Source organism: Delphinapterus leucas, chromosome 1 (assembly GCF_059928025.1).
Source record: "Delphinapterus leucas isolate spDelLeu-1000000601 "Yukka" chromosome 1, BTC_Dleu_Yukka2, whole genome shotgun sequence".
Taxonomy (NCBI): domain Eukaryota; kingdom Metazoa; phylum Chordata; class Mammalia; order Artiodactyla; family Monodontidae; genus Delphinapterus; species Delphinapterus leucas.
The window spans coordinates 98,476,477-98,548,565 of NC_143129.1; positions in this window are offsets into that span (position 1 = coordinate 98,476,477).

The window sequence follows — 72,089 nt, forward strand, 5'->3', positions numbered from 1 at the left end:
TTAAAGTGTCAGTGGCAGAGAGGGAAGCTGTGGAAGTTTCTGACAGGCCTTTATATGTGAATCTCAGTGCAGGCCTTTAGGATTGTGGGCCAAAGTCCTGCCATCCTCTACAGATAACTACTCCTTTTGAGAAACAGCTCTTGGCCTGCTAGTGGCCTTAGCAGAGACTGAACACTTAACCATGGGTCAGCACATGCAACCTGAGCTGCCCATCTGACCAACAACCCATAATGTTGGAAGCACATAGCAACACTTCATCATCAAATATTAATATGAGTAGTATATATGTGAGCAGTCCTTAGCAGGCTCTGAAGACACATATATGTTATAGGAAGAAGTGGCCCAGATACCCATGGTTGCCACTCCCGCTACACTGCCTTCTCTCTCTCAACCTGCACCTATGGCCCTACAATCAGTTGGAAGAGGAAGAGAAGACTCAGGTCTGGTCTATACATGGTTCTGTATGACATGCATGCACCTGAAAGTGGGCAACTGTAGCACTATACGGCCCCTCTCTGGGCCATCCCCGAAGGACAGTGGTGAAGGGAAACTCTCCCAGGCAGCAGAATTTAGAGAAGTGCGCCTGGTTGTTCACCCTTCTTGGAAGCTGAAATGACCAGACATGCAATTATACGGTGATTCATGAGCTGTGGCCAAAGAGAAACTGTGTGATAGTAAGTGTATGCTGTTTTAAGTCTCTAAGCTTAAGTTAATTTGTTAGACCATATAGATAACTAACACTTTAGGGACGGTAGGTAAGGAGTTCCTGTTAAATGTATGTTGAATCATCTTTGCCTGTCTTCAGTAACTTTGTATTTTCTTTTTAATTAAAAACGTTTTAAAAACATATTATATTTCTCTTAAATCAACATCCATGGTATTTATTTGCTATTAAATATATTCTAGCTTGGTGTCTATTTCTGAAATAATTTTGTTATTTTAACCTTAATATTTTCTACCTTCTAACAGTTCTCTCAAAAATCTTTTATATTCTCCAAATAACCTCACTGAATTTTTCTAAATCTGATTTATACTTTTTGATTTTTCACAGCTTCTATAATTTGATACATCATTTTTATCATGCTTGAAAACATTAGGGTAAAGTTCTCATTTGTTTTTGAGCATCTCATTTTGGCATATATTTACTGTCTGAATGGATATTAATCTGTATTTCATTTTTTAATAATAGCTTTATAGCATTTAATATTAGTTATGTTCTGTTGCTAAGGTTTCTAAGAGGGGTTTCTCTGTAGTTCTAAAATAGGAGGTGGGCCAAAACAGCTTTTTCTAATTTCAAAAGTCTAGATCTCTCTCTTCTCCTGTTTCTCAAAGTGTCTCTGAGTCCACTGTCTCCCCCTCTTCACCTGGATTTTCTCTTTCCAATGCTCCTATTACCTCAATCTGGGTTCTACTTCTAGAAATTTCTTTTCAGTGTTGGTCTTTGTCCTGGAAAGGATCTTTGGTTTGTTAGTTTGGAGAGTTTGTAGGGCCCAGACAACTCCAATCTTTCTGTGGTTCTCTGCTCATCTGCATCTTCTCTCACCAGTAGATCACTGCCCAAATTTGCTGCCATGCCCAGATTAGCCTGCCAAGACTTACTGTGGGTATCTGTTGGGGATAGTACAGTTTTGTGACTTTTAAGACTATTGGAACTTCCTTTGCCTTCCTTTTCCTTGGCTTCTTCCTGCATAGTTGCTGATTACAAGCTACACATGTGGTTGTCATTTTGTCCACCAAGTCCTAATTTTGGGTTTATGATCATATGTTGCTGATAAATACTTTGTGTGTGTGTGAGGAGTTATGTCTGAGTGTGTTTCATTTTTCTCTCTTAGTTTTCCTATCTGTAACACATTTTCTATAACAAATTTTCATAAACTTGGTGACTTAACACAACAGAATTTTATTCTATTACTGTTCTGGAGGTCAGAAATCTGAAACTGATGTGTCATCAGGGCTGGGCTCCCTTCAGACTTTGGAGGAGATTCTATTCCTTGCTTTCTCCAGCTTCTTCTGGTGTCTGCATTCCTTGGCTTGTGACCACTCACTAGTGCCATTTTATAGGATCTTCTAAATTATCAATTATTTGAGAATACATATCATGTGTTATCATATTTACTATTTGTTTCAGGCATAATGCTTGAACACAGTAATCACTCAGGAAATAGTGTTTAATAGATAACGTAAAACTGTATGAGTATAATAATAGCCAAGTGTTTATAGCAGGGTTCCCAGTCGGTCGGCACGCACAGCAGGAGGTGAGTGGCAGGTGGGCGAGTGAGCAAAGCTTCATCTGCGGCTCCCCATCGCTCCCAGTAACGCCTGAACCATACCCCCTGCCCCACCCCATCCGTGGAAAAATTGTCTTCCACAAAACTGGTCCCTGGTGCCAAAAAGGTTGGGTACCACTGTTCTATAGTACATCAAATACATACTAGAACCCCAGGAATTTCTAAATGCAGACAGGATTCCTTATGTTTATGGCACGTTGTTTCTTTAAGGATTCCTTATGTCTACAGCACATTGTTTCTTTCACTAACATAATTTCCCAAGTCCCTGACCCAAGTCTTAATAGGAATATCAATCAATATAGTCCATATATCCCAACTATTGTGGGTGGAAGGAATTAGAGTACCTGTCATGCATAAGAGCAGACCTATGGCAAGATCCTAGGAACTTCCTTATCTACTTCTCTAGGGAGATAGAGTGATCTTAAATGTGTCATGAAAAGAGAGCTGCTCACACTCTTCCCCCAATTACTACACCCTATCACAATAATCCTGATTCCTCCATGCTCACATCTGAACCATATCCCAAGCTTTTCACCCAGATTATGATGGTGCTTTTAAAACTTAAAAAAAATTATATTGTATATTGCTAGTACAGCCTCAATAAATTTGATATATTAGTCTCAGATCTTCAGGTTGCAGTTAAAAGATCTATTGTTATATATACTTAACTTTTCCTTTGTCCGCCTGTCTTACAAATAAATGGGAAAGGAGACCCACAGGAGGTTCTTCTTATGTGAATATGTCACAAAACTCACTTGGGTTAGAGGCTATGCTTCTTAAATTTATGTTGCACAGATATTTTCCATGATATACTTCTTTATTTGAAAATCCCCTGCCAAGATGGCTAGGAAAATATCCTGCAAAGAAGAGCACTGTATGTTAAGTACCTAGTAATTATGGCAAAAATAATCATGCATTGCTTATACTGAGTCTTCATAATCTTTATTTCCTTTTTTTTTCTCTCTGTGTTTCATCTGTGATCCAGGTTACAGGTCAGGGCAATATTAACAGAATAAAAGTAACTAACTGTTATATTGAATACATACAATCCCCTTTGTCTCAATAAATGTTTTACACTATATTATCAAATTCAATTCAATTAATTCAATATTTATGAAAGTCCATTGTGCTGGTACTGTACGAGACACTAGATATGCAGAGAATTAGAAGACATGACACCCACTCTCCAGGAACTTTAAGTATTTGACTCATTACCTCAATTGCTTGTACATATGTCTAATTTACTAGGGGAGGAAATGAAAATAAATGAAAAACATAATATGACCCCTTCCTGAGAACTATATTTTGTTAACATGAAGTTGTTAAATGCAGAAAATTAGAAACTATTTCAGAAACTATACTAGTTTCCCATTCCTATTCACTACATATTTCTAAATGAATGGAGAATTAAGAAGGTAGAAAATTGTTAGAAAATTCAAACTGTGTTGACTGCAATGACATTTTCAAATGCACTAGTTATCGCTAAGTTTTTTCAAAAGGACATAAAATTTAATATCAATTATCATTTCTCAATAAGCAAAATAAGAATTTTTTGGAGCCTAATAATGAAGATATATAACTCTGATTACTGATAACACATTTTATTCTTTATTTGAGTTTAGGAAGAAAACATGTCTTATATTTTAGCTGAAAGTTTGCCAGTTAGAAGTAATAATCATTATTATAAGAGTAATGGTAGTAAACCAATCACTTGAAAAATAAGGAAAGTTAGAAGAGTTAAGTGAAGATGAAGTGTTAGTAACTCAGACAGAAAAGATTTTTAATGTCCCTGTAGAGATGAAGCAGTTTCAGTATATTATATGACTCTGAATCATCCAGATTTTGAAACTAGATTTTGACAATAATGGTTTTATATAAAATATAGATGTAGGAAATCAAGTTTGGCAAAAAAAAATCCCATAATGTCTCCCTGTATAATAGGTTTATTCCAATTTTGGGAAATACAAAATACTTTTCAATATTATCTCAGACACTGGTAGGGAAATAATTCCAGCTATTCTCTGTATAAGAAGTAATGTCATCTGAAGCTAAATGTCCTTTAGGATTTACATGAAACAGAGTTGTAAAAGGTATATTTAAAAAAATTATTACACTTACTAGTTGAACATTTAAAGAATGGTTTATTTGCTGAAAAAAGATCATTAGTTTTTATCATTCCATAAGTAGGTTATCAATATTTAAATAGTAAAATGAAATTAAGAAGCTCTGTTCATTTCTATTAGGTGACTGTAAGGTTTTCTTGAAATACTTTATTCATATTTTATCTCATTTACTTAAATCTACCCTAAAGTTACAATTCTAATACTGGTGACAAACCCCATAATTTAATCAATTGTAAAGAGCTTTTATTAATTATCCATTGTCAATAAAAGCACAGACCTTGGAGTCAGACCCATTCTGAAACCAATTCTGATTTTAATAGGCATCTATTTTAATATTGTTTTTGGAATGCTTCCATACTCCTACTCATAGAACTTTCTTCAGGGAGAATTATTTTTTCCAGCTCCAACTACAGAGCTACTGTCGAGATTACTAATTGGTAGCTATTGCATCTCTGGACACATCAGTAGGTGTTTGATCTGACTAGGGTCAGCCAGAATTCTTCTCCAGTCCTTTCAAGTTTAAACTAAAGGAAAAAGAATTCATACTCCCTGATGGCAGAGACCGAAAAATGTGAGCCTAGAAGTTATTTGTGTTCATGATTCCTGCCTGGTTGAAAAACTCAGCACAGTAGAATAAAACCAAAACACAAAGCAAACTAGAAAGGAAGAAATAAAAAAAAGAGTCCTATTGGAATTGCACTGGCTGAGGTAATCTATATTCTTGCCCTTCCCACAGTTGATTATGTGAGCTAATAATTGTTTGTTTTATTTTGGTTTTATTCATTTATTCATTATTAACATTTTCTTTTTTGCTTTGTGTTTTTTCATTCTAAACTGGTTAAAGTTTAGTTTATTTCTCTTGCAAAAAGTGCTGCCTATTACAACTTCATATCACATGTGACTTGAGAAAAAAACTCCCTCACTTGTAAAATTATTGTAATATTTCAGTCAGTAAAGTTGTTTCAGTTTGAAGTAACAAAAAATCTGAGTTAAAGTGTATTAAATAATTTTGAGTATTGGATCACTGAAAATTTCAAAGTAGGGCTGCACCAAGCGATAATCCAGCAGCTCAGTGATATCACCTAAACTACATTTCCTCCTTCTTTCTTCTCTGCTCTTTGTAGGATCAGTTTATGTGAAAATAGCTCCCCTCATGTTTGCTGGAGTAATAATCTCTTGTGTTCACAAAAGCAGAAAAAAAAATGCATCTTTGAATTTCCTGGAAAAACCCTGAAAGTCTCTGATTGAAATAGTTTAGATCAGAGTAGCTGAAAGTTCACATACCATAACCAGTATGCAAACTCTTAGTTATCAGTCCACAATGAGATAAATACAAAAACTCGTAGCAAGTATTTAGAAAAGAATGTACAGTAAGTCCCCTACACATGAACCAGTTCCATTCCAAAAGCGCATTCATTAAGTCCAATTTGTTCATTAAGTCCAACAAAGTTAGCCTAGATACCCAACTAACACAATTGGCTATATAGTATTGTACTGTAATAGGTTTGTAATACTTTTCACACAAATAATACATAAAAAACAAACAAAAACAAAAAAATAAAGAAAACATTTTTAATCTTACAGTACGGTACCTTGAAAAGTACAGTAGTCCAGTACAACAGCTGGCATACAGGGGCTGACACTGAGTGAAAAGGCAAGAAAAGTTACTGACTGGAGGAGGGAGAGGAGGTGGGAGACGGTAGAGCTGAAGGATCATCAGCAATAGGAGACGGAGGGCAAGATGCAATTTCACTCATGCCTGACACTGATGGCACAGGTTCTTTTTCCTTGCTGGATTCTATTCTATCTGCCCTCTTAAAAAAACGATCCAGTGATGTCTGGATAGTAGCTCTTTTTTTTTCATCATAGATGACACCGTAGCACTGGACTGCATTCTGAACAGCTGCTGCAACCTTCATGTACCATTCTACGTTCAGGTCCTGTGCCTCAAAAACTAACAGTGCCTCCTCAAATAAAGAAAAGTCCCTTGCCATTTCCTGAGTCATGAATCTCTTCAGTTCTTCAGTTACTTCTTCTTCCTCTTGTCTTTGTCCTTTCTCTGGGCCTCCAATTCCATCAGGTCTTCATTAGTAAGCTCCTTGTGTTGCACAGCAAGGAGTTCAATGAAGTTGTCCTCTTGCAGATCTAGCTCCAGCTTCTCACTGAGGGTCACTAAGTTGCTGAAGACCTCTCGGTACTTCTCATTCACCTTCTCAAATCCATGAAAATAGTAAACAAGCTGTGGGCAAAGGTTCTTCCAAACCCCATTCATGGTGACAGCGGTAACCTCACGTCAAGCAAAGTCAATGTTTTTTATGGTCTTGTAGATGTTATAGTCCTTCCAAAATTGTCGCAAGGTTGTTCCTGATTTGCCACTTGCCTTAACTGCCTGACAAAAAGTGTAATGTAAATAATATTTCTTAGAAGTCGCTATAACTCCCTGGTCCATAGGTTGAATGAGCAATGTAGTATTTGGTGGCAGATGCACTACTTTGACATTGGAATGAAAATCGTCCGTGAATGGGGGGTGGCCTGGAGCATTGTCAAGCAGCAAAAGAATGCTGAATGGGATGTCCTTCTCCAAGCAATATTTCTCTACCTCCGGGATAAAGTGCTGGAAAATCCAGTCCTGGAAAATGGTCTGTGTAACCCAGGCCTTGGGGTTACTCTTCCACACAATAGGAAGAGAGACCTTGGCTATGTTTTTAAAGGCTCTTGGGTTCTCTGAATGATAAACTAAGAGAGGCTTCAGCTTCATATCACCAGAAGCATTGCCACCAAACAACAGAGTTAGCCTATCCTTTGCTGCTTTATAGCCTGGCATCAACTTTTCCTCCTTACTGATATAACTTCAGTCTGGCATCCTCTTCCAGTACAGTCCTGTCTCATCCACATTAAAAACCTGCTTGGGTAAATATGCGCCTTCATCAATAATTTCTTGAAGCATTTCAGGAAATTCCCAGGCAGCTACCATATCTGCACTCACTTACTTTTATGTTGTGAAGGTTGTCTCTAGCCTTGAACTGGTGAAACCTCCATGGCTGGCATTAGAAGATACGCCCTCTGATTCTTCGCTGTGTTTCTTCTTCAAGTCTTCATAAAGGCTTTTAGCTTTCTCTTGAATCAGCATTAAGCTGAGCAGGACTCAACGCTGATGCTGATCCTACATCCACACACTGAGAAGTTTCTCCATCTCATCCATCACTTTTCCACGCTTCTTTGATATTATTGTCGACATCATCGGCACAGCAGACTTCACATGTTCCATGATATTGTCCTTGTTCTTTAGAATCATGCTGATGGTTGAACAATTCATGAACAATGGTTGACAAGCGATGTCTACCATCTTTTTGCCTCACTCCACTCTCTCAATTATTTTGACTTTTGTTTACATTGTTATCGCTTGGCGCTTCTTAGCAGTACCAGCTACATCACCACTGCTTTTACACTTGCTTCCGGACATCCTGGGCTTGAAATAAAGATACTGTACTACTGTTCTCTACATGGTACTGTACAGTAAAGTACACAAAAGCACAACCTCTTGTAGAGGATGCATGCATGTGACAATGTATGCTAGATACATGAACTAACTTATGTGATTGGACATGCGAATGCACATTCACATCTTTGAAAGTTTGCAACTTGAAGGTTCTTATGTAGGGGACTTACTATAATCATTTAATATTGTGGAAACATAAAATTTTATGTTGAATGTAAAAAGAAATGGTTTGGGTTTATGTCTTGTATATATTTAGTTTTATAATTAATGTTTCTCATACTAAGTTACTTTGTATATATAAATATAATCCTTTTGACATAGATAGAAAAAGACAGTTAAAAAAGTATCTTCTACCACAGAGTTTTTGTTAGATCACAAACCAAGTTCAGAAAACCAAGTTTTGTGGTTCAGTGGATGGAATATGCTATTGTCTTATCCTTGATCATCTGTTCCACCTATGTGCCTTTTTTCTTGGAGGAAGTATTAAAATATTATAATTAGGGAAAGCACTTAGCCCTGACAAATTAAACCTGATTATTAGGTTACATCGATTGTTATACAGCAATGAACAACATCCTCAACGAATTGCCAAATCATCTGGTCAACGCAATAAAAGTACAAGTTGACTTCTGTTTGCTTCCAAAGTAATAGAAAGTTTCTTCAGTTATCTAAATTATCTAGATACTTTGAGATAATGTTTACTTCAATGTATGGTGAAGAATGAGATGCACCACCCAGATCACCTCTCAAGGAAGGAGTTATTGCCCAAGCTTTCAGCAGACAGACTCCTGGTCTTGGTTCCTCAGAGTCTACCTCAGCTGCAAGGAACTATCTTGCATAAGGGTACACCTTTCCAAGGCAGTCTCCATTCATGACCATTTTGATAAATAGAGATACAAAGGTTTTCATTTCAGTATAACATGGAGCCACTCTAATGGCCTTATATTGCTGTAAATTCTTCCATGGTATTGCCCAAGTCTGCATTGAATTTGCACTGATAAAGTGAACCAGAACAAAATAATGGATAGGGAATAATTTATTGATTTGGGAACTTTCTCCCAAGATACATGGTTTAAAATCCCTAAAGACTGTGCAAATTGACTATATAATGGCTCTTAGAAGCATGAAAAAGCAAAGTTAAGACTAGATGAAACTTCAGACTTGCTGTAGCAGACAATGCAAGAGGGAATAACGGTTTGATTAAGTCATTATGCTGGGATGGATATACAACGTGAGACTATAGGACTCACCAGATAATCATGCTCCATTTGACAGCCCACAGCATTCACATTCACCAAAGCTATGAAGAATGCACTGGTGAGAGAGACACTAATATGACTCAATAAGATCATGTAACTCTCCTCTGTAAGGCACTCTGAAGTTTGAGTGACTAATACAGAACTAGGCTTACTGGAAGCAACACAGATGGTAGAACCCTGAAACAATAGAGACAATAAAGGATAGAGAGCAGTGCTTTAGTGCCAAGAGCCGGGATATCACAATATCCTAACGACTGGCAAGGTCAGAGTGGCAGCCAAGGTTTTGACTCACAGATAGTTATGGAGATGGTTCTATGGTTCACAGCACATAGTGTCCCTAAGAACAAAATAAATGGTCAGTTAACAAGGGCACTCTCCAGATACTACCATCACAGGAAATAAAGAATGGCTGACTAGGTGGCTGAAGGCAGCCAACCTAATAAAAATGTTATGATCCCTTGCCCAGTTTCTGGACTTAAGTTATTTTCAGATTCAGAATCTACTGACTGAAGAGGTGGCCAAGTCTTTGAGCAGAAGTATGCAGAACTACTATGGCAAACATAACAATGAATGAATATCCCGTCTTTCCATGGAGACACCTATGGTCATTTAGGGCAAAAGGAAATTGATGTTTTGAGGCCTGTTAGGCACAGAGACTTCTAAACCATCTTTATGGCTCCCCTTCTTATAATGGCATCCTAAGCAAGGTTCAGCTTACTGTGGATCTACTAGGACCCATGAATCCACTTAGTTGTCATTTTACAATACCTAAATGTATAATTGTGATTGGCATACTTAACACTTGGCTTAACTCCCACAATGATTCCTTGGTCTGTGCAGTAAGGTCTCTCATGGTACAGAAGGCAAAATGAAGACACTGAAACTGCCACTCTGCCATGACGCTAAATAGAAAACAGTAATGCATCCTTGTCCAAATAGTATAAATTAATAAGGACCTAAAGGATGCAGAGGCAATGGTCCCCATCATATCTCCATTTAGTTTACCAGTCTGGTCCCTGCAGAAAATACATGGATCTTGGAGGGTGACTCTAGGTTATTACCAACTCAAACAAGTAGGAGCCTCAACTGCAGTGCTAGAAATGTAGTCCTTGCTAGAATAGATTATTATGGCCTTGGACATAGGGATGCAGCATTGATTTGGTAAGTGCATTATTTTTTACTATTTATTATTATCAGAAAAGAAGATTAGAAACAGTTCATATTTACATGGAATAGGTAACAATATACATTTACAATTTTGCTCCTGAGCTATATTACCTCTTCTGTCCTCTACCATTTTATAGTACTACAATATCTGGACCATTTGGATATCCCAATACAACATCACCTCGATCCACTACATTATGTTAATTAAGATGAACAATCAAGAAATATATAGCACCTTAGAGGCCCTAGTAAGACAAATGCACTTCATAGAGTAAGAAATAAACCAAATGCATATACAGGGCCTAAAACATATTTAGCGGAAGCAGACAGCATTTCTCTTCTCAAATTCCAAAGTCCTATAGATGATAAATAAACATTCTTAAATTTGAATGTAATAAAATCATATTTGAAAAATTAATTTTCAAGAGAGAATGTTTTAAAACAAAAGCTAAAGTAAATAATTTGAAATTACAATATTTGAATAATTTGTTGTTGTTCTAAACAGGAACATTAAGATTTGATCTCTTTGGTTTCCAAATGAGTCTGTATTAAAATACACAGTTTAATGACTTAGAAACTCAGACTCTTCTAACACCTAAACTTGATTGCTTGTGGTATTAATCAATGTATAAAATCAACTTCAAACTCCATATAATTAGAATCGCTTGAAGGAATACATTGTTAGAATTAAAGATCCTCCAACAAGAAAATAATTAAGCTGTTAAAATCTCTGGCAAAGGGAATTAGCATTGTGAATTATTTTAACTTTGCTGTTGCTATATGATTTAATGACAGCTTTTGTGCATGACAGAAATCATGGACCAATATTTGTAGAATATATATTTATAAAAACCTAATTATTGTCAGTTTTGATTAGCTAGGTTAATCACAGAAAACAGTACAGTCAATAACTTAAACTGAAAACAATGCTCAAATAGTTAATATGTTGCTTCCCAGAGCACTTTTTCTCTGTAGATTTAACTTCCCAGCTATGTCCTTCTACCCTTAAGGTAAATTTAAAACTAATTTATAATTTAATTCAAATGGCTTCACTATTATTCCTTCTTAAAATTCTTTATTTAGAAATATTTTCTCCATGTACTGTTACCTATCTTCAAACACATAGCACATATTACTTTCTGCCATATTTATTAAAACAAAATTTTTTTTAATATTTATGTTTAAAAATATATTCTAATAACACTGTCCTTCCATTATTCTTTTGGTAGGCAAAGACCAACAAAATCTTTCAAAATTCATACTTAAAGTAATAAGAAAGTAATTATGGTATTAAAAATTAAGAATACACTATTTTTAATTACATGTAACTATTGAGCATTTAAGTAATTCTTTTAGAAAGTAAATGCTAATGGCATTCCTTATGTATTAACATTTTTCAGAATACACTTTTAGCAATTTCTAACAGAACTGAGAGTATCAAAAGTTTTTGAAGAGAATGTTAATCACATGTTACATATTACAAAAAAGTAAATGTACATTCCAATAGCTATAGGAAGCATTTTAAAGTAATATGAATTGACTATGTCAAAACTGCTTGCATTATTTAACTTGAGGCATCTGTAATATGTGATATTTAAACTGTGAAACATTTGTTTGGAATGAGAACAAAGAGACATAATCACAAGAAACTGTCCTGAACGCATGAAATGATCTCCTTAATAAAGTTATAATTCCCTTATTAATTTCAACAAAATATAACTTTTAACAACAATAATGCCAATTTCAGTAAAACTATGACTCTCAGGCTTCTTTGTGGTGTTTAACTCTGGGTACATGACTTTTAAAATTTTCTCTCATGACTTCTGTTAACAAATGAATTACTTCTATACTTCAACAAAATTCTTTTAGAATCTTTATGTTTGGCATGATATAAATTTTGATTTTGTGTTCTATATTGTGTTCTATCTTTATATATGGGATACAAATAATTTATAAGCATTATTTCATTCCCATTTTTGGACAATTTACTATTCCTTAAAAGAAATGATATAAATTTATGCTGTTCTCAACTAGTCATTACCTGTAGTATTTAAGAGGGCAGAAGAAAAGACAACCCTACAGACTTGGAAGGAGATTTTTAGCAAAAGTTAGCTTATGGCTATCTTGTAAATATTTGTTGGAAATTCAAATTTTAAACACTTGTTGAATATTATCATTAATTACAGCAAAATAATACAACATATATTCATTATATACACTATAACATATATAACATTATACTATATAATATGTATATAACATGTAATTATATATACAATGAAATCAATACCAAACAATTTCAATTATAGAATTCAGGCATTCCTAGGAAAACAAAGGAACTCAACCTTGACACTCTTTCTGTTGTTGTTATTATTTGTTATTTCCCTTTCTACAAGCCCTGATAGAACAAAACCCATTATGGAAAAAGCATCATTTGCAGAACTATTCTATAATATTACAATTTGGACCATTATGACTCATTAAAATGCTCTTAATTGACTTGAAAATTAAGCAAGTTAAAATATTTCCAAACAACAAAATGCAAACAAATGAAAAAAATCAAGACTGATATTTATTTCCTTAAAAATGAGTAAATGGAAGATTGATAGATCAATCTGGAATAATCTGGAATAAATCTGGAATAAAATAATTTAGTATGAAAATCTGAGGTCTTTTTTGATGGGGCAATTATCCTTTTATTATTACTTTTGAATTGTGTTGGCCTGAAATATTTACATAATTTAGCTATATTCCTATAAATACACAGATTCTCCAACATATATTGCTAAAAAGAGTAGTTTAAAATAAATAATAATGAACAGGGTTTGTGGGAAAGGATAAAATTGCGATTTATGTTTTTCATAAATATTCTGCCAGTTTGGAACAATTATAGAGTTACGATAGAAAACACAAAGTAACTGTTTTAGAAATTAAACAAGTAAATTTACTGCAATAATAAGCTAGCCTTTACTCTTATAAAACAAATTACATGAATGGGCAATATGCAGCTTCCTGTGTTTTGGTTCTACCTGGTATTTCTTCATATACAATTTGAGAGTATGCTGAAGTCAAACAAATAGGTCACTTGCTGAGTTATTTAGCTTCTGGCCCCTCAGCCACTTGGTCTTCTGACAATATCATCCTATCAAAGGTTGCCTTTTTATTGACAATTCTATTGATTTCCTAATTAATGTACAACTCTTGTATTGGCAGTTACTACAAGAGACATAATTTTAATGTTTGTATGATCAATAGTTTTATCAACACTAAAATTTCCTACTGTTAGTTTGAATGGCTCTAACTATAGGGAATTGTATATTTCTTAATAAATGCAGAAAAACATTGTAAATATTAACAAACCAAAGAAAACGGATGTTCTATGTGGTGTTCTATTATATTTCACTCCCAAAGAAAAGGAGAAAAAACAAACAAAACAAAAGAAAAAATATTTAAAGTAATTCATAGAAAAAGCAACCTAGTAGATGCTAGCTGTTTGGGGTTAAATAGAACATATGGAAAGCAAATACTTTTACAATCCTCATCTTCTAGTTTTTTTAAATGCAGAATGTATAAATACATATTACAAAAAAATACAAGTTTCTATAATTTTACATAGATTCAATCAACTTAATTACCATGATGGAATTCAATGATGGTAACAGTACATTTTAGATTTAAAACATCAATATATTAAATGAGGTACATCAGAGTGATTGCCTAAAACATAATAAAGTTGTACTTAAAAAATTATATAGGTTTTACAATTACCAGAATTTTGCTGAATATATATTTTTATTATGCTAAAAAGTAACTGAATCAAGACTAAGTGGGTTTATTCCAGGTATGCATGGTCGGTTCAACATTCAAAAATGAATCACTGTAATCCAACATATCAACAAGTTAAAGAGAAAAAAATCATGATTCTATCTATTGATGCAGAAAAAACATTTGACAAAATCCAAATCCATTTATGATAAAAACTCTCAGCAAATTAGGAATGGAAGGGGTAAAGAACATCAATAAAAAAACTTTCAGATAACATCATACTTTATGACAAAAGACAGGATGCTTTTCATCTAAGATTATGAACAAGGCATGGATGTCTACGATTATTCACCATTACTTCTAGATACACAATCAAAAGCATAATCCATGAAACGAAAAAAATAGTTGGACTTTATTAAAAGTTTTGCTTTGTAAAGGATACTACTAAGAGAGTTAAGCTATAAGCCAAAAGAAAATATTTGCAAAACATTTATCTGATTAAGGATATATATCCAAAACATATAAAGAATCCTTAAAACTCAACAATGAGAAAAAAAAAACAACTATGTAATGTGGAAAAAGTACGACCAGACATTTTTCCAATGAAGATATACAGATACAAATAAGCATATGAAAAGATGGTCAACATCATATGTCATTAGAGAAATGCAAATTACAACACTGTGGGATAGTACTCATTATTTATTAAAATAGCTACATTCCAAAAACTGACAATAGCAATTGTTGGTGAGGATGTTGAGCAACAGGAACTCTCATTCATTGCTGGTGGGAATACAAAATAATAGAGCCACTTTGGAAGACAGTTCAGCAGTATCACACAAAACTGAATGCAATCTTATCTTTATGTTCTAAAAATGGTGCTGTTAGATATTTACTAACTGATTTTAAAAATACCAAAATCTGCATGTGAATATTTATAGCAACTTTATTCATTATTGCCAAAACAGGTAGCAAACAAGATATCCTTCAATCGGCTACTGGAAAAATAAACTGTGGTTCCTTGATTAAAATGGAATAATATTGAGCATTAGAAAAGTAATAAGCCATGCGAAGACATGAATGAATTTTAAATGAATATTGATAACTTTAAAAAGCCAGTCTGAAAAGACTACATACTTTTTAATTACAATTATATGACACTCTGGAAAAGGAAAACCTATAGAGATAACAACAGGTCAGTTGCTGGTAGGAGTCTGAAGTGGAGGGTTAATAGATAAAGCACAGGGGATTTCTGAGTGAAATTATTTTGGGTGATACTGTAATGGTGGCACCTTTTGTCAAAACACACAGAACTTTTTAGCATTAAGAGTTAGCCTTTATACACTACCAAACGTAAGGTAGATAGCTAGTGGGAAGCAGCCACATAGCACAAGGAGATCAGCTTGGTGCTTTGTGACCACCTGGAGGGGTGGGATAAAGAGGGTGGGAGGGAGGGAGATGCAAGAGGGAAGAGATATGGGAACATATGTATATGTATAACTTATTCACTTTGTTATAAAGCAGAAAGTAACACATCATTGTAAAGCAATTATACTCCAATAAAGATGTAAAAAAAAGATTTAAAAAAAGAGTCAGCCTTATGTCTGCAAAAAAAAAAAAATCATTTAGGAGTCAAGGAATCCCAGGATAAAATCTAGAATTTGACATAATAATCTAACGATTGAATATGTATGAAATAACCACACTGAAAAGAGTGGTGGAAGAGTTGTTGACTTAAGTTACTGGGATGAATGGATTCTACAAGACTAAAGGCAAAAGAAACTACTAGCACTTTAAATAAAATTAACACTTGATTCTAGTTGTTATTCTTAGAGTAAGGGTTAACAGTTTTAAACTTCTATTTATATGTTTTTTGTTTGGTTGGTGTTCACGTGCTTCTTTGTACTTTTTTAATGTCCTTATAAGAAAATCTTAAATTATATATGTGGCTTACATTGTATAACTATTGGATAGTGCAATTCTAAGCTGTCATATGTCCAAAACAAATTCCAAATTTCTGAAGGTTCCATCAGTCAGTAAGTATAGCTATATAAGCCTTTAATATGTCCAAACTGATTTCTGAAGGTCCCACATCTTAATAATTCCTATCTAAAACTTATTGATCAGTTAAGTAAGTGGATGTCAGATGATGGGAAACAGGTTTCAATGATAGGTAACAAATAAGCAAGGTGGGGAAGGCTAGAATGATTCATGTGGTAAGGTAATAGATTAGACTGGAGATATTAGTTTGAACTAATACTTAAAAATAGATGGTTACATACAAAAATATTTATAGATATGCTTATATCCATAGGTTATCATGCTCATATTTCCTTTCTGTCAGCTCACAGCCTATGTGTAAAGTCACTCAGCCAGCAACAAGCACACCTAGACCCAAATTCCAGTCTCTAATATCATTCTCCAATAAAAGGAACCAAAGCTCCTTAGAGACCTGGCTGATTCTAGAACTGAGGCAGGAAATACACATGATTAGCCTAGACTATCTCACAGTGCCAGAAAGTAGGGAAATGCTTAAACACACACACACACACACACACACACACACACATACCACAATGATGGGACGTACCCAAGAGCCAACTGAAAGAGCTCCCAATGGCCAAAGCTGAAATAATTTGAGCACAAAAATATGAAGTAGTACTGGATTATAACACAAAGCTTTAAAAATATCCACAGACCTATTCTGATACAAATAAATTATTGAATAAATAAACCAGTAGAGGAGAAGAGACAAATCTCTCATAGAGAAGAACTCCAATATTTATATAGATACTCCACCCTCAAGGAGGTGGAGCATAACTCCCCACTTCTTAAGTGTGAGCTATGCATTGTGATTTCTTTTCAAGGAGTACATTATGGAAAGGGGAAAAAGTATAATTTTACCAAGGGGAAAGCTGAAAAACATTACATCAGCCAGGTGGTCAACAATGATAAACCATGATAAGTCATGCTAAGTTATGCACCCTTAATATGAGACGATGGGATTTTCACTTAACTCTATGGTTTTTCTCTCCCAAAACCATAACCTCAGTTTAATCATGAGGGATTAAAAAAAATCAGACAAATTCCAATAGAGAGGCATCCTACAAAATGTCTTGCCAGTGATCCTCAACTCTCAGGTAATCTTTACAAAAGGAAAGTCTGAGAAACTGTCACAGCCAAGAAAAGCCTAATGAAACATGACAACAAAATGTAATGTGGAATCCTGGACTGGGTCCTAGAACACAAAAAAGGCTGAAAAAAAAAAAGGAAATCTGAATTTACTTGGTAATTATGTACCAATATAGGTTCTTTATTTGTGACAAAGGTACCATATTAATATAGGATGTTGATTAATATAGTATTATTGATAATATAGTAAATGATGTGAGATATATGGGAGTTCTCAAACTATATCCATACTTTTGTAAATCTAAAACTATTCTGAAAAAGCACTTAAGAAAATAAATAAATTAGGAAAAAAGGAACCCCCACTTCTGCTTAATTAACCATACAATATAATTTCTAAACCTTATAAATGTTATATCAATTAATAAATAATAAATTAATACAATCTTATATCTTAATTAAAATTTACATGGGGAATTAGAATGAAAATGCTGAAATTTAGCTATGATTTATGTTCTCCATTTATAGTTAATGAAATAATTATGATCAAATTATAAAATTCTGGGTTTATTCTCAATAAGTTGAAATGATTTACCCATTTTTCACCTATTTGACAAGAAAATCACATAAATCTTATGAAATATGGAAAAGTCCAATCCAAATATTAGTTTACAAGAGAGGTATTTAGAACTAGTGTGCTAAATGTAAGTTCTTGCCACTCTGGGTGTCAGAATCACACTAAGAAGCATGTTAGATTTACTGTAGGTGTATGAATTGTATAAGGGTCCTTTTTGGATATTTCACAAACAAAATATTTAACCATATCAATTTTTCAATAAGTATTGACTATTATAAATATCACAATATCTATTCCTCTGTTGATGGACATTTAGGTTGCTTCCATGCCCTGGCTATTGTAAATAGTGCTGCAATGAACACTGGGGTGCATGTGTCTTTTTGAATTATGGTTTTCTCTGGGTATATGCTCAGAAGTGGAATTGCTGGGTCATATGGTAGTTCTATTTTTAGTTTTTTAAGGAACCTCCATACTGTTCTCCATAGTGGTTGTTATCAATTTACATTCCCACCAACATTGCAAGAAGGTTCCCTTTTCTCTATACCCTCTGCAGCATTTACTGTTGGTAGATTTTTTGATGATGGCCACTCTGACTGGTGTGAGGTGATACCTCATTGTAGTTTTGATTTGCATTTCTCTAATTATTAGTGATGTTGAGCATCTTTTCATGTGCCTCCTGGCCATCCATATGTCTTCTTTGGAGAAATGTCTATTTAGGTCTTCCACCTTTTTTTTTTTTTTTTTTCTCTTTTGCGGTACGCGGGCCTCTCACTGTTGTGGCCTCTCCCGCTGCGGAGCACAGGCTCCGGACGCGCAGGCTCAGTGGCCATGGCTCACGGGCCCAGCCGCTCCGCGGCATGTGGGACCTTCCCGGACCGGGGCACGAACCCGTGTCCCCTGCATCGGCAGACGGACTCTCAACCACTGCGCCACCAGGGAAGCCCTTCCACCCATTTTTTGATTGGGTTGTTTTTTTGATATTGAACTGCATGAGCTGTTTGTATATTTCAGAGATTAATCCTTTGTCCGTTGCTTCATTTGCAACTATTTTCTCCCATTCTGAGGTTTGTCTTTTTGTCTTAAGGTTTCCTTTGCTGTGCAAAAGGTTTTATGTTTAATTATGTTCCATTTGTTTATTTTTGTTTTTATTCTCATTACTCTAGAAGGTGGGTCAAAAAAGATCTTGCTGTGATTTATGTCAAACAGCATTCTGCCTTTGTTTTCCTCTAAGAGTTTTATAGTGTCTGGCCTTACATTTAGGTCTTTAATCCATTTGGAGTTTATTTTTATGAATGGTGTTAGGGAGTATTCTAATTTCATTGTTTTACATGTAGATGTGGTACATATATACAATGGAATGTTACTCAGCCATAAAAAGGAATGAAACTGGGTCATTTGTAGAGATGTAGATGGACCTAGAGTCTGTCATACAGAGTGAAGTAAGTCAGAAAGAGAAAAAGAAACATCGTATATTAACGCATATATGTTGAATCTAGAAAAATGGTATAGATGTTCTTATTGGCAAAGCAGAAATAGAGACACAGATGTAGAGAACAAACGTACGGACACCAAGGGGAAGCGAGGGTGGAATGAATTGGGAGATGGGGATGGACATATATACACTACTGATACTATGTATAAAATAGATAACTAATGAGAACCTACTGTATAGCACAGGGAACTCTACTCAATGCTCTGCGGTGACCTAAATGAGAAGGAAATCCAGAAAAGAGAGATATATGTATATGTATAGCTGATTCACTTTGCTGTACAGTAGAAACTAACACAACATTGTAAAGCAATTATACTCCAATAAAAATTTAAAAAAACAAAATAAAATCACAATAACATCTTAAAGCTCCTTAAAGTTTCCAAATAACTGGGATTCGCATGATCTCACGTAACACCTTGGGGTTCACAGGGTAATTTCTGTAATATCCAGTTTGCAAATGAGAAAATTACCTCCTAGAAATTGTGATTGGATTGAGATAATATTTAATAACTGATGGTGTTTTGACTAAACCCAAGTCTTCTAACTCAAAGTGTTGTGATCTTTCCTCTGTTCTACTTTATATTTTCTTTGATATCTTACAAAAACTTGGGTAATCACTGTCAACAGGGCCGTACATTGGACCCTCATACAACTCAGCAATGTGTAACTTTAAGGAAAGCAAATGAAACAGGGCAGGTTTAGCTGGGAACATCACTAGTTCTAACAGCATTTTGGAAAATTAAGTAAATTGACATTTTGATCCTTGCATGTACAATTATGATAATTCCCTGTTTATCTTCATTCTATTTTTCTCTATATGAGCACGACTAAATTTTATTCTAGTACCATCTTAACTAGGAATTCCAATTATTCTATAAAACATTAAGTATAAGCTTCTTATAATATCTTCACATTTATAAGGGTAGAATTTGACAAAAGGGTGCCAATATTCAACCTTAATTTTCCCACTCATCTTCCTCACGGCTTCACTGATAACATCTTTTTTTTTCTAGACTTCTTATTCACTCTCCTATAATCAATAATCACCCAGATATGGCAAGTTCCTTTATTTTCTGTTCCAAATTGTATGTTTTGCTAATTCTGACAGATAATCGTGGAGTTCCCTTAGTGGAAGTTAGAGGATGGTGGGGGTGGAAGAAAATTCTTTCTCTGCCACTGCTGAAAAGAAATGTGGATGCCTGCAATTAATCAAACTGGGGACCTAGGGAATCACATGTTCCTATATTCCTAAGCCCCTTCAAGATGATTGTGGATGGTCTCTGTGTCTTCATGAAAGAACACAACACAGTAGTTTTTATTTGAAAGACAATTATTTCACTTGTTAAGGTAACTTTGATCTTCAGGAAATTCTCAGCATTACTGTGTTAAATGATTATTTTCAGGGGCTGGCTTAGATTATAAGAGACAACTTAGGGGTAGAATTTGGCTTTGAGACAGAAGTGATAGCTAGTATATTCCATCACCCAAATGCTGTTCTTCTATTAAACTTAGCCTGAATGTCAAATCCTCAATAAGTAGGATCACCTCTCAGTCTAAGCCACTCTCATCAATTGTTAGTTCCATAACTTCCACAGAATCACATTACCATATATTCCTACCTGGCAACATTTGCATGTTGCCATATATAATCTCTCTTCTCACTTACTGCCAGAAAGTTGAGAATATCCTCAATTTATCACAAATTTCTCTGATCTAACCAGGCACATCAACAACAATTTACTTACTATTAAATGCAATATTGAAGACAATTGCAAGATTTGGGGAGTAAAATTAAAATAACAAAGCTATACTGAAAGAGGAATTGTGGCAGGAATTTAGGTCAGGGATCCTGAGCAAAGGACCAAGCGTTTTAGAGCTAAAAATCACTACCCTCATCCCTAGTATACCTTATTGTACTCCCTCTTGCTTTACTTTTAAAAAAATACCATTTGTTGTTTTCTAGCATAATATATTATTTAATTATTCATTGTACTAGTCTTTCTATCATTGCTAGAATATAGTTTCCATGACTAAAATACATATTAATTATTTTGTATCATTGCTGTTTACCAAGTACCTAGAATTTTGTTTGGTACCCAGTAGATTCTCAATAAACATAGATTGAATAAATAAATTAATGAAGGAAAAGTTTCCTTTCTGATCTTTCCTTGTCTATAGAGGCCTCTTGACAACCTGCCCCAAATTGAACCAATTCCTTTTATCCTTTCTCAATGCTTCCATGGATTATATCACAAATTCTTTATAATTTTTAGGTTGAATTTAAACACACATACATAAAAGTCATTCTTTCCTTCTTTTAGACTTATATTTCCTTGATTATTTATTAAACTGATCTGTAAGAGGTGTGGTCTTTCTCAACATTTGGAATGTATCCGTGCACATGTAGATGCTTCATTTTTTAAACTGTTTTTAAGACTTGCATAAAGGACATAGGTAAAACTAACAGTCATTCTCAGGCAATTTTTTTAGAATTTGTCTAAAATGTTCATTTAGAAAACATTGATGAGGTAGAAGAATCTATGAGGATATTAAATACAAGCTGATTTTAATTTTTAAAACATTGTATTATTTTGATAATTAATCAGATAATTTTCATATGCATAATTAGAAATTGATTGTATTGATATCCTTTCTAATTAGTTTTGGCAAAATGACCTTTAACTGAGTTCTCATTATCCAAAAACACAAGAAATGCTTTCTAGTTAGACATGCTTTTTATTTAGAGGATATTTATATTTAGAAATGCTTTATATTTAGAGAAGTATAGACAGGCTTCTTAGACAGGCTCCTCTAATTCTGCACACTAAAATACAGTAATGTGTTTCTTACTAGTCTATGAGGACTTCTGGGGTCTTGAAGAAAGGTAGTTTGAGCTTCCACAAAGGTAAATGAGAAGACCTAGTATGTACCGATCTACTATTTATTTTACTCATTTTGATATTAGGCTTTCACTTTTTTGAATTTTATTATTATTTTTTAATACAGCAGGTTCTTATTAGTTACCTATTTTATACATATTACTGTATATATGTCAATCCCAATCTCCCAATTCATCCCACCACCACCACCCAACCCCTGACATTAGCCTTTTTTTATACAGAAAAATAAATTCAACAATTTCATTGTTTTTCAATTAGCCCCCCTGTACATTAGAATTGTGTTATGTAAATGACACAACGTAACTCCTATAACTCCCCTAATAATGAGAGGCCTTTCTAGATAAATTGAGACTGTCAGTTTTATTATTCAAAAATAGTAACGTGAGGGAATTCCCTCGTGGTCAAGTGGTTAGAACTCCTTGCTTCCACTGCAGGAGGCACGGGTTCGATCCTTGGCAGGGAAACTAACATCATGCATACTGCATGGCATGGCCAAAAAAAAAAAAAGGAAAATAAATAAATTTAAAAAATAGTAATGTGATGTTTTCATTACATGCTAGATTTATTTTACTAAGTTATTTTAATGTAGGTGATACTTTATAAATCACCTATAAGATATAAAACTTAATAACTAAGTTAGATGACAAAATAAAAGTGTTAAGATGGCTTATGTGTCACGGATGCATTATTGACTTTATTTCAGTGGGACTGTAAAATTAAAGGTAACTGAGCTATGTGGGGTTTATGGTCCTGTAGGGAATAATGGACAAACCACAACATGTCAGTCTTAGAAGTCATTAAATAATTTGTCATTAAAGGGAATAGTGATGAGAAGATAGAGAAGAAAAAAATCACTGCAAAATGAAATATTAGCTTCTGTATATTAAAAAGGAGAAAGGCAAAGGAAATACAAATCAAAAAATGTGAGGAATGACCTTAACCTGGAGTTTAAATTCAACCTAAAGAATCAAATACAATATGATATAATCAATGTAAGAGTTGGGAGATGGAGAAAGTGAGGGTGGTTCACGTTGGGGCAGGTGGTATGGGGTTGCTACAGGCAATAAATATTATTTCAGCCTGAGGCATTTTGAACTGATAGCTGAGTAAGGAAAGAAAATCTAAGGTCATTTAGGTATATTATTAAAGTTTTGAGAAGGAACTGGCAAAAGTTTCTGATGACCTGGGTAATAAGAAACCTTGACTGGCTAATACTTGTCATAAAATGGTGATCAGTATTGTAAAATGCAGGTTGCGTTCCAATCTATAATCACATGAAGAATTTGAGTGATGAGAGTAAACAGTAAATATATTGAATAAGTACGTTTTAACTATATAAGTGAATTAAATAGCTATAGACCTAGCAAGAACATGTTATATAATTATCACTATTATATCTAGTTTCAAGTTTACCTGGTAAATTTCTTAAAAGGAACTTGTGGATAAACTATTATGTGATCATTTCTTTAGCCTATTTATTTAACTGTGTGGCATAAATATTATTTAACACTCCCTCCCAAACTTCTGTAGAATTTTCACAGAAATTTCTACATAGGCAATACTAAAAAAAAACTTAGTAACAAGTTTTTAAAAATTAACATGTGAGATCTAAAGTGCAATCTTTGTTAAAACAGTCTTTTTTCAAAAGCCATGGCTGTCTGTAAAATGCTAAATGGAATGCCTAAAGGATAGGTTAAAATACATAGTCCCAAAGATCCACTGGCTTTATACAGGGTAGCAAAAACAGTCATTTACAAATAAAAGAAATGTAAGAACAGGAAGTTTTTAGTCTTGGTGTAAATCAGGATTTTAACATGTATGCAAAATTAATTGGACTTAGAGAACAATCTCGCTTGACATATTATGTATTGGGAGAATGTACTTGCTATATTATATATAATTTTTCTATATATGATTTATAGCCATTGGTTGAATGGATTAAATGGTTTGGGCATTACAGTGAAAGTTTTTTATTTTATCTTTTTAAAGGGAAATGTGAAAAAATATAACTTGTCTTAATGCATTTTTAAAATTCAGACCAACAAAATTACTAGTTCTTAAAAATACTATCAACTATCCAAACTGTGGTAATAGTGTTTAAACCACTATAAGCCTAGAACTACAACTATTAACCCTATGCTAACAAGAATTGGTCCTTACTTGAGGCTTACTATCTACTATGTGTTAGCCACTCTTCTAAGTGCCCTATATATGTATAGGCTCATTAGTCCTTGGAAGACTCCTGTGAGAAAATATTAATATCCTTATTTTTCAGATAAGGAATTTGAGGCAGAAAAATACATAGTGAATTGTCCAAAGGCACACAATTAGAATCAAATGGGAATCCAGGAAGCTTTGACTTAGAACTGTGGTCTTACCCATCATGTTTTTATTGCCTCCCATTAAGTTACCATGAGCGCAAAGCACAACATTTGTTCCAATTTTTCTACTGGATTTTAGAATATACCAAAGATATAATGGGAAATGGAATTATCAAGATTTAAATTAAACTATCTCATGTATTATCAAAACATTTCCAAATTTCCACTTCCATCCCTACATTTAAACAGCAAATTTCTAATCAAGATGATGCTATGAGTTTACATGTGAAATACCCAACTCTACGTCAAAATGACAACAGAATATGTGTACACACACATGCATGTGTATGAACACACACATAAAAATAATGCTTCTAAATAATGGGAAACAAATATAGCCAGATCTTAATAAAAACTACTATATATAAAGAATAATGAACCTGGATTTTGAGTGTGTGTGCATGTGTTTGCAGAGATAGAAATATATGGATGCCTCTATGTATATATATACACAAGATAATTACTTTAAAAAATAGGCAAGCCACAAACATATAAAGTTACAACACAGATATTCACAAATATAGAAGTTCAGCTCAGGAGGTCCAGCACCACCCATTGGGAACCTAGCAGGAGTGACGAGCAAGAATTACAGGAAAGTAATATCCTGGACAATCTGAGCTGAACTTTTTTTTCAAAATTGATGAAAAAACAAATGGTTTCTTTATTGTCTTCTTTATATTCAACCATCTTGGCCACTCCTCTCATTAGTCGTCTTCAGATGGAGAGCATACCAAGTACCAAGCAAGAGGAACACAAATTTTTTTACACACAGGTATAACAATGAAATGACAAAATACCCGGAATAAAGGGAAAAATATTAAAAACTGGGAGAAAAAAATTAAATAGCAACCAAATTAGAACAACAGAAGACTTTTAGTCAGTAAAAAATAAGATTCAACTGATAAAAGCAAGATAAATATAGTGGTGCTTAATGTCAATAATGCATTTTTATGGATTCCTTGCCATCAATGGAAGTCATCATGTATCTCAGGGGGATGAATGATGGTGTGTTACTGGAAGCCCTAATAGTCAAAGAGCAGCCTCAGGGCAAGATGGTTAAATAATCTTATTTTCCTTTGCTGACAGCATCAGGTCTTCTGGGGTCTTCTGGATATCTGCTAAGGCGTTACACTCACTTGCAGCAAATTTATAATGAGGATACAACTTTTATCATCCCATCTAACCTTTCTCTCTGATACTCCTCTGCCTTCCTGAATAGCAAAATTACAGACTGACTACTTCCCCAGCAGCCAGTGCTGCATACATTACACCCCTACAGACAGGAACCTTTGGGTCTCCCAATTCATTTACTACTCAGGAGTATAGAGCAGACCAATTAATGAATACACCTTGTTCATGTTAGGTAACAACATAACTACCACTGCCAGAGAGTTTGGAATGATTCCCACATTCTCATTTTAACATTAACCGCCAACACCACTCTTTTAGCAAGACTGAACTGCAAGAGTATTTCTTTAAGATATCTTAGAATCTGTGATGGATTTGGAATTACCTGAAATGGTCACAGTTTTTCCCAGACATCACCAGAGAAGCTCAACAAAGTGGATTTAGTAATGCTATCAGAATGAAAAAAGATATATGCAATGATTCTGCCTCATCCTTTCATTTTAGACCCCACTGTTTCATTTTTTCACCAATATTTAAGCATGTTTAACTATTGTTTTGTTTTTTGTTTTTTAATTGATTCTGGATCAAGTTTATGTTAACCAGCCTAAAGCCAAAATTTCCAATCTGACTTTCAGACTTAGTTAAATGAGCAATTAGGAGAGAAAAGTGTCATGCATTAACTCTGTGGACAGCTCTGTAAGCAGTCCATTTTTTTATGCTAAAAATTTTAAGGAGTTCATCCTTTTTCTTATAGTCTCATCTACACAGCTCTTAATAAAATTTTTACGTCACAGAACTGAGCATGCATTCCAGGACACCAGTCAATATCTCAACTTCTGCCACAAGATATGGTCTCATATTTTCACATCCACGTATCCAGAGGCTTCATTATTTTCTCATCTCCAACCTACATCCCATATCAACCCCAGGTTCTACCTGCCAATCCAGGTGATTACACAAAAGGAGCTGAATCTCATCATAAGTGTTTTTCCCCATCAACAGAGGAATGGATAAAGAAGATGTGGCACATATATACAGTGGAATAAGAACAAAAAGAACAAAATAATGCCATTTGCAGCAAGATAGATGGACCTAGAGATTGTCATACTGAGTGAAGTAAGTCAGACACAGAAAGACAAATATATGATACTGCTTATATGTGGAATCTAAAAAAAAAGGTACAAATAAACTTATTTACAAAACAGAACTATAAATTTGCTGCAAGTGAGTGTAACGCCTCAGCAGATATCCAGAAGACCCCAGAAGACCTGATGCTGTCACAGATGTCGAAAACAAACTTATGGTTACCAGGGGATAAGGGGGGAGGGATAAATTGGTAGACTGGGATTGACATATACATGCTACTATACATAAAATAGATAATAAGAACCTGCTGTATAGCACAGGGAACTCTACTCAATACTCTGTAATGGCCTATATGGGAAAAGAATGTAAAAAAAAAGAGTGGCTATATGTATAACTGATTCACTTTGTACACCTGAAACTAATACAACATTGTAAATCAACTATTCTCCAATAAAATTTGTTTTAAAAGTTTTTCCCAGAAAAAGTTATCACAGGCTAGAATTCAGTCTCTGTTTACTATAACTTCTGTGAACTACCAATATACAAACAAACTTGGAAAAAGTTATACATGAGACCAAGCAATCAGGTAAATGGGTTCAACTTCCAGATGCCACCATTTATCTTCATGGAGAAGCAAAGAAAATTGGTTAAGTTGTAATAGAGCACTGCAGTGGGCAGCCCCCTTAGCACTCTGCCATTGCTGCCAGCCGTTACCCCCCCCCACACACAAGCACCCTGTTACCAGGCAACGGTTACCGGGAGACCATTAATGTGCAACAGTTGGAGCCGTGTTAGAGGTCCTGCTCAGCCACTGGTCGGTGCCGCAGTGGGCCCCTCCCCTAAGCAAGCATCTGTCAATGAGTGACAGTTAGTGGGCTATTCAGCCATTGGTCGGCGCTGCAGCGGCCCCACCCCCAAGCGAGCAACTGTCAAAGAGCGACCATTAGAGGGGATTAGGCCAACTGTCAGCAGGTTGTCAGGGGGAGAGTGAGGTAAGAGGCAGATCCCGGCCTTCTCCCTGGGGCCCGCCAGCTCACCCGGCCTCGGGCTGGCGGGTGACCTTGGGGACCCAGAAAACAGGCTGGGGGTGTGTCCTGCAGGGCTCCAGAGCCCTCGCCAGAACCGCCCACTAGCCAGGCCCAGGCCCTGTGGCGGCTGTGAACGTCTCCCCCCATCCCTTCCTTTGCGACCTAATGGCAGCGGAAGTCTGCATGGGACACAGTCTGGGGGACCTGGCCCCCACCTTTTGGGTGGCCTGAGGAGCCTGAGGGCCAGTTGGGTCCTGGCTGCCTGGTTCCCTCAGCAATGACAGCTGGGCAGGGTCGGGGGACCTGGCCCTGAGGGAGCCACCAACTGTGATCTGCCTCTTCAGTCAGGCCTGGGCACTGATGGGAGGACCTAGACTGAGTGCTGGACGAATGCTCTGGGGCAGAGTAACCCCCACCCTCCGCAGGGACCCCCTTCCCTTAGCCAGATCTGGACCTCGAAAGGTGAAAGTTGTACCTTGGGATCTTTCCCTTTCTTTTTTCCTTATTACTATTATAAAAGCTCCATACTCTTCACCTTAATATAAAATTCCAAGCTTATCTTTCGCTAATCACCTAGGATAAGCAAATTATAAAAAGACTGTGGTGGCCTTGAATGCCAGACAAAAGTATTTGGAATTAATCAGTGGGCAATGAAAAAATATGGATTACTTTTTAAGAGAACTGTGATGACCTAAGCCAACCAAACTGTCTGCAATGCTGGAAATATTCATATGTACAGTCAGTATGGAAGGTACTGATCGCATATGTCTATCAAGTGTTGAAACAGTGATAGTGTGAATAATTAAGTTTTAATTTCATCTTAATTTACATTTTAATAGCCACATGATGCTAATGATTACCATATAATGTGATGCAGATCTAAACTATAATTTAGAAAGGTTAATCTGACAGCTTTATATAAAATAGCTTAAATAATTAAAATATTTTAAAATAATTATTCAGTTTTTATTATAATGTCCAGCTAGAAATAATCAGTTTGAGTTCTGGTAGAATGATATTGGCAACAAATAGCAAGGGAGGGAATTCAGGAAGATTAAACCTTCGTATGAATGGAGATAGACAAACATTTAGTATTAGAAATATTATATTTGAGGTGCTAGAGAGATAATTATTTGCATAGTAAAGCTATATAAGTTGCCCACTTCCTGATGAGAGTTGAAGTTATGGCTATAGAGAAGATTATCAAGTTATCCTCTAAACATACTAAGAGAAGTCTAAGGTTAAAGCTTTGTTGTAACCCCCATGTAACATAAACTCCCATATAATACAAATTATAGTTTTAAGCTAGAAACAAATGTCATATGTAAATGGGGTCATTGAGAGAGTTTAATGAGACCATCTATAAAAGTATGGATAGGATTAAGGCACACCAACAAAGAATGAGGAGGTCCTAGAGGGATGCCTTTGCCAGAACGTGCAGAGAGCAATAGCTAAAATTAGAGGCAAGGGCTGAAGGAAAATAATAGATGCCTTAGAACACAACCACTAACAATTCATATAATAGTAGAGAAGGATATTAGGGAATAAATGCTTTGAGTACTTCCTCACTTCAATCTTCTACTAGCACCTGTCATTGGCTAAATTCAATCAGATGATCGAGGGCAAGAGGGTCAGTTTTGTACATAGGACAGTCTCCTGGCTCAAAAACAGATACATAGAGCAGTGAATGGATCTAGGGTGGCAAACGTTGAAGATCCAGCACACTAATTTAGGTGGTAAGAGAGGGGAAATAGAGAACACAGCAGCTTTATTTTGTCAGACAAGATGTGTGAGATGTCATTGATTCATTTATTTAAAAATTTTGTATTCAGGGTCTTCTTGTGCTAAAGTCAGGTTAAAATAATAAAAATCTGTAAAAACATCACTGAAGATAATGACTTTGAAAACATCATTTAGTTTGGAAGTCACTAATAACTTTTTAAATGATTTTAATACTATTTTGGACACAAGCAAGACTGTAAAACTGTTTCCTCTGGAAGACAAATGAGATTACTTGTCAAGATGGCAGACTGAACAAAAGCATAGTGACCCACATTTTCTCCTAATTCAAAGAAATGCCAGATAAAAGAGATTTAACTATACATCAGCTACAAACAGCTCCACTTGAAAAAAAAGCAAACAGCTACACTTGAAAAAAAATAAGAGACAGTAACTAATATAATGGGTCTGAGAAGAAATGGACAGTCATGGATGGAAAAAGCCAGTGACACTGGAAAACAGAAAATAAGGATCAGCCTACACAGGCATACACAGACAGAGGTATTAAAGCAAGCCTCATGAGAGACAGGAAATCAGATCTGGATTTCTTAAATGGTGATAGAAACTGTGACCCAGGACTGAGCAAGTGAATGGGGTTCTAAAATAGTTCAATGAAACGATCTGCAAGTACCAAAGAACATTGATTTTTCTCCTTCTGGAAATGAGAAGAGTATAAGCCAATACTATATATGGCTAAAATGTCCAGTGGGACAGTATCACGGCTGTTATGAGTTCTAGTAATTTTGTCTGTGTGGGTCCCTTCCTCAGTAAAATATAAATATATATATTAGAACTTATATATTATGACTATGCTAGTATAAAAATGAATATAAGCCAGGCTAAATTCACTGCTATATATTTCTTCTTATTATATTCATTTTTCTTCTGATTTTAAAAGATATTAAAATGAAAACATTTCCCTAGGCCCCTAGAATATTGTAGGCTCTAGGTACTATGCCACCTGTGCCTCACAGATAAGTTAGTTTTGGCGGATAGACTGTTCTTCATGTCGTACAAAACTGAGTTTCCTAACGTAAGACCCATGTCAGGAATCTGCAACATAGATGACAGCAAAGAGTCAAATGAAATATCATGCAAGAAGATGAAATACAACGAAGAAAAATAATCTCATATAACATGAACTTTCAAATAAAAACTACAGAGCTCATAAGCTTTCAAACAAGCATTACCTTTTTTAACAGAAAATGCAAAAAATTAAGGATATTAAACATCAATAAATAGAAATATTATGTGGCATTCCCCAGAGGACCATGAATATTGTTGAGGATGTCTCAAAGTATGAAGAGTAGAAAACATGCAGTGAATAAAGAAATTTATTAAATAATGTGGTGAACACATAATAGGTGACCCTCAATGAGTCACGCTTAGTATACTTCCTGGAGTACAGGTGGAATCTGTAACTTGCTTCTAATCAATAGAACTTGACAATGATAATGGGATGTCACTCCCATGATTGTGTTAGTTATGTAAGACTCCTAGCCACTGCAGAGAGAAAGATAGTGATAGAGGTATTCTCCTGCTGGCCTTGAAGAAGTAAGCTTCCATGTTGTGAAAGGATCTCTGTGAGATCCTTGTGGGCAGCTTCCAGAACCTTGTGGAGCCCACAAGTCAATGGTCAGTAAGAAGAATCCGGGGGCCTCAATTATACAGTCACAAGGAAATGAATCCTGACAGTAACCTAAATGAACCTGGAATCATATTCTTCCCCAGTCAAGTTACCAAAAGAAAATGCAGGCTGGCCCACACCTTGACCATAGCATTTTAAGACCTGGAGCAGTGTCCAGCTAAGCCATGACAGGACTCCTGGTTCACAGAAGCTGTGACAATGAAAGTGTGTTTTTTTTCAGCCAGTAAAGTTTGGTAATTCATTAAATAGCAATAGAAAATATACAAATAAGAAATGATAAGTATGAAGAAAAGATCTGAGAAATGAAAATATTCAGATGTTCACATAAAAATTCACATACAGTTAACAGAATAAATATTAGACACAACGCAGCTGAAAAAAGATTTAGTGAATTGCAGAATAAACAGTGTGAAATGAAACATGAAGAGAAACAACTGTGGCTAGAATGAGTAGCTCCACCACATAGTTAAAATAAGTTATCGAGGGAGGGAATACTGACAATGAGGATAAAGGAATATTTGGAGACTACTTAAAAATAAAGGAATATTATGATTAAATAGCTTTAACACTAAATAATATGTAAATACTCAGATTGAAAGCATTATCAGGTTACATTAGCAGAGCTAAGTTAATTTTAGAAAAATCATCACTTAATCATTGCATAGTGAAGTTGAACATCAAATATAAAGACAAATATGAAAATCAAAGAGAAAAGACTGATCTGAAAAAGTACAACAATCAAATTAATAGCAGATATGTTATAAGCAGGAATGAATCAGTAAACACTGGAGTCATAGCTTCAGAGTGAATGGAAAATAACGGTAAATTAGCATTCAGTTACTCTCTACTGTTGTTCAAGTGAAAGAGTACACTGTCAACATATTGGGGAAATGATGCAGAAATGTACTATCTAGAGACCCTGAGTAAATGGATTACTAAAGACTATCATTCATTACAATGAAAAATTAATTCAGTAGAAAAATTAATCCAGAAATTAAAAAAAGGAGTGGGAAGCTAGGGTGAACAAAGAAATTCATATTGCAAATCAGAAGGTACAAATAATATTTATTTTAAACATTAACTTAATTAATTAATCAATCAATAATAATGCAAATCTTCCATTCAAAACAAACTGGAAAGTATAGATATAAATAATATAGAAAAGGAAAAGAGAAGTTCAAAGAGAAATCTTTGCCCTCTGACTTTTATTCTACAAGAGGCCAAAGATTCTAATTAATTTTAATTACAAATTAACATATTCATGCTAAAATATTAAATATGCTATGGGAAAACTAATACGTGTATTTTATAAACCATTAAAGAAAAAAGTCTATATAAAAAGGACTTTATCAATCCTACAAATTAATAAATTGGAAAAAGTAACAAAAAGCACAGCAAATAAAAAACACAACTTAAGGTGATAATAACTGCAATATATCCCTATAGTCACTATAATCTCATCTATTAAAAATGAGAGCACTTCCCTTGTATCTATGTACTGTTTTAAGTAATAAAACTCAGCACACCTTCACAGAATAAGTAGAAATTAATGGATAGAAGAAAAACCTGAAAAAGAGGAATCTCCCTCCCAAGAAAATTCTTGTGCCTCAATATTTATAATAAAAAATTAAGACAAAAATATCAAGTAGGAAAATACATACTAAGAAAAGTCAGGGTATACAAGTAATATTTTAAAAGAGTCATATATATATGTAACTAAAATATAGTCAAATTATACAAAGAAAAAATACAGATAAAACCCACAAACTTATAAGAAATTCACAAATCCACAATTATAATAGAAAATTGTAACACATCCTCCTAGCCAAATTTTATTCAGCACATAAAAGATTGGTATGACATAACTTAAATGCTATCATATGCCTATGAACTGTATCAACAGATTTAGGAATATACTGTGCAATATTATTAATACTTTTGAGTCCCAACTCTATTTGATGATGGAGGTGTACAGTCTAGAAGGCATTTTTTGCATTTTACAAGATTGAGAAATAAATATATTTTTTACAGATATATTTATGCAACACCAATGTTTTAACACTGACCAATATCAAGTTTGCATATACTATAACAATTTAGGAAGAATAAAATGGAATGAATTTTTAATTAAGGTTAATAATTTCCAAATTTAAATGTGCGTATTTATTGGGTTGGCCGAAAAGCTCATTTGGGTTTTCCATAAGACGTTACAGAAAAACCCAAATGAACTTTTTAGCCAACCCAATATTATCCAATACTATTCTCACAATAGTCTTAACTAAAATAATCAACTGCATTATCAACTCCTTTAAAGGCAAAGGTAGTAGTAGTGTTTTAGTGTCCTGTGTTTTAGTGTCCTATAATCCTGCCATACATTAGACGCAACTTTTCAGGGACAATTTAGGGCATTAACCAACGAAACGTCAATATGTGAATAAAGCCCATGAGATTGATTTTGAGACAAAATTTAAACATTCTAGTGGTAACACAAATGTACCGACATCTTTATGTCCCATTTGAATCATCAGTCCCAGAGATGGAAGAGATCTTTGTGGGAGATAACCTTACCAGCTAGCTGCTTATGTATTTTTTTCAGCAATATGAGATATTAGCTTAAAATGACTAGTTAGGACTTTCACTACACAAAGGAAAATTTAAAAAGACCTTAAAAAGAATAACCCTGAAATTCCTACCATTTGAATGATCCAGAAGGTCTCCATTTTAACAGAGAGATCCAAGTACCTAGGAAAGAGATGACATCATATATAATCATTTGTTAATACATTTTCAATAAATAAGTCAGACAATATAGCCAATCATATTTCAGGCAAAGCGGGTATATTGGTCCTAATGTGAGAGAGGTATTAAAATTGTCCTATTATAGGGACACCAGGTCATAAAGAGTTGGGGAAATTGCCCATGGTAAGGAGGGTTCTTAATTAAATATTTGACTAAAGCAAACAAATAACTCCATTCACAGGAGAAAAAAGACAATGACTGAAGTGAAAATAATAGAAAGCAATAATGATATTATGAACTATTGGGACTGCTTACTTTTATCAGGTGATTAACTTATTTTATTATTAATAATTATCACATAAACTTAAAGAATGCTTTAAGATTTTTTACCCACACATATGTGGTTAATTAATTTATGACAAAGGAATCAAGAATGTACAATGGAGAAAGCACTGTATCTTTAATAAATGGTGTTGGGAAAACTAGACAGCTACATGCCAGAGAATGAAACTGGGTGACTATCTTACACCATACACAAAAATTAACTCAAAATGGATTAAAGACTTAAATGTAAGACCTGAAAACATAAAATTCCTAGAAGAAAACTTAGGCAGTAAGCTTCTTGACATAGGCCTTGGCAATGATTTTTTAATCTGACATCAAAAGCAAAAGCAACAAAAGAAAAATAGACAAGCAGTACTGCCTCATACTAAAAAGCTTCTGCACAGCAAAGAAAACTATCAATAAAAGGAAAAAGCAACCTGCTAAGTGGGAGAAAATTTTTGCAAATCATATATCTGGTAAGGGGTTAACATCCAATATATACAAAGAACTCATACAACCTAACAGCAAAACAACAATTCGATTAAAAAACAGGCAGAAGATCTGAATAGATATTTTTCCAAAAAAGACATACAGATGGCCAACAGGTACATGAAAAGCTGCTCAACATCACTAATCCTCAGGGAAATGCAAGTCAAAACCACAGTGAGATATTACCTCCCACCTTTTAGAAATGCAGTTACCAGGATGACAGGAAATAACAAGTGTTGACGAGGATGTAGAGGAAAAGGGAACTCCTTGTGCACTGCTGGTGGGAATGTAAATTGGTGCAGCCACTATAGAAAATGGTACAAAGATTCCTCAAAAAATTAAAAATATAACTACCATAGAATGATCCAGCAATTCCACTCCTGGGTATTTATCTGAAGAAAATAAAAACACTAACTTAAAAAGATCTATGCCCCATGTTCATCGCAGCATTATTTTTTTATTATTTTTATTATTATTTTTTTTTTGCAGTACGTGGGCCTCTTACTGTTGTGGCCTCTTCCGCTGCGGAGCACAGGCTCCGGACGCGCAGGCCCAGCGGCCATGGCTCACGGGCCCAGCCGATCCGCGGCATGTGGGATCCTCCTGGACCGGGGCACGAACATGTGTCCCCTGCATCGGCAGGCAGACTCTCAACCACTGTGCCACCAGGGAAGCCCCGCAGCATTATTTACAATAGCCAAGACCTGGAAACAACCTAAGTGTCCATTGATGGAGGAATGGATAAAGACATTTTGGCATATACATATATAATATAATATTATTCAGCCATAAAAAGAATGAAATCTTGCCATTTGCAACAACATGGATGGACTTTGAGGGAATTACGCTAAGTGAAATAAGTCAGACAGAGAAAGACAAGTACTGTATGATCTCACTTATATGTGGAATCTGAAAACAAAAACACAAACAAAAAGCTCATAGATACAGAGAACAGACTGGTGATTGCCAGAGGCTGAAGGGTAAGTAATTTTTCCCTTCAACCTGAATAATTGTGGGAAGACAGTGTGACAGTAACAGTTTAAATGATACATCTAAATTACTGTCCTTTAGAGAACTGCAGGAGGAATTTAAATTACAAATGGGTGAAGGGGGTCAAGATACAAACTCTCAGTTATAAAGTAAATAAGTCATGGTGAAGTAATGTACAGGATGGTGACCATAGTTAATAATACTCTATTACATATTTGAAAGTTGCTAGAGAGTAAATCTTGAAAGCTCTCATCACAGGAAAAAAAATTTGGGGGATTAACTATATAAGGCGACAAATGTTAACTAGACATCAATATTACGCTGATCGTTCCACAATGTATACAAATATTGAAATATTATTTTGTATATCTGAAACTAATATAATGTTATGTCAATTATACCTCAATAATAAATGAAATTATAAACATAAAAAAAGATTTTCTCCTCCAAATTCTAGTTGAAGAAGTTAAAGATCGGAAATTATTGCCTATGCTCATATGGGCAGACATTGAGAGAACTGAGACTAAATCAGGTACATTCGATTTCAAAGCCTGAATTGTTTTCAAGGATACCTGATACTTCTTCGAAGAAACTGATAATGGATACAATATAACATACAATTTAGTTGCTATATTTGAAAAAAGACCAAGTAGGATTTAATCATCAGGTCTTATGAACTGTGCTAGTCTGATGAAAAATCGCTATTATCTTTTCCAAAGTTTCTGGGAAACAAATGTTTCCTAACTGAGGGAATAAGATAAAAGATAATAAATTAGTTAATAACAAAGATTTTTAAAAATTGATTGATGATGAGTATTTTGTTTCTTATTATTAATTTACTAACTGTTCTATATTAAAGGAGGAGAAAGAAAAAATAAGTATAAGAGAAAACCTTATAGATATATCAGTTGAAAATCTGAGTGATGGATTGGAAGAGTGCACAGATTATTTTTATTTCAAGTTCCTGTTGAGTTCCTACTACTTTTATTTCAAGTTCCAGTGAGAGCCAGACTGGTCCTTCTTAAGATTCCTAGTTTCTAAATTCTTTTTTATTCATAATTGTACTAGTATAAAATATATTACAGGCAAATAATATTTATTAAAGTGTTGAGTGTGGCAGTATGTGTGTGTGTTTCTATATATAGTTCTTTACATTTCAACAGAAACTAATACATCTACTGAGCATGAATAATTCACATGAGGATCATATGTCTATTTTCTTTGTTATTTGTCCAACAATTTACTTCCTTTTGGTGACACTAGTAAGTCAACATGGAGACGCCTTGGCATCTTAATTGCTCCTTTGAGAAAGGAAACCTTTCTAACTTAAAAGGACAATGTATTCATCTGGAATTCTTTTCATTTATTATTTAAATGCTCCCTAGAACAATTCATATATTCCTTTATTTGATAAAATATCAGGTTAAGAATAGCTGGGGAGTAATTTTTCACTTCAACTTGAATAGCTGTGGCAAGACAGTGTGACAGTAGAAGTTTAAATGATATATCTAAATTACTGTCCTTTAGAGAACTGCAGGAGGAATTTAAATTACAAAACAGACAACAACCTAAATATTGTCAGCTAAGCAGAAGCCTCCCTCAGTTCATCTAAGTTCCTACTGAGAATTCTCTTATTATGTGTCTCATGCTAGTTTTCAATGACAAACTACGATTTTAAGCTATACATTTTTCTTATGATTGCATTACTCTATAGGACCGTCAAAATAAAGAAAAGGACAAATAAAGAATGCTATATGAAGCAAAAAAGAAGGTAGTTGAGTTTTTAAAAGAAAAATTCATGGTAATGCAGGAATTAGGTATGCACACAAGCAGAAAAAACATGAAATTACCTTTGTTAAATATTGCAGATTATGAAAAATACCATTCTTATATAGTGCGTTTATAGTGGCGTAGTACAACAGTTAAGAGAGGACAGTAAACCGTGAGATTTCCTCTGGCTCTATCTCCTATCATATCCCTTCTGTGGGTTTTTTTTTCCCTGTTGCATACATCCAGATTTACCCAGATCATTGAAGTCTTGGATCACACTCTACTTGAGATTGATATATTATTAACAAACTACTAAAAGAAACCCCTTAGAACACCAAGATAACAAATCAGGTGTCCTCAACTTGTACTTTGGATTTTTTTTTTTTTTTATTTTTTGGCTTAAGGTAAAACAACATAACAAGTACCATATAGAGAGGAATACAAACGTGAAGTGGAGGCTGCTTCAACAGACTGATAGAAAACAGGCACTGATAAACATGCAAACAGTGCTATAATTTACCTGTAGACAAAGCTGTTAAACACACACACCAACAATAGCCATTAGCAGAAGTGGTGCCTAATTACTTTTTATAATTACAATAGCTGTAATGTGAGTATCAGAGTAAGTTTATCCTAAGAACTGTCCTTTAAGTCTCAGACTTGTCTATTTATCCCAGGTTGTCTTCCTCTGCTTAGCTTCATGACGATACATATCCATATGTACCATCATCTGACCACAGAATGCAGATGTGAGTAAAGCAGGCCCTAGCCAAAGGGCAAGCACTGGAATCAACAAAAGTCAGTTGCAGGACAATAAACCAGGGTAAATGCTCATTGCAGATCCCTTACTATCTGGGGAGAGACAACATCTCAGGCAGCAAGCTTAGTAAACATCAAGACCAGAAAGTGTACAACTGCTGCCAAGAGCTTTAGAATTTTCCTTCTTATAAGGCTTGATGGACGTTATGGTCAATACCAGAAGTAATCATCTGAGTTACTCTCTACTTCACTCGAAGAAATCATGCTTATTCAAAATTATAAACCAAATCTTACATCACCCTAGATAATTTACATTTTTCAAAAATTTTAAGAACCTTTTTTTAGAGTAGTTTTAGGTTCACAGTAAAATTGAGAGGAAGGTACAGAGATTTGAACCTATACTGACACATCATTATCATCAGTCATAGTTTACATTAGGTTTCACTCTGGTTGTATTGATACTTTCTATAGGTTTGAATAACCATAGGGATAGCATGTATTCACAATCATAGTATCATACAGAGTATTTCCACTGCCCTAAAAATCTTCTATGGTTCAGCTATTCATCCCTCTCTCTCCCTAACCCCTGGCAACCAATGATCTTTTTACTATCTACAGTTTTGCCTTTTACAGAATGTCATATAGAAAGAATCATATGATATAGATTATTTTAATGGAAAAAATATTTCCCTACACTTTGTCTTCATAATCCTATTCCTTTGCATCCCTCCTTAAAGCCAACCACTATCATGAATTTGGATGCATAAAGCCATTTAATATCTGTGTGTGTGTGTATGTGTATATATAGATAGATAGATATGAATAACATATACAATATTTTAATTTTTAATTAAATTTCCAAAAACTATATTTTCTTGAAACTTGTTTTTCATGGGACAATATTAGCTTTGAAAACTATCTATAATGAATAAATATCTAAAAATTTAACCAGTCCCATACTAATGGATTCTTAGATTCCTTTTAAAGGTTTACAATTACCAAAAAACTGAAATGATTATCCTTATATGTTTCCTTATTTAAATCCACCAAATGTCTCTAGCATATATTTGTAATTTGAATCAGTATATGGAGATTTGCACAATTGCTAAGCAGCACTCCAAGGTGGTAAGGTGGTTTTACAAAAAATTTACCCTCCCACAAGCACTTCAAGAGTTCCTATTTTCAAAAGGTTTTTATTCCCCATATAGATTTCCTACCTTTTTCCTTTGCTCAATTTTTGACTGAGTTGTAGTTCCTCACATATTTTATTAGATTTTTTATTGTGGATGTTAATACCTGCCTGTTATGTGGGCATATTTCTCATAATGTTGTTTATTTTTGTCTTCTCTTTGTTTTTGATCACTCTCATCTTGCTATATGAATGTCTATTTTATTTGTTGTTTCCTAAAATCATCTTTTGATATTTTTGAGCCTTATTTTATTCCATTTCAATATTTTATTACTACCTTTTATTTACAAAAGGTTAATACAGCTATTATTTAATAACCTATGATTTAAAAACTGAACTCATTTTAAATATTTTTAAATTAATGGATTTAAAATTATAACATTTCTTTTAATGTTCCACTTATGTTGTAATACACAAGCTTTTATATTATATAATGTCTCCCCCGTCATTCATTGCTAAATATTTCAGCATCCAATGTAATTTTCTATTAATCCATGACGTATTTAGACTTTGCTTAATGGTTACTTTCTTATTATATGGCATTTTTAGTCAGAGAATATGTCTTTCAGATAGTGTGTCTTATTTTATAGTTTATTTCATTCATTCTGTAGATGCTCAATTTGTAATGATTTTTGGGCAAAAGCTTCTAAAATATATTTTAAATTAATTATATTTATTATATTGTTTAAATCTTCTGAATCCTTAGAAAAACTGACAGCTTTACTTACCAGTTTCTAATTAAATCATTTTAAAATATATCACCACCTTTTTGTGGCTCTTTCAGTTTGTGCAATTTGGCTTATATATTTCATGTCTTTTTTTTTAGGTAAATACAAATTTATAACAAATTTATAAAAGATTTATATCTTTTTTATTGGCTGTCTTATTTTGTGGTACTCCTCTGCATCCCTATGAATTCCTTTCCACTTAAGTGCTATGAGATTATGTTTATGGGATTGTTAGAGCAACTTTCATTGATCCAAGTTAATTCTTGCCAGTTAGTTCAGTAATTGTTCAATTTGTACTAATTTTAAAATGGCCCATTAGTTGAATGACCATTTCTCTAAACTTATTTTATGTTAACACGTTGGTTTTGGTTAACTAGTTTTCATTTTTTCTTCGTCATGCAATGTAAAAGAATGTTCAATCTATCTAGGTTGGCTTGCTACTGCTGCTAAAGATTCGGGGGCATAAAGAGAAAAGGATTGAAAAGCATGTGGCAAATTTAGGTATGGCAATGACACTAATCAAAAATTTTTTGATTATTTTTACAACATTCTTGTTCAACATAGTTTTTTATAAGTAGACATGATCATAAGATTTTTTAATATTAACTATATTCTGGAAGATATTTTCATAAATGTATTTATAAATTTATATCTTTATGAGAATATTGTGCCCCTCGATTCCATATCTCTCTCCTCTAGTCTTTTCCAGGTGTAGCACTAGAATTTTTATTTAGTTACCAGTGTAGGCAAATGACTTTCAGTTATAATACTCTCTATGAAGGCAAAGGGAAACTGGTCAGTGAAACATAATATCTAAATGTAAAAAGCAGAATACCTGAATCAATAATTCACTGGATTGATTATCTAAAATTATCTATTTGGTGATTTGTCTGATTCTACCTGTCTTTGATTTTTAATTTTCCATATATATTTTTCAGTTATTTATCATTTAGCCTTTCCCCTTTAAGATTACAGAAATAATTTTTAATATGTGTATAAATTTGATATTTGACAAAACTGGGCATAATTAATGAGAAAGTGATAAATTATGTTATAGATAAGCCTGGTACATTTAGGAAAATATTAATTTTGATCACTGTATTACTACATTTACAAAAGTTTTCAATTAGATTAAACAAATGTTAAACATGTTAAATAATTTTAGTAAACTCTAAGAAATTTCACATAGTTGTTTGAGAACATTAAGCAAGTTAGATAAATCTAGATATTAATTTGATCTAATTGACTAAAAATATTTTGAAAAATGTTGGTTAACCAAAGATACTAAAACAAAATCAATAAATTCATAAATAATTAATAATATATGGACAAAACTCTATGAAGCACAGATGACAGCCACTGAACTAAAACTATAATATAGAAAGAGCTCTTAAAAGTGACCTAAAAGGCATGGAGGAAACAAATGCAAACTGCTAACTGAAAGAAGTGAATCTGAAAAGGCTACATACCATATGATTCCAGTTACAAAGCATTCTGGAAAAGGCAAAACTACAGAGATAGTAAAATGAACAGATTACCTTGGTTTCAGAGCAGGCAGAGAAGGATGAATAGGTTAAGCAGAGGGGAATTTTAGAGTAGTGAAACTATTCTATATGATATTATAATGGTGGTAACATGTCATTATTTGTCAAGACTCATAGAGTGTAGAACACAAAGAGTAAACCCCTTAAAATGCTGGGATCAAATTTGACTCTTCCTTTTCCCTTGTCCATCTCACTAAAATGTTATCAAGTCCTTTAATGTCCAATTTTTTTTCTTTAGTTGATCATGCTTTCATTGTCAAATCAAGAATTCATTGCCAAATCGGAGATCATAAAGATTTACTCCTATTTTTTCTAATAGCATTTAAGAATTTTAGCTCTTACATTGTTGATGCACTTTCAATTAATTACTGTATATGGAGTGATATAACTTCATTCTTTTGCATGTAGATATCCAGTTGTCCCAGCATCATATGTTGACAAGACTATTCTTTCTCCACTGAATAGGCTTGGTGACTCATCAGTTAGTGATACATATTCGGGTTTAGTTCTGTACCGTCAAGTCCATTCAACTGGTCTACATGTCTATCTTTGTACCAGTATAACACTGTTCTGATTATTTTAGCTTTGTTGTGAGTTTCGAAATCCGGAAGCATAATTCCTCCAATTTTTTCTATTCTTTTTCAAAATTGTTTTAGCTATTGGAGGCCCACTGCAGCTCCATGTGAATTTGAGGATTGACTTCTCCATTTCTGCTAAAAGGCAATTGGGATGTATGTCAAGAAATGTGTCCATTTTACCTTGAATGTATAATCTGTTGGTTTATAATAGATTATAGTATTCTCTTATGATCCTTTTAGTTTCTGTAAAATGGAGAGTAATATTCCTTTTTTCATATCCGATTTTAGTTATTTGGGTGTCTCTCTCTCTCTCTCTTCATTAGTGAGTTTGGCTAAACATCTGTTCATTTTAATAATGAAAAGAAATAAATTTTGGTTTCATTGATTCTATTGTTTTCTATTCTCTATTTCGTTTATCTCTACTGCAATATTTATTATTTTCTTCCTTCTGATGACTTTATGTTGGTTCGCCCTTATATTTCTACCTCTTTAGGTATAAAGGCAGGTTGCTAATTTGAGATCTTTCTTCTTATTAATATAGATAATAAATATAAATAAGTATAAATATATATAAATAAATAATAATAAATATATAAAAGCTATAGATGTCCTTTTAGTAGTTTGCTGCATCCCATAAGTTTTGGTATGATGTGTTTTCATTTTTATTCATTTCAAAGTATATTATAGTTTCCTTAGTGATTCTTCTTTGACCTATTGGTTGGTTGAGAGTATGCTGTTTAATTTCCACATATTTGTAAATATTCCAGTTTCCTTTCTTTTATTTCTTTCTAGGTTTATTCCATTGCAGTCAAGACATGGAACTTTCTATTACTTCAATCTTTTTAAGTTTATTGAAAATTATTTGATGGCCTAAAATTTGCTTTATTCTGGAAGATGTTCCATGTGTAGTTAACAAGAATGTGTAATCGATTGTTAGGTGGAGTGTTTCTGTATATTATTAGGTCTAGTTGTTTTTAGAGTATTGTTCGAGTTCTCTATTTCCTTATTGATCTTCACTCTAGATGTTTTTTCCATTATTGATGGTGGGGTTTAAAGTCTCCAACTATTATTGAGAAGTGTCTATTTTTCCCTTCAATTCTGTGAATTTTTACTTCAAATATTTTGAGGCTTTACTGTTAGATGTGTGTATGTTTATGCTTGATATCCCTTCTTGATGAACTGACTCTGTCATCAATATAAAATGTACCGCTTTACCTCTTCTAAATGTTTTGTCTTAAAATTGATATTTTCTGAGAGTAGTAAAGCCATCCTGGTTCATTTTTGGTTACTATTTGTATGAAATATCTTTTTCCATTCTTTCACTTTTATCCTCTTTGTATCTTTCGGTTGAATGTTAGTCTCTTGCAAGCATCACTCGGTCGGATCATGGTTGTTGTTTTCTTCCATTCTTACAATATCTGTAAACTAATTGGTAAGTTTAATCTGTTTATATTTAAAGTAATTACTAATAATGGAGTAATTGTTTCTGCCATTTATTATTGTTACATATTTTTATTCTTCAATTTTTCCAATATTGCCTTCTTTTGAAGTTGTAAAATTTTTTTCCAGTGTACCATTTTAATCACCTCTTCATTTCCTTTACTTTATATTCTTTGAGTTATTTTCTTAGTGGTTACCATGAAGATTACAGTTCACATTTTAACTTTATAACAACTTATTTTGAATTGATACCAAAGTATCTTTAATAGAATACATTAACGCTGCTCCTATCCAACTCTGCTACCACCTTTATGTTGTTAGTTGTTATTTGCCACAAATTCTACCACTCTATTTTTGTGCAGTAACATATTTATTGTTGTATGCACTTGCTTTAAAACAATACAGGAAACAAGAAAGAGGAGTTACATATCAAAAATAAAATATACTAGTGTTTATATTTACTTAAGTAGTTATCTATACCAATAATCTTTATTTTCTTTTCTTAAAAAAACCTTTATAATTTTAGAGCAGTTTTAGGTCCACAGCAAAATGAAGAGGAAGGTACAGAGATTTCCCATTACCTCCTACCCCCACACATGCAGAGACTCTGTCTTAGCAACATACTGCAACAGAGCAGTACACTGTTACAACAGATGAACCTACACTGACACATCATAAACCTAAGTTCTATAGTTTACATTAGGGTTCACTCTTGTTGTAAATTCTGTGGGTTTGGACAAATGTATAATGCAATGAATCCATCATTATAGTATCATACGGTGTATTTTCACTGCCATAAAAATCTTCTGTGCTCTATTATTCGTCCCCTAATGCCCACCCCCTGATCTTTCCACTGTCTCTGTAGTTTTGCCTTTTCCATACTGTCATATACTTGGAATCATGTATTATGAAAGCCTTTACAGATTGGCTTTTTAAACATACTATTATGCATTTAAGATTCCTTCATTCATGTCTTTTGATAGATTGCTAGCACATTTTGTTTTACTGAGAAATAATATTACACTGTCTGGATGTGCTGCAGTTTATTTATGCATTTACCTACTGAAGGACACCTTTAGCTGCTTCCAAGTTTTTGCAACTATAAATAACGCTGCTATAAACATCCATGTGCAGGTTTCTGTGTGGACATATGTTTTCAATTCCTTTGGATAAAAATATCAAGGGGAACAAATCCTGGATTATCTGGTAAAATATGTTTAATTTTGTAAGAAACTGCCAAACTGTCTTCCAAAGTGACTATACCATTTTGCATTCTACCAGCAATGAAGAGATCCTGTTGCTCCATATCCTTGCCATCATTTTGTGATATTGGTGTTCTAGATTTTGGCCATTTTGGCCATTCTACTAGGTATGTAGTGGTATCTCATTTTAATTTGCGTTTCCCTGATGACATATGGTGTAGAGCATCTTTTCATATGCTTACTTGCCATCTGTACATCTTTTTTGGTGAGAAGTCTGTTAAGGTCTTTGGTCCATTTCTTAACTAGGTTTTCTTATTGGTAAGTTTTAAGAGTTCTTTGTATATTTTGGATAAGTCCTTTATCAGATGAATCTTTCACAAATATTTTCTCTCAGTCTGTGGCTTGTCTTCTCATTCTCTTAATTCTCTTCAGGCAGTTCTTACCAGCTCAATAGTTGTTTTGGTGAAGGAACTGATTCCTGGAGCTTCCTATTCTGTTTTCTATCATGTTGTCTCTCCATATTATCATTTTTTTCCTTTGGATAACTCATTTTCTTAATGACCTATACCATTCTCATTGTTCTAGTTGTTGTATTAATTATTTTTAATAGTATTAAGTTTGAAAGGGAAAAGAGATACTTTTCTATTTCAGTATCCAATTATCTTACAGAAGCACTTGCTATCTTAACTGTAAAATACTCTGCAGCTACTTTTACTTTCTTTTTATCACTGTTCGCATTGCCCTTTGAAACCTATGAAAAAAGTATACATTTTCATGGCCAGGTAACTCTGGGTCTTAGTTGGAAAAAAAATATATTGAAGTCAAAAGAAACAGAACATTTTTTATTTTCAGAACTACTCCTGGTCACAGATCTTAGATAATTTACACTTCTTCAAGACCTGAACAAACTCTCCAGCTACTCTTGGATTTCTGTTTCTAATTTCAAAGCCTGTTCCTAACTGAAAAGAAGAGATTTAGACTTAAAGATTCCCACTGGTGAGGACTGGCCTCTGTTTTGTTCCTTAAAACTTCTCTTCCCAATCATATGGGTTATATGTACACTGCACTTGGTTATATGTATCTATGCTCTTAATATCACAGAATGTAACAAAATATTTTAGATTTACAGAATCAATGGTTTTTAAATTTTATTAAAGTAATAAATTTTTTTCACACAGAATTTACAAGTACATGTTTATGTGTAAGTTTATGTGTGTGTGAAAGTGTGTGTGAATGTGTGTGTGTGTAAAAACAGGGCTTTTCAAAGGACAGAACACCCCACCCACTCACTTTCCTTACCCACTTAGCCCCTTCAGGAAATTCTTAAAACACCTTTGTGTAATCATCTGACAAGCCTAGGCATAATTGCAACTACTTATGTAATCTTATCTACTTGGATAGTTTAAGAAACTAACATACAAAAAGTGGTGATTTATGCAAGATCCCCAATGCATTAATGAACAATGAATATATTCTAGGTATATCGACCATTTTCGTTTTGTTGTTCTTGTTGTCATAACTCTTGGTTGGGCTGATTAACTGAAATCTACATTGGGACACAAAGCTCAGTAATTTGAAGTGATGGGAGAAGTGCTTTATTTATGATTTTATGTACATGTGAAACAGTAGATCAAAATATTAGCTTCAGTCAAAGTTTTGTGGACTGCAGATAACAGAATTCAAGCTAATGTAAGGAAGGAAAGCATATACTAAAATATCTTGTATAATTCAAGTACAGTAGAGTCTCATAAATGGCAGGAACTAGAAAATCATCAGAAATCCAGAACTCAGGCTATTCTCTCTTAATGCATTTTATTTTTTATTTTTATTTTTTAAATGAATGAAAATTATTTATGGTCTAAAAAACACTTGAGGATAAATCTGAGGAATACAAAATATAGGAGAAAAAAATAAGCATGGAATGCATTCTGTATCATCCAGTAATTTTGCTACAGTGAGTCCGTTTTCAAGGCAGTCTTAGGTTTTTACGGCTTATAATGGAAACCTTTATGAGAAGATTCTGACTTTGAGAAATGACGTGTGGAATTATGCTGGTTTGTAAAATGAGTGTAATCCAAATCCTCAGCCTCTGTCATGGTAGGTGGTAGTGGCCGTGCTGGCCTGTCATTCTTAGGATGGTGATGTTCATCACTCTCTTTTGACTTTGAGTGTGCTGATTTAGCTGTCTTGGACTTCTACTCGGGGTCATGCTTTCTTTTGTCCAAAGATGATTTCTCCCGTTCCCTGGCTTTCTTGTAAGCTTTCTTTTCTTCAGCCATTAGAAGTCTAGCGATTTCCTCATCCTGAGCTACCTGAGCTGCTCTCATGTCCACCTGGGTAGCCAAAATTTCTTCAGCCCAGAGGGATGAAGGAAGGGGTCTCTACTCCATCACGAGTGACCAACAGGGATCAGGAATGGAATGATGCTGAAATTGCCAGAAAAATGCATTTTATTTTTGCTTCTCTTCTATGATTGCCTAATTATTTTCCCCCAGCATCCATTATTTAATTCTCCTTGCACACAGGAAAAATATAAAGAGGCCACAGCATCTGGTGGCAGCCCCACTAGATTTTATCCTTTGCTCCTGCAATTTGTCCCACACCAATTCCAAATATCCAAATGAAAGAATCTGCTTGAACTGGTTCAGATGAAGTAAATCCTCCTGGCCCATTAACTGCAGCTAGGGAGTTTGCCATAAGGTTTAAATAAGACAGTTCATTGAAAATTCATATTTTACAGTCTGGTAAAAAGTAAACACTGGCAAAAGGCAATAAACAGGCAGAGCATAGGCTATTTAGTGCAGTGAAAATACTGAAAATACTCTGTATGAAATTATACTGATGTATATATGTCATTATACATTTATTAAAACTTACAGAATATACAACACCAAGAGTGAATTCTAAGGTAAACTATGGACTTTGAGTGATTATGATGTGTCAATGTAGATTCATCCCTCATAAAAATGTACCATCTCGCGAGTGCTTTTGATAACTGGGAGGCTATGCATGCATAGGGACAGGGGTTACAGAGGAAATCTCTGTGCCTTCCTCTCAGCTTTGTTATAAGCCTAAAACAGCTCTAAAATAATCTTTTAAATATAATTAAAAATAAAGTAAACAATAAATCTTCATCATTATCTTCACTGTCACCATAATATGCACACTGATGGTGAAGGACAATTCTTCTAACTCTAACTTATGTATGTATTCTAAGGTAATATGCAAACCAAGTATTATAAACCGTTTGAGAAACAGGAAAATCTAAAAGGTAATACTCCAATGGAATACTCCAAAAAGCAAACCTTGTAAAACATGTTCAGAAAAAAATATCAATAATGATCAAATATAAACGACCTCAGTTTATCAAATTGATACCAGTTACCGCTAGGATAGCATATAATCAATAATGAGTTCAGTCTCAACTTTTTTTTTTCTCACTGTCTGACTTTTGAATTCTGAATCATTACAGTCTTTGGAAAAGCTTTAGCAGAAGTATTTGTACTTAACACAGAGATCTGCATATCCTAAGTGTCATAGGCAATATGCTATTTAAAAGTTGAAGGATTGCTAATTATTGGGGATGTTCACATGGCTGATACTGAATGTGAGAGCCAGTGCTACTGCTCAACAAACCACTGAGACAGTCTGAACAGTTTTGAAGGATAAAATTGGAGGACTCAGAGCATTTGCAGCCTAAGGCTATGGCATGAAGCAGCCACAACATTACCTTGCCTAGAAACCACAAAACAATTTAAAGTATCCTTGTGGGAGTAAGGAAAAAAGTGCCTAGAAGTGTTTGATTTTTAATATTTCTGAGTACACAAAGGATAAAAAGTATTGAAATGCAGCATTACCATATCTGAATCAGTTTAGTGTCTGTATTACAAAACCCCTTTGGGTTTTTATAAGAGAAACAGTAGTGGAAACATCAAGGGAAAAGAACGTCACTTTTTTCACATATATTCTGAGATTTTACAACTGAATATGTTTCTTCATTTTTAATTCAGAGACACATAGATATAGGGACAAAGACTATCTAGTGCCTTGCTTTCAAATTTAATGGCATATTTAATAAAATCACATCCAGTTAAACAGGCTATGAAGCCTTGCTCCTCTGCATTACATTAATATATCTCATTAATCCTTAGGGCTCAGTTAGACTTTCTTAGTATTTGTGGCTTCAGTCTTTTCAGTGACTTGCTGGAGCCATAGGCTCTGTCACACAGGAAGCTTTGCTAAAATGATTGCAGCTTAATAGCCCTCACATTGGAGTTGTTTACTGCCAGTAGTTGAAATTAACTGTGGTGCCTATTAGCCCAAGAGAAAAGTTTTAAATTAGAGCCTCAGCACTTTTCATTTCTCATGGAACCCTTACATCAAATGTATTCACAAAGAGGTGTGTAGAGGTATTGAACAAATCAAATCACAGTCAAGTTTTAATGGGATACTACTGCTGTCTCCTTTCTGTAACTAAGACATCAACAACAGCAACAAAGAACATTAAATCTCAACCTCCCTTATATTAATATTCAAACCTGTGTGCAATTTTGATCTTAAAGAGGCAGAAAAAAAATTTTTAACTGAGAAAATAATGCTGGCACTTGAATGAGAAATACATTATGCAAGATTTCATGGTGGGGACAGGGTAGTTCTAGTTCCCCATGTTTGCTACAGAAAAAAAAAAATTGATGTGGGTCCAGGAGGCCAATTTTATTTTCCTACAGCAAGACATGCCAAAATATCTCAAGCAGATCTTGTACCATTAACTAAATCCTTACTATTTGCTCGAAAAGATGCTACATGTTTTACCTACCTTATCTCAGTTAACTCTAATTCAACACTGTGGAGTAGGTACTATTACCCCACTTCATAGAAAAAAACTAAGGCACAGAGAAGTTAAATAAGTTGTTCAAAGTCAGATAGCCAATTGATGATGAAGCTATGACGTAAACCTAACTCAGACTTTAAAGCCACAGGTCATTTTTTTTTTTTTTTTTTTTTTTTGGTCAAACTATTTTATATCAAATTTTTCTATCAAAATAACCATGTTTTCAAAACTCAATGAATTTAGTCTATTTAAAGAATTCTAAAACCATCACTACATTTTACCAAGATCAAATTTTAAAACATTCGCATATCCTAAAAAGAAAATTTGTGCCCACCCCTCTCCCTAGGTAACTATTACTCTATTTTTCTATCTCTGTAGATTTGTCTTTTCTGGTTAGTTCATATAAGTGAAATCATATAATATGTATTCTTTTATGTCTGACTTCTTTCACTGAGAACAGTGCCTTAAAATTTTTTAAAGGTTAATTTATTTTTATTATTATCTGTTTAAATATTCTCAAAAACTGATATTCAAGAATTTTGAGTTAAAAAACCATTAGCACCACAATCCTTTATATATGCAGTTTCATCTATCTGGGGATTTAAAATAATGTATAGCATTATAATTTAAAGATAGTGTTTACTTATTTTTTCTAATTATGTGCTTATATATACTCAAATTTAGTTGGGATGCACTTAATTGAAGTGTAGTAGAGAATAATGTACTCTAAGAATATGAGAATTAACAGAATGAGCAGAAATTAGATAAAACAATGCATAAGAAGGTCCATTGTATTCTAAAATTCCATATTTTCTCCAAACTCTTGTTTTGTTATCAAACTCTTATTAAAGTTATAAAATCTAGAAAGATATATTTGAATAATAACAGCTTTTATAAATATTAATTTACTTGAAATGTAGGCGGGTGGGACTAGAAAAAATGTAGGTAAGTAATGCAGAAAATTGACGTTTATAGTCATGTAATCAGAATAAAGATGCAACTGTTTTAGTCAAAAATATTGATCAATTATTCTTCATTAAAAATTATGTGTAAAATCTACTGGTTGCTTTTAATTCTCAACTCAACAAAACTTCAATTATATAGAGGTTGTATTTCTGATAACTATAGTTAAAAAATAATCACTATTAAATATAAAAGGATAGAAAAATATTACTGACCAATAACTATAAATACATTCCAATGGAAAACAAATACATAAAAGAAAATTAAAAAGACATATCCAGGGGCTTTCCTGGTGGCGCAGTGGTTGAGAGTCCGCCTGCCGATGCAGGGGACACGGGTTCGTGCCCCGGTCCGGGAAGATCCCACATGCCGCGGAGAGGCTGGGCCCGTGAGCCATGGCCGCTGAGCCTGCGCGTCTGGAGCCTGTGCTCCGCAACGGGAGAGGCCACGACAATGAGAGGCCCGTGTACCACAAAAAAAAAAAAAAAAAAAAAAAGACACATCCATTTTCAAAATCAAGAAAAACACTTCCACCAAAACCAGAAAGAAATACAAGTAAGTTGAAATGAAACTTAAAGCTGTTGAGCTGATGGCCCAAAAGCAAACAGAGGTAGCCAAGAACTAGATGCCTTAATAAAAGGAATAAGAAATGTTTAACATGTCATGCAGGCTCACTGCAAGAAATTGGGATAGGATTTCTTACCTATGAAATGAGGCTGAACAAAGCTGTGACCACTGCCTGGGATTAAGGCTAAAACTTAGGGAGGGTACGATAACACAGACACAGCCTCAAAACCAGGACCTCAAATATTATTCAGGTACCCTGAATCTTTAGGCATCCTGTGGTGTTAAGTAGATTCAACTGTAAAACAATATGGAAAGGTACATCTTATTCTGCAGGAGGGTGTGAGTATTAAATGAGATAAAATAGTTTTGACTTTGCACAAAAGAGGTTTTCGATACACCTGTGATTATTGTCAGGCACTCAACTGAGCTGGAAGAGCCGAGCTGCTAGGTATCAGAGCGGCCAATTAAAGCAACAAGCCAAAAATTAGAGTTAAGCCTTTAATCACTAACTCTTGCAATTGGTATAAGCAAGAGTCTAAAACCACAGGAAGTGCCGCCTCAACCTGTGCCATTTTCCCCCATGGACCTCAACACCTATAACATCAGGAGAATCAGCATATAAGTGGAAGCAGGAAAGTTCCCATATAGTCCACACTAAGTTTCCCTGATTATTTTTTCTGGCATTATTGAGGTTAATTAACAAATAAAATTGTATACATTTAACATGTATATGTGATAATTGGATATACCATGGATGCATTGTGAAATGATTACCACAAATAAGTCAATTAATATATCCATTACCACACGTAGTTTTTTTTTTTCTGGTGAATATGCTTAAGATCTACTTTCTTAAAGACAAATACCATATGCTAACACATATATATGGAATTTAAGAAAAAAAAAATGTCATGAAGAACCTAGGGGTAAGACAGGAATAAAGACACAGACCTAACTAGAGAACGGACTTGAGGATATGGGGAGGGGGAAGGGTGAGCTGTGACAAAGCGACAGCGAGGCATGGACATATATACACTACCAAAGGTAAGGTAGATAGCTAGTGGGAAGCAGCCGCATAGCACAGGGAGATCAGCTCCCTGCTTTATGACCGCCTGGAGGGGTGGGATAGGGAGGGTGGGAGGGAGGGAGACGAGACGCAAGAGGGAAGAGATATGGGAACATATGTATATGTATAACTGATTCACTTTGTTGTAGAGCAGAAACTGACACACCATTGTAAAGCAATTGTACCCCAATAAAGATGTTAAAAAAAAAGAAAAAGATTTTAGCACTATTAAAAAAAAAAAAAGGATCTACTCTCTTAGCAAATTTCAAGTATACAATCCAGTATTATTAACTACCATCACCTTGCTGTACATACTGAGGTTTTTGACTAGAATGTGTCTGTGCCACACTTTAGTAGATATAATTCTAACCACCAGGAATTCTGCTACTATTTATTTAATCATCCCAAACACATTTGAGAAAAAGAATTATGTGGGTTTTTATTCTTTTTTCAGTTCCCTGTGCAGTAAAACTGAAATGATACAGCTGAAATTCAGCTCTAGAGCCATCTTCCTCTATATGTTTTAACAAATATAAGTTTCTTCCTATGTGGAAACAGTCTGTGTGCTACATACTAGCTTTTTGTATAATTGCCAAGTCTCTTTCCTCTTTTACACAGGATATTGTATTAATACTTGCAACTACAACCAGAGCAGAGAATGAGAAGAGCATGCAGAATTATATGATAACAGCAGTGGATGCCAGTGCAAAGTCGTTCCCTGGAGAGATTCATAATGGGCACCAAAACCAGCAAAACGAAGGAGCTCATTCATTCATTTATGCATTCGTGACTATTTATTAGATGTATACTGTGCATCATCCTGAGAGTTAGAAAACTGTGAAGAGTGACTAAGCCTGAGATTATTCCAGATGCTCTTCAAAATATTTAAAGCAGTACATGTCTCCCTAAATGCTCTTTTCTAGTCTTCAGGAATGTAGTACCATTTTTTCTACACAATGAACTTGTAAAGAAAAGATGTTATATTTCATTTTCAAAATTAGGGAGAAGAGAGATTATGAGAGGTGTCATGCCTAGATAAATAAACACTGCATGTGTTTTGGCATAAATAAGGACCATTAAAAGAGAAAATGGCTTGCTACAGAATCCTCAGTGTTGCAATTCTATAAAACGAGATTTTCCTTGTTTCCTTGAAATAACGTATAAGACTGTGGATGCTATTTATGTGAGCTGTTTCAGAAAGAAACACGTACATTGTTTATTTAAAATATATGTCATCTTCCTTGTATACTGGTAGAGAAAAATGTTCATAGTCAATGAAATGTTTTATAATTTTCTCTACAGAGAAGAAAGGTTAAAGAAAGCCCCCCCCAAACAACCCCTAAAGCATTTATGCAGATTTTTAATAATTCACTTTAAGTTTGAGGAACCTGAATACTGGTTAAAAATCTATGTGTGGTTTTCTAGGCCTGACCATAGACTACCACAAAGACTTTCCCTGACGGGCTTCATGGGGAAAAGCTGCACATCCCAATGTCAGATGTAGTGCACAGCGAGTGGATTAGAGTCTCACGAGACTTGCAATCAAGGATTCAGGGCCCTCTGTGTATTTGTACATACAGTCGTCCCTTAGTTGGCCCTGTGAGCCTGCGCAGGTTCCGCCTGCACCCTGTACACATAACCTGCATTTTTAGCCTAGGCACTTTAATTCCTAGGTCTATTTATTGGGGCCTCCACAGGCACCTTTATGAGGTGGGGGAGGAGGGGGAAGTGTTGAAGATACATTTCTTCCCTTCTCTGACTTAGTACTCAGTACTTTTCCCCTCCTAGCCTCTAGAATCTCCTTACCCCTGCCCCAGAGTCCATAAAACTACAGGAGTCATGGTTCAGAGTTCCCTGGACAGTGAGGTGCTAATGCACCTGCCCCTCACCTGGGGAACCTCCTATGTTCTTGGGCAGGGGGTAATGATCAGATCTAGTAGGCACAAACTCCGGTTTTAGCATCTTGCATATACCATCTAGTAAGTTATTAAAGGTTTGATAGTTACTTTCATTTGGGGTTTGTTGCTTTGATCAGCTACTTGAATACCTGAGAATTTAGCTCTTTCCAGCTCAGCTGAGCTCCTGACAAAGTTATACACGTTTTCTTCAGAGGTTTTAAAAAGTCCTTCTAAGTAAATATGTCAGTCACTCGGCTAAATTTCTTCATTGAGCAGGTATTTATGGAGCACACCCTGAAGCCTGCACCCTGCTAAGAGCTGGATCACAAAACAGAAGAAGCTAATGTACCTACTCTTGGGAAAGTGGAGAAGAGGCTTTGCAAAGAGAGGACTATAAGCCCTGGAGACTTTTCCAAGAACACAGAACAAAGAAAAAATCTCAGCAGTAAAGGCAACACAGTGCTATTCCAAAATTGGGATTGTCATACTTAAGCCATGGAATATTTTAGTCCTACATGAAACAGGTGCTGGCATATATGGGTAAAAAAGTGAGGCGCAGACTTCCCCCACCATCTGCACAAATGCAGATCACACTATCTCCATGGATTGCCTGCCTTGTGACCTGAAATGCTTCTATAAAGATATTAATTCCTTCCATGAATACACACCTTCCTCACTGTGATTATTTTGGTGAGGTTGGTCTTACTTAAATGAGTGTGACTGGCCTTCATTTTATTTAACATGCAGACATGTTTAATTACCTGAATCTTAGTTAAGATAAGGAATTAAAATTATATTCTCGTGAGAAGATGGTAGCAGGAAATAAGGCTGATTGCAGAAGGCTAGCTTGGATGGAGCCGTCTTCGAAGAAGAAGGGCAAGGGAGCTAAAACTTGGCCACTGGCATCTGGAGACTAGTCAGGAAGCAACAGGAAAAGCATGGGAGGCATACATGGGGAAGAGAGAGAAACCAAAGGGAATTCATTACCCCACAATTTTAAGAGTCCCCACATTGTTTGCAGCAAATAAAATGGAGGCAAAATGTCAGTTACCATGGGGCTGAAGTCTAAAAGAACCACAGTGTTCTCACAGGAGTTCAACTATTCAATGTCAAGCTTGCTCTAGTAATTACCTACATTTATATTTGACACATGAATATATATATACACATACACACACACACACACACAGAAATATTTATGAGTAGCCATAAGGCTTACAGTAAGATCCACCCAAAATAGCAATATTACACTGGCGCCTTATTTTCCTTACTTATAAGGCAAACTCTCTAATTGATGAGTCATAACCTGCTAGAATTCTTAGACTATTATGATCCAAGAAAGTTTTCTGGAGTTATGTGTTTGGGTGCTTACACTGCCAACATTCACAACTCCTATTACAGCTAGTGTATCCCAGCTCTCCCAGACACCCTGTCAAAATAATGAGATGGTGAAAATGCAAAGAGTACTTCTCAATGTTCAAGACCCAGATCTGACACTTGAGCTTTGCATGTGTCACAGACAGAATATGTCTATAGAATGATTTTGATTTGACAGAAATCTTCTACCTGCTTACCCATCACAACTGTAAAAGTACAAGTCCACTCTAATGATATGTTTAAAACTTCTAGGTCAAATAATACAATTTGGGATTATTCTAATGTGGGCTCTAAGTGAATGTCCACAGTTTACCTACTGGCCAATGTACATTTAAATAATAGTAAGGTAGAGAGGCAAATTTCCAGCCATTACTGCAAGTTTTGGGATGTATTACAAATTGTAATGGTAGAGGACAAATGAATTCTATTACCTCAAATTTCTTATTTTCAAGAAATACATTTCCATATAATCCAAAAATATTCACATTAATACAGCTAGTTATTTTTATATTAGAGTGCATACATTTCTTTTAATAAACAGTCAAATTTTTGTTTCTTTACTCCTTTCCTAAAAAGTCTTAAAGAACTGTGTAGTCCAATGTTCATTGCAGCTATTTGCAATACCCAGGACATGGAACCAACCTAAATATCCATCAACAGATGAATGGATAAAGAAGATGTGGCACATACATACAATGGAATATTACTCTGCCATAAAAAGAAACGAAATTGAGTTATTTGTAGTGAGGTGGATAGATCTACAGTCTGTCATACAGAGTGAACTAAGTCAGAAAGAGAAAAACAAATACCGTATGCTAACGCATATATATGGAATCTGAAACAAAAAGCAAAAAACTGTGTAGTCTACACTGCTTCCCTTCTTGTGTAGGAATTTAAAATGCCCTTCATGTTGGTCTTCATTCCTGAATCTGTCCTAAACCCCTTCTATTTCTTTCATAATTTTCTGCCATCAAATTATTTCACTCCCCACACCTTTATGACCTATGAAAGTACTTACCTAAAAACCCCAAATCTTTTCCAGTAGATCTTTCAAAATTGGTTTAAGTCTTCCCAAATTTCTTGAGTCAGAAATATGTCTACTGTGGGTCTACATTTGCTCATACTCTTTCAAAACTTTCCCTTTAAATTCTGGATTATATTCCTAGCACTTTGACTGCTTTCTTGGCAGCTACATTGTAATATCCAACATTTTAAAAGATTTCTTACACTTTTTAGCTTGTCTATGATATTTAATAACATCACAGCACATCCCAGTCTTTTGACGATTATATTTATTTTACCCTGAAATGCCAGTCTTTTAAGAAAATTCCCCTTTATTTACTAGTAGTAAAGGATTAGGTCATTGTTACCACTACAACTCTGACCACTGAAATGATCCAGCATATGTGCATTGTGTACTGTGCATTGTCCTTTAGTAAAAAAAATATATATATCTAATCATGGGGCATTTATGCTACTTCCAGGTCTTTCCAAATGATCTTCTCATTCATCTATTCTAATAACTAAAACAGGTGTCTCCCTATGTATTTCTTCCATGCCCTGCTACTCTGGCTCACCAGCTATATCTGAAACCAAATTGTTTATATTAGTTCCTTTAGGTTACCAACCTTGGTATTCTCACTTAATCTTTGGATTGTCTATTTCCTCAAGTTCTGGCTTACACTCAGATCCACGCAAGTCAGTCTTCTTCTAAAGACTTGGTTCCAGAGACCAAGAAAGTAAGGCATTTTTTGACACTGACTGAACTCTGGAAAAATGGTATTTATCTAGTCTAAATGATGGCCACAAAATCTGTACATCTGCTTTACTATTTACTAATATGAGGCCTCAAAGGAGTTCCGCAATATGTCTGATGAGAAGTCGGCTGCTGATCTTACTGTGGTTTGCTACACATAATGAATTGTTTTGCTCTTCTTGCTTTCAAGATTTTCTCTTTGTCTTTGGCTCTCAACAGTTTGTGCTGTCTAGTTGTGAATCTCTTATGTTTATTCTCTGTGGTGTTTGTTGACCTTCTTAGATGTGTAGATTAATGTTTTCTTTGAATTTAGAAAGCTTTCAGTCATTATGTCTTGAAGTATTTTTCAGTACCTCTCTTTCTCTCTTCTCTGGTCTATCCATTATGTGTGCTTTGCCATGTTGACAACACTTCTCTGAGAAACTATCTTAAATTTTACTGTTCTTCAGATTGGATAATCTCTTTTGACCTGTCTTCAAGTTTACCAATTGTTCCTTCTGCCACCTGTAATGTGCTGGTGAGCACCTATAGTCAATATTTTTTTTAAATAAATTTATGTATTATTTATTTTTGGCAGCATTGGGTCTTCGTTGCTGCGTACGGCTTTCTCTAGCTGTGGTGAGCGGGGGCTACTCTTTGTTGAGGTGCACAGGCTGCTCATTGTGGTGGCTTCTCTTGTTGCAGAGCTCAGGCTCTAGGTGCGCAGGCTTCAGTAGTTGTGGCTTGCAGGCTCTAGAGCACAGGCTCAGTAGTTGTGGCATACGGGCTTAGCTGCTCTGTGGCATGTGGATCTTCCCGTACCAGGGCTCGAACCCGTGTCCCCTGCATTGGCAGGCAGATTCTTAACCACTGCACCACGAGGGAAGCCCCATAGTCAATTTTTTATTTTAGTTATTGAACTTTCAATTTTAGAATTTTCATTTTTTAATGTAATTCTTTTATCTTTTGCTGATATTATTTTTTGACTCAGTGCATAAAACTTTCCTTTAAATATTAAATATGGTTTCTTTGAATATATCTATAATACTCTGTATTATATGAGTACTATAGTACTCATATTTTGAGAACATATTTATAATAGGTGCTTTTATTTTCTTTTAAGTCCAACATCTGGGCTCCCTCTGGATAGTTTCTCCAAAGAAAAAGAAGATAGAAAAACACAAATGTTTAGCAAAAAGAGTGATTGTAGAGATGACTAAATGAGCATAAAGTCATCTATGTTGAGAAACAGCAGTAGTGTATTTGTGGAAAACTTTTTAAAAAAGATTTTAGTGATTTTCTTCTCAGCACATTTTATGTATTCAGTCTTTTTTTGTGTACCGTTAAAAGAATCAGAAGAAATAGAAAACATCTGTTATAATCTTAAATCTTCCTCACAAAACTGTTCCTATGACTCCCTCTACTCTTTTGTGAATAATGCTATATGAATTATTTTGTGAATAATGCTATGATCAAAGATTACATTAATTTATATATATATATATTTATATATAAATATATATATATATATATATATCTCTCCACATTTTTCAGATACCTTATTTTGGATTGAGCAAATAATTGGAAATAAGAAACAAACTGAAAAAGTATAAAATGTGTAATTGTAGATATATGAAATTTTGGAATTTACCTTATCTGACACCTTCTCCATAACAATTCAGGAAGTCAGCATTTTTCAACTGTGTTTCATCATGTGCTGATGAGAAGCTTTACATTCCATTCTCTGGTCCAGTGTACACCTTCAAGTACAAAGTTAGAATCATTTCTCCCCATCAAGGCCAAAGTTTTTATTTGTACCTCAGTTCATCTATTCTTTATGATAAGTATTCTTCTATGAATTTCTTCATCAATTAATTTCTGACCGGCTAGCCCTACAATTTTTCTTTCCAAACACTGAATCCAAGCAGTTGATATCTCATATTCAAATTAAAACGCCCCACCACATAAGTCTTATTATATTTTCATATTTTACAAAGTTTCTTTAACCTCAATTTGTAGGTTAAGAGTATGATTGTTTACTACTTGAATTTAAAACTGTGACCATTTTTGATGTAGCCTTTTTCAATATCTGTAAATTGAGCTATAAGAGGAGAGAGTAGAGAATATGGGATAAGTTTATGAGCACTGTGGAACTCACAATGTGTACTTAATATATTTGTACATTAAATTTAATTTTAAAAAGTAACCTTAATTCTGCTACTAATGGTTTGTATATTTCTAAGAATTATTTTCATCAATGCGTGTGTGTGTGTGTGTGTATATATATACATATGCATATGTATATATGCATTTATATGAATATAATAAAAAAGAAGCAGACTCAGAGAGAACAACCTAGTGGTTACCAGTGGGGAGGGTGGGAAAGGGTAATATAGGGCAGGGGAGTGGGAAGTACAAACTATTGAGTGTAAGGCTCAAGGATGTATTGTACAACACAGGGAATATAGCCAATATTTTGTAGTAACTGTAAATGGAAAGTAACCTTTAAAAATTGTATAAATGTTTTTTTAATTCTATATTGTTTGCTATTTTGTTTCCTCCAGAATTTTCATTCTCATAAATAACAGTCTGATGATCAGCCTTGAAAACAAACCTTAGCTTGTATGTCTGATTATTTCTAGCATTACTTCTAGGGCAAAGTCTTGACCAGGTAGTTAAAATGAATTGTTTGAGAGTTAAATAAAGGCTTCTAATACATAATTCAAATTTGGTCAGGTAATACTTCATACTCCCAGCAAAATATTATGTGGGGACTCATCCTCTCCTGTTTTTCCAAGATATTTGGTTTTTACATAATAAAAAATAAAAAAATATATTTTTACATTAAAAAATAAAAACAATAAAAGAGCTCTACATTCTTCACAATTGCATTAATTCTTGGTTTCTCAAATCAAATCTGTATTCTCAATAAAAAGCATGAGCCCAAGAAGTGAAAAGTAAAAAATTAAAGCTCAGATTATTAATATTACTTTTCAAAAAGGCATTTAAAATTCTCTGCTATTTGCGTTTATATTAAGAAACATCCTTCTTATATGTCAGTGAGCATGCTTTCCAAATGCATTTATTTAAGCATTCTTATTAATATTTCTGGCCTTATTTTAATAAAACCTATCTAATCAAGATATTTTATACTTAATCTAAATACTGTAGATAAAGCAGAATATATTAATCATTTACATGCAATCAGATATTAGAAAATTTAGAGCTACATAACTGTTGATTTATTGAGACCTGTCAGCCACCAAAAGTAGCAAGTAATGAGATGAGTACAAATAATTTATGCTGGGTAAATTCTAATCATATTTCTTAAGAAATTATTGTACAGGAAAATGAACATGCACAACTATGATGAACTCATCTCTTTAACTAGAACAGTCTTGGATGTATTTAAAATATTGAGATTCACTTAAAATAATATTTATAGTCTTCTTTAAGAAAATACATTTTAACTATTTTGGTCTCATTGCCAAAGGGAAAAAAACAAGGAACTCATAAAATGAGATTATTTTAATTATCAATCTATTTTTCTATTAAAATGGCAAGAGACATATTGAGTTTAACAAATACCATGAAAGAGTATATCCTTTTCGACTATAAAAAATATTTTTAAGGTCTTATCTTTTCTCTTAATAGTGGTGTGTCACTTTGGGGGAGCAATTTCTAACTATAGATACACACATTAGATAGATAGAGATACAGATATAGATATATGTATTCTATTTGCAGAGAATTATTTATCATTAAAATATATGTATAATCAATATCTCTACCACTTATGAAACTGAAGAAAGTGTTAAAAAATAAAAACTACTGACTGAAAGGAAATTATCTTGCATTTTATAACAGCATTAATTTAAAATCCCTACTTTGTGACCTAAATCAACATTCTGACTTTTAATTAGACTGATACTAAATAATAAATTCTTCAGCATAATGAGTTCAAACTTATATTCCATAGAAAGCACATATTATTCACTCTTATGAATATGTCTGTGAAAAAAAAAGTGTGATTATTTAGAAATAAAACCAAAATGAATATGACTCATCTCAAAGCATGTCAATAAACTTTTTTATTGCATACAAGGGAGGTGATTGAAGATTAAATTTAAAAGACATATATTCTTTTTTTTTTCCACTTTAAAAACATTCTCTGACTTAGAAGATGGGGTAAAAGAAATAAGAACATTTGTAAAAAATAAAATTATAAACTGACTAATATTATTGTGCTTATATGTATTAAAAGGTGGTATATTTTATAAAGCTATGATATATATCTTTTATTCTTCAGTGCTAATATGAGGCAAATAGGAAAAAGAATGATGTGGGAAATATGCATTATTAAAGGATCATAAATTCCATTATCCTCCCTTTCTGTCTCTTCTCAGTCAAACATATCTCCTCTGCCTTCATGATTAACTGTGCAGAAACACACAAGGTTAACAGTGAATTAACCACAGTTGTAAGTTTCTCAGTTACACAGAGAAGAAACCAGACAGTACTTATTACCCTGACTATACATCAGTCAGACAATAAAGTAAAAACTTGTATTAACTACTTTGGTGTCAAGTTGACAAAGTAAAATTATTAATTGGTTGAAGTTTTTAATTATTTGTTAATCACTTTTTCCTTTGCTTACTTCATAATATTTTTAAAAGGAATAATTTTACAATATGGCTGTGTAATCTAATAGCATGAATCTTTTGAGTGTTCATAATGATGACACTAATGTTAAGACAGTAAATAAATCTAACAGCCTGTGACGTCTTGTGCAGCAATTCCTAGTTTTAAAGACTTCACACATTTCATACATTTTACAGTTTCTCAAAATTCTGTGAAACTAGGTAAAGAAATTAATTTATGAAAATATATGAAACACAATAATATTTATTTAATTAGGTGGAGTCAGACTACTAGACACTAGGGAAAACCCAGAAAATCTCTAAGACATGACACTGGACACTACTTTTCATAAGAAAATACTTCTTTCTAAAATTTATTGTTTTCTTACCAAGTACCAGGCACTATTATGTGTACTTTATATGAGATAGATGGGAGAGAAAAAAGAACTGTGAAATATATGAAGCTTTTTGTAATTATATGTTAAACTAAGTAACAGTAACCACAGACAATAGTTCAGAAAAGTGGAAAAATTTTATGGGTGGAAGTCAGCAGTGAAGTCTTTGTGGAGGAGAGAGGCCCTTGATTTTGAAGAATATATGATGCTTTGTATAAGTAAAGATCAAAGAAGAAGTACTGTACAAATAAAAGTCAAAAAACAATTAGTGAGGGAATTCCCTGGGGGTCCAGTGGTTAGGACTCCATGCTTCCACTGCAGGAGGCACAGGCTCAATCCCTGGTTGGGGAACTAAGATCCTGCATGTCACGAGGCCCAGCCAGAAAAAAAAAAAAAAAGACAATTAGTGAGCACATGAGGGAGTGAGCGAAGGAACTATTTGGGGATATATGAGCTGCGGAGCAGTAAGAGAAAATATAGGGCAATAGGTACATACCTGGATTAAACATATACACATGATACACCACAACTACAAATAAAAAGTTCCTTTATGTGTAACTGATCTCATCTTTAAGGTCTACTCAGGGGGCAGTGAAGATACTTAATTTTACTCTAATCCATTAAATATGTTTATTTTTTAAAGGTTAACTTTAGCACTGTTTATTCTCTCAGAGTTGTATCTCTGTCTCTCTGCACCTCTCCAAGGTGGTGTGGAATATTGATTTTTATGTCCTATTAGCAGCATAAGAGAAAGAAAACCTCAGCAGATTCCTCATGTTGCCTGGTCTCTTGTGGAGTCACTGGAGTGATAACCTCTGTGAACTGGTAAACACTAAGGTGTAAGTGATCTCAATTACAAGCCCTCTGCAGGGGTTTACTGCTAAATTGTAAAATCTGTGGTCTTGTATCTCTATCCAGGTCTAACGTAATCTGTGGCTGATTTGGCCTCACCTTAGCCGTCATGTGTTCTATGTGCTAATCAGCTCTTACCCGTGTTCTAGCAAGTCATTTTTTTCAGTCTAATTCAATCCTCATTTTAGCAGGTCTCATGGCACTTCTGGTGCTTTTCATTTCCACTAATCTCTATAACATCAATTGGAAGTATCTGGGAAATTTGGGGTCTAATTCATGCCAAAGGAGAATTTGATGGTGACTTCAGAAAAGGATTTACTAGTTGCCTTCATATACACAATTATCCTATATTGCTAAATTTACTTTGACAAACTATGAAGAAACTATCCTATGTTACTTTTAAGAATAAAATGCTATTTCTTTGTAGATCCAGGTTACAGGGTGATGCAAAACTCTCCTGTTCTCTGTGTTCCCTTCAATTCATCTAAAACTTTCTTTCAACTAAAAGCAGGAGAGTGGAAAGCATATATTTATCAATCTGTCTTCCCTAATTCTGTTCCTTTTTCCCCACAATTTCTTGGGTCAGAAAGGGCATAACAGCTCCCTCCCACTTTCTGTATTTTGAGAAATTTTCTTATTAAATGTTTGTTAGGTCATTAAATTTGATTCTAATATATTAATAATAATTAGTAAATTTAGTACAGTTGACCCCTGAAAAATGCAAAGGTTAATCTGCATATTACTTATGGTTGGCTCTTCATATCTGTGTATCATAGGATTCAACCAACCAGGACCTTGTAGTACTGTAGTATTTACTATTAAAAACTATCCACATATAAGTGGACTCACACAGTTCAAACCCATGTGTTCAATGGTCAACTGTAAATCCATTTTTTTAGGTAAAAACTTTCAAGATTTTGTCTTGCTTGGAAGTTCTATTTATGATGTTAGTGTCAAGTCAATAACTACTTCTTTTTATTTCATTCCTAGCTTAACAATGCTACTGGCTTCTCTACCTCTGTCCACTTCTTCCTCCCCAATTCCAAAACAGGTAAAGACGTTGAGTTAATGGCAAAAATGTGTACACAAATGCAGACAATAAAAACACAATGATCTATTTTTAAAATATTATCCCAGTTGCAAGATGTTACCATTAATTAGGGTAAACTGGGTGAAGGATATGCAGGATCCCTCTGTATTATTTCTTACCAATATATGTGAATCTACAATGATTTCAAAATAAAAACTTAAAAAACATTAAGAGGAAAGAGAGAATCACAAATAGTAAACAAAAAAAGAAGATGAATAAGGAAGCTTTACATCACTATATTTTAAAAGGAATAGTGAATGGAATGTATTTGGAAATAGAATATGTGATTAAAAATTTAGCTACTAAAAGAATTAAATCTACAGTTAAAAATCACCCTCACCAGGCTTCCCTGGTGGCGCAGTGGTTAAGAATCTGGCTGCCAATGCAGGGGTCACAGGTTCGATCCCTGGCCCGGGAAGATCCTACATGCTGCAGAGCAACTAAGCCCACAAGCCACAACTACTGAGCCCATGTGCCACAACTACTGAGCCCATGTGCCACAACTACTGAAGCCCATGCACCTAGAGCCCGTGCTCTGCAACAACAGAAGCCACTGCAACGAAAAGCCCATGCACCACAACAAAGAGTAGCCCCCGCTCGCCGCAACTAGAGAAAGCCCGTGTGCAGCAACGAAGACCCAACACAGCCAAAAATAAAAACAAATAAATTTTAAAAATCCCCCCCACCAAATATTCTTTGCTGTGATGAATTTAGCAGTAGCACTGAACTTCTATTGACGAAATAACACTATCTTATGTAAAATTACTAAAAAACACAAAAAATAAAAAATGAGTGAAAAATTACTTGTTTTATGAGGTCAAGCATAATCTTGACACAAAATCCTGACATTAACGTTGTAAGAAAGGAAAATAATAAGCTTTTTTTTTTTTTTTTTGCAGTACGTGGGCCTCTCACTGCTGTGGCCTCTCCTGTTGCGGAGCACAGGCTCCGGATGCGCAGGCCCAGCACCCAAGGCTCACGGGCCTAGCCGCTCCGGGGCATGTGGGATCTTCCCGGACCGGGGCACAAACCCGTGTCCCCTGCATCGGCAGGCGGACTCTCAACCACTGTGCCACCAGGGAAGCCCAATAAGCTATTTTTAAGTGTAAAATGTCTGTTAAAAAATTAAAGGTATAATACACCAAAACCAAGTTGTATATATTCAAGAAATGAAAGTAATTTGCCATACAGTAATAGGATAAAGAAGAAACACATTCCTAATAGATACATATAAGGTATTTTATAAAATGTAACATCCTTCATGCTAAACCAAAAAAAAAAAGGAAACATGGTAGGATTTCCTTCTTATAATTAGTGTTAAATATAAAAACCCTAGAGCAAGCATCATAATTTATGGTAAGATGTTGAAAGTTTTATCTTTGAGATGATAAATCATTCAAGGATGTATCATATAACTATTTCCCCTCAAAAATTTAAAAGTGGTCACAGTCAGTATAGTATAAAAAGTAGAAATAATGCATAAGGAATAAAAAGAGAAAAATCTTAATGCTTACAGATGTTATGAGTCTGTAGATAGAAATACTCCCTCAAAAAATCTGTAGATAAATTATTACAATTAATAAATTTAGCAGGATTATAGGAAAAATTAAAATAAAATTTTGCATTTCTAAATGATAGCAACAAACAGGCTGAAAGAATCTTTTAAACGTTCTATTTAAGACAAAAATCTGAACTACATAAGAACAACTGTAAAATCATATTTTAAATATGTTTAAACAAAAACATTACAGACCTCAAGTTCAGCAAGATGGCACTGAATAAACAACAATTTACAGACCAAAATGGTTTTCTGAGAACTCTAGAAAACAGTTAAGAAGCTGCACCAAACAAGTGAACACCCAACAAAGAAGAAGCTGAACTCAAACTGGCAAAAAGTTTGTGGCATTTTGCAACCCTTTCCCAACCTCCTTCATGCTACAGAGCTCTGTGTGGTTAGGAGCAAACAGCTCAAATCTCAACTACTACCTTGGGACAGAAGGAAAAGGATGGCGCTTTCTTATAACATTCTGGCCTGTCTAAGGGGTTGACTGAGGGATTTCTTGCTTGCTTGCTTGACTAAGAACACTGATGAGAGTGGTGGCATATTTTGGATATCAGACTGGAGGCTGCTGAAAGCAATGGAAGGTATTGTTGGAGCTGCAGGGAGTCTGCAGTTCCACAGAAAACTTGGGGTATGAGATTATGGGCAGGGACTGTGAAGGTGTTCCTCTACATAAAGCCATTCCATTAAAACTGGGAGAAATGGCTAGTTTTTCAAGTTCCCAAATCTCAATAAAAATCACAAGGTACATAAAAAACAGTAACATTCAAAGTAACAATAAATCTCCAGAAACTAACCCTAAAGAAATTCAGGCTTCTAACTAACTAGACAAAGACTTGAAAACATTGTCTTAAATTTACTCAATGACCAAAACAAAAAAGGAGACAGACAAGTAAACAAAATTAGTACAACGATTTAAGAACAAAAGGAGAATATGAGAAAGAGAGGGAAATGATAAAAAAAGATAAATTCTGAAGTAAAAAATACAATAAATGAATTAAAAAATTTATTAGAGGTGTTAAATAACAGACTCGATCAGACAGAAGAGAAAATTAGTGGATTTGGAGACTGATCATTCGAAATCATCAAGTCAGAGGAGCAAATAGAAAAAAATAATAAAGAAAAGTGAAAAGAGCCCAAGGGACTTATGGGACACTATTAGATGGAACAATATACATAGCATGGGAATCCAAAAAAGGAGAGAGAGAGAGGAGTAGAGAGCATATTTGACAAAACAATGGCCAAAAAGTCCCAAATTTGAGGAAATAATTCAATACACAAATACAAAAGCCATATTAACTATAGAAGGATAAACCAGAGTTAGGCACCAAGAAATATTATAGTCAAACTGTCAAAATCAAATACAGAATCTTGAAAGCAGCAACAGAAAAGTGACTCATCACATAAAAGCTATTTTCTATAAGATTATAAGCAATTTCTCAGCAGAAATGCAGTAGGATGATATATACATATATCATGTTGGGGAAAAAAATCTGTCAACTGAGAATACTGTATCCAGAAGAAACTCTCAAAAATGAAGGAAAAATTAAGACTTTCCCTGATAAACAAAAGCTGAGGGAGTCCATTATAACTAGATTTGTCCTATGAGAAATGCTAAAGGAAGTCCTTCAAGTTGAAACAAAAGGATGTTAGACAGTAACTTTATATATATAAATAGACAGTAACTTTAAATATATATATATACATATATATATACATATATATGCATACACGCAATGGAATATTACTTGGCCATAAGAAAGGATGAAATAATGTCTTTTGCAGCAACATGGATGGACCTAGAGATTATCACACTAAGTGAAATAAGTCAAAAAGAGAAAGACAAATACCTTATGATATCACTTATATGTGGAATCTAGAAAGTTGTACAAATGAACTTACTTACAAAACAGAGACAAACTCACAGACATGGACAACAAACTCATGGTTACCAAAGGGCAGGAGGGGTGGGAGAGGGATAAATTAGGAGTATGGGATTGACAGATACACACTACCATACATAAAATCATAAAATGGATAGACAACAAGGATTTGCCATATAGCACAGGGAACTATGTTCGATATCTTGTAACAACCTATAATGGAAACAAATTGAAAAAAAAAAAAGAATATATGAACCTAGAGATTGTCATACAGAGTGAAGTAAGTCAGAAAGAGAAAAACAAATATCATAATATCGCTTATATGTGGAATCTAGAAAAATGATACAGACGAACTCATGCGCAAAGCAGAAATAGATATGCAGACATAGAAAACAAACATATGGACACCAAGGGGGTGGGGGGGGTGGGATGAACTGGGAGACTGGGATTGGCATATATACACTGCTATGTATAAAACAGATAACTAATGAGAACCTACTGTAGAGCACAGGGAGCTCTAATCAGTGCTCTGTGGTGACCTAAATGGGAAGGAAATCCAAAAAAGAGGGGATATATGTATACATATAGGTGACTCAATTTGCTGTACAATAGAAACTAACAAAACGTTATAAAGCAAGTATACTCCAATAAAAATTTTAAAATATAAAATAAAATAAAAATGTAGATATATCTATACATATGACTGATTCACTTTGCTGTACAGCAAGAAACTAATGTGCTGTAATGCAACCATACCCCAATAAAAATTAATTTAAAAAAGAATCTATCAATATATCTATATATATAGATAGATATAGATATAAAACCAAATCACTTTTCTGTACACCTGAAACTAGCACAATATTGTAGATTGGCCATACTTCAATACAAAAATAATCAAAAGAGCAGCTTTATCTGTCTGAAGTGTATAACCCAGAGATTACAAATTGCTAATCTATGGTAGCAATTTGGCCCTCATGTGGTTTTGTGTCATACCATTAAAAAATTGTTAAAAAGTGATCCGTCATTTAACGGTTGAAGAATTGGTAAATCAACACAAAATTCCACAAAACCAGTTTCTCTTAAGAGAAAAATAAAGAAGAAAAATCTGTCAACACTGGGCCCACATTGCCACGAGTGAACAATGGGCTGATACTGAAAACTGTTCACAGTTTGGATTGCACCTGCATTCTCTAGTTCCCACGGTCCCCACTACTTTCTCTTGACTTATGACATTTTCTTTATCAATATTTATTTAAACACAAGTCTCTTCCAAAAATGGATCTAGCATATGATCCAGCAATTCTACTTCTAGATACATACCCAAAGCAAACAAAATCACTATCCAAATAAATATGTGCACCCCCACGTTCACGGCAGCATTATTTACAATAGGACTTTGAGGGCATTATGCTAAGTGAAATAAGTCATAGAGAGAAAGACAAACATTGTATAATATCACTTATATGTGGAATCTAAAAAACTCAAAATCACAGTAACAGAGATCAGATTTGTGGTTACCAGAGGTAGAAGGTGGGGGAATTGGGTGAAAGTTTTCGAGAGGTAAAAACTTCCAGTTATAAGTTCTAGTTTACAATGCTGTGTTGTATATTTGAAATTTGCTGAGAGAGTAGACCTTAAAGTTCTCATCATAGGATAAAAAATTTGTAACTACATGAGGCGATGGATGTTAATGCAACTAACTGTGGCTATCGTTGAGCAATATATACATATATCAAACCCTTCTGTTGTGCACCTTAAACCTGTACAACGTTACGTCAATTATATCTCAATAAAACTAGAAGAAAGTGAGAAATGAAATACTATCATGTTTTTCTAACACTTTATCATCTTAATTCATTTTAATCACATTGTTACACATGGTGGGCACCTATTATATGCTGTCCTTTCCAAAATATAAAGTACTTTGAAGCTTGTTACTTTAAACAACAAAGGTATATAGTCTAGTCCTATGAAATAACCATGAGAAAGAGAATCTACTATAACTTTTTAAAGGTTACTTCTGTTGTGAGACTATATAGTTTTAATAGATTCACTTTGGAAGTCTTTTTATATTAATAGTGGCAAGGGCTGTTATTGTAGGAGGAATGAAACAGCAGAAATCAAAGCTTTTACTCAGTGTTTGGTGTGCAAGCCAAGAACACAGTACAAGGTTCTGTAGGTGTTCTTTTTGGCTTCTGAAAACCACTTCAAAGGTAGTTCTGTCTTTCTGGTACATTAAGCCTTGAAAATTTGCTGTCTTAGTACTTTTGACACCAAACAAAGCCAATATTACAAGGAATGGAACACATCTTTCATCAACAGTTAGGACTAGTTTAAACTGTAATCTACTAGCCGTTTGCTATAAAAACATAATAGGGCTTGCATTCCTATACACTAACGAGGAAAAATCTGAAAGTGAAATTAAGAAAACACTCCCATTTACCATTGCAACAGAAAGAATAAAATATCTAGGAATAAACCTGCCTAAGGAGACAAAAGACCTGTATGCAGAAAATTATAAGACACTGATGAAAGAAATTAAAGATGATACAAACAGATGGAGAGATACACCATGTTCTTGGATTGGAAGATTCAACATTGTGAAAATGACTCTACTACCCAAAGCAATCTACAGATTCAATGCAATCCCCATCAAACTACCACTGGCATTTTTCACAGAACTAGAACAAAAATTTTCACAATTTGTAGGGAAACACAAAAGACCCCGAATAGCCAAAGCAATCTTGAGAAAGAAAAACAGAGCTGCAGGAATCAGGTTCCCTGACTTCAGACTATACTACAAAGCTACAGTAATCAAGACAGTATGGCACTGGTACAGAAACAGAAATATAGATCAATGGAACAGGATAGAAAGCCCAGAGATAAACCCACACACATATGGCCACCTTAGAGATAAATCCACGCACATATGGCCAACTTATCTTTGATAAAGGAGGCAAGAATATACAGTGGAGAAAAGACAGCCTCTTCAATAAGTGGTGCTGGGAAAACTGGACAGCTACATGTAAAAGAATGAAATTAGAACACTCCCTAACACCATACACAAAAATAAACTCAAAATGGATTAAAAACCTAAATGTAAGGCCAGACACCATCAAACTCCTGGAGGAAAACATAAGCAGAACGCTCTATGACATAAATCACAGCAAGATCCTTTTTGACCCACCTCCTAGGGAAATGGAAATAAAAACAAAAATAAACAAATGGGACCTAATGAAATTGCAAAGCTTTTGCACAGCAAAGGAAACCATAAACAAGACCAAAAGACAACCCTCAGAATGGGAGAAAATATTTGCTAATGAAGCAACTGACAAAGATTTACTCTCCAAAATTTACAAGCAGCTCATGTAGCTCAATATCAAAAAAACAAACAACCCAATCCAAAAATGGGCAGAAAGATCTAAATAGACATTTCTCCAAAGAAGATATACAGATTGCCAACAGACACATGAAAGAATGCTCAACATTATTAATCATTAGAGAAATGCAAATCAAAACTACAATGAGATATCATCTCACACTGGTCAGAATGGCCATCATCAAAAAATCTACAAACAGTAAATGCTGGAGAGGGTGTGGAGAAAAGGGAACACTCTTGCATTGCTGGTGGGAATGTAAACTGAGACAGCCACTATGGAGAACAGTATGGAGATTCCTTAAAAAACTAAAAATAGAACTCCCATATGACCCAGCAATCCCACTACTGGGCATATACCCTGAGAAAACCATAATTCAAAAAGAGTCAGTACCAAAATGTTCATTGCAGCTCTATTTACAATAGCCAGGACATGGAAGCAACCTAAGTGTCCATCAACAGATGAATGTACAAAGAAGATGTGGCACATATATACAATGGAATATTACTTAGCCATAAAAGGAATGAAACTGAGTTATTTGTAGTGAGTTGGATGCACCTAGAGACTGTCATACAGAGTGAAGTAAGTCAGAAAGAGAAAAACAAATACCGTATGCTAACAGATATATATGGAATCCGAAAAATAAAAAATGATCATGAAGAACCTAGGGGCAAGACGGGAATAAAGATGCAGACCTACTAGAGAATGGACTTGAGGACACGGGGAGGGGGAAGGGTAAGCTGGGACAAAGTGAGAGAGTGGGATGGACATATATACACTACCAAATGTAAAATAGATAGCTAGTGGGAAGCAGCCACATAGCACAGGGAGATCAGCTCGGTGCTTTGTG